This window comes from Thermobia domestica, chromosome 16 (assembly GCF_964235325.1).
Source record: "Thermobia domestica chromosome 16, izTheDome1.hap1.1, whole genome shotgun sequence".
Lineage (NCBI taxonomy): Eukaryota > Metazoa > Arthropoda > Insecta > Zygentoma > Lepismatidae > Thermobia > Thermobia domestica.
Window position 1 is genome coordinate 57,658,195 of NC_137469.1, and position 72,089 is coordinate 57,730,283.

Consider the following 72,089-nt stretch of genomic DNA (forward strand, 5'->3'; position numbering starts at 1 on the left):
AAATAGTCAATCTCCCCCAAGTCTAAATAAAAGTTAATTGTTGGGAGCTACTACCAGATTTTCTTCCGGGAAAATTTTGTTTTGCCAACCAAAAACAAAACATGACGATACTACACTGAGACACTGCTAAATTTATTTGCCATTAAATGTTTATTAAAAACTTTTAAAGTCTATTAAAAAAAGCATCTTAACTATTTATTAGAAACCTTTAAATATCTACTAAAAATAAACGAATGTTTTGTAAAAACATTTATAATTTTAATACTGTAAAAGCATTAAAAGATTCATCATAAATCTTTCAAGTGATAACGTTTGAATATTTACTAAAACGTTTAAAAATTTACTTTAAAAAACTTTTAAACGTTTACTTAAAACATTTAGAAATTAACTAAAAATTTAATAAACATTTAAATATTTTCTTAAGAAATTTTGTTACTAGAAATATTTAAACGTTTACCAAACTCTTAAACATTTAAAAGTGTTTAAGTATTTACTAAAGGCCTTTAAACTTTTATTAAAGGACTAGTCTTGGACTAACTGGGGACTTCGCCTCCAGACGTCCCATTTACTTCGCCTACGACTCCGCACTTCATGTTTCAGCCTTTGCTTTTGTTTTTCACACGGCAAAAATGACATTATTATTTGTGCAAAATTTAAAGCCCTTACCCCCTTACAATACACAATTCAATCAAAATGAAATGGGAAAAAGCACCTTGGGCGAAGTCCTAACTGTGTTCATAAATTCATTTCCAATGTTTCACCCGTTTTCTCCTGATGATGAGATTGAAACTGATAATTGTCATTTTTATATGTAGAAAAAAAATGCCACCTTCTCTCGATAAAACAAGAATTTCCGATAACGATGTGACATATGCCCACTTGTTCTGAATAAGGAGGGTATACACCAAATCTCATTTCTCTAACATGACCCTAATCTTAAAGGATTTCGAGATGCTGCCAATCATATTTTAATAATTGCAAATCTACCTCTTTCCCTTCCTACCTGTTTTCTTTCCTTGTAAGAGAAATTTCAAAAAATATCTTTAATTATTTTAAATGAAAGATCTAACATCTAAATACCACATTTCATGACTAACCTTAAAGAATTTCGGACTATCGCCATCGTATTATAAAAATTGTAAGCTCACTCTTTTTCCTTCTCTCCATTTTTTTTATTCCTCCTAGGGAAAATATCAAGAAACGTTGAAACACGTGTCAAATTATTTTTAATGAAAAGTCCATATACCAAATTTTATATCTCTAATCTTAAGATATATCGAGATATGGACAATTTAAGATAAGAAATTTCCCACCCCTCTTCTCCCTCACTTTCCCGTCGAATTTCCAAAAACTTTTCCTTAGTAGTAACTTACATCACAAATCCTATATCCTGTCCAAATTTCAAGTTTCTAGCGGTTTGACCTTTCGCCTGGGCGTTGATCAGATAGTTACTCAGTCATTCACGCAGGACTTATTTTATATATAGAATTGATTTGAACTTTCAGCAGCGAGGCTATATGAAATGTGGTTCTACCGATTAACGTGGAATCCGAACCACGTGAGCTCCAACCGAGAATTGAACCCATGTCTCCCACACCAAAGGTTTATACTTCTGTATATAGAGATTTACGTGTTCACTGAAACGTTTCGTGTACTAAAGTTTCTAAATGGGTGTTTAAACATTTAATTTAAAGAAAGATTTTGCTCTCCATTCTTAATTGCATTGGAAACTGCTTTAAACTTCTTGGGCCTTATGCAGAGTCGTTCTGACGCGTGATTAGTGCCATACTTAAGAGTTCAACTAACGTGTTTCCTGCGGTAGTCAGACCTTTAGTATGATGCTAGTCATACATCAAAACGACTTTGCATAAGGCCTCTTATCTTTCCGTATTTCTTGACCGAGTTCCCTCCTGGCTAAGCGGTTAGCGTACGCGCCTTTGGCGTGGGAGACCCGGGTTCAACTCTCGGAAGGAGCTCATGTGATTGGATCTCACGCTAAGCAGTAGGTCCACCTTCCATATAGCCTCGATGCTGAAAGGGATGCTAAACTCTAAATCAAATCAAATTTCTTGACAGTGAAATTTGTAACAAGTATGAAACTGTACGGAAGTAGTATTAAGTAAACAAGATTACAATAATTAATTGATGGGTTGATTAGAGCTTAACATACCCTTTCAACACTGAAGATTATATGAAAGGAGAGCTACTGCTTGAAATAGTAAGCAAATCGCTACTCAGGTCCGGATTAAGGGGAGGCTTAGGGGCTATAGCCCCGAGCCTCCAGTCTGACCAAAATCTCAACTGGCTCTCTAAAAGAAATTATGAAAATAAATTCATCATCATAAAATAAAATATGTAGAAATATATGAAATATATTCCCTTAAATTTCCTACTGTACTTTCACTGAAATGTATTAGGTGAAGTCAGCAGGGACCACATATCTTTTCTAGCCCTGGGCCTGCAGTGGGTTAATCCAGCCCTGCACGCTACGGAAGTGTTTATCCCAAAAAAATATCCAAACTGAGATCGAAGCCCGCATCACGAACATAGAAAACACAAGCAAATTGCCAACGAAGAAATTATTCATTCATTAAAAAAAAAAAAAAATAGTTCTCTTCTAAAATATGCAAAAGAGGCATGGTTTAATAGATCTAGAATTCATGAAAAGGCTACCAGACTATTCTTGAGAGACGATGCTTCTTTAATGTTACAAAGTTCCATGACCGACAGTTTTACAACCTGACAGAAATATACAACCTTGTTGACGACCACATTAAACAGAGGCTTGTGAACACAATATCAAAATGATATATAGCGGTCTTCTGTGTAAACACACCAGCATGATCAAGTTCCCACGTACAATTCTCTTACGCTTTTTATATAGGCCGTAACTCGTTGTGTCAATCAAAGAACGTTTTTTCAACTATTATTACAACAGTAATGCTAGTTTCATCACTACAACAGTACGTATATATATATATATATATATATATATATATATATATATATATATATATATATATATTAAAAGAACTTTTTAAAAAAACCTATCTAACTAAGGTCTTGTTGCTACCACTACGAAACACATCCAACTTGTAATGATCTTGGCTTACAAAGTTGACTGCAAGTCATACTTAATGTCCAAAAATGAATTAAACTCAATTAAGTTTACTCGTAGTTACGTCGAATTGCTTTAACTTTGTAGATATCAATAACAGAGAGGTTAGAAATTAAATAAATTTCTGAACTCGGAAATTGAAAAAGAAAAACTGAAATTCGAAAGTCAAGAACTTGAAAATAACTAATTTTTGAATTTAGTAATTAAATGTAACTAACTTTCTGAAATTAAGAATTAAATGTTTGAAGTTTAAAGCTCCATAGCTCCAAAACTATGGGATCTATCGTAGTTGGGTCAAGACTTCACTTAAGAACTAATATGTGCCCTATACAAAAATCCATGTTTCAGAATCCTAAGGTACTCACGCAACGATTTTTGTAGAGGGTGTTTGGCTACGGGCATATAGTTTGAAGTAATCACCAACTACCTCTATAAAAATTGTTACGAAACTCCCACAGAATTCGGAAAAATGTATTTTTGGATAGGGCTAGTTCCTAAGTGAAGTCTTCACCCGACTATGGTTGGTCGCATAGTTAGGGATGCACACGAGACAAGATTTGTGGCTGTCTCGTCTCGAAAATGTGCTGTAAAAGTGATGTCTCGACTCGAAAAATGTATATTTCTCTATTGGAAGAGCCGTGTCTCGACTAGAATTTTGTCACGAAAATCCTGTCTCGACTTGTCTCATGCGCATCCCTACGCATAATTTTGGAGCTGTGGACCTTTAAACTTAATTTTTTCATGTTTTCGGTGGCCTGTAACTCCGAAAGGAAGCATTTGTGCACCCAGGTTGGTCTATACTTTTCGTCCTTTCTTGGTGTCGGGAATCACCTCCCAAACATTGTCGGTGTTGTTTTGAAACACCCTATATATATATATATATATATATATATATATATATATTTCTGTTATGTAAGCCCGCATAACGCAGAGGTAATGTGGGTTGCCCAGAGGCAAAACGTTCTTATACATAACAATAGAAAGTGCATGCACCATGTTTGACCTCCTGTGATCCCCACAGCCGAAAGTCGACGAAACGACTTCGTATGCGATTAGATACAGTGAAGATCTATCTGTATACCAGATTTACTTGCTCCTCCTTTCTGTGCAAAGAGTTGACTTTACACACACACACACACACACACACACACACACACACATATATATATATATATATATATATATATATATATATATATATATATATATATATATATATCCAGGATTTTCTGAGGGAGGTGCACCAATAACTACCAATCACACTGAAACTCTTAAAAGTGATATGCGACAATCTTCTTTACCCCTGACAACACTGGTACATAAAGCGGGGGGGGGGGGGAGAAGTATTTTAAAGAGGGTCGCAAGCGATATCCAGGAGAAAAATATTCCCTTCTCCTGGCTTCTGTTTTCTTCTCTACTTGATAAGTGTTATGTTGTTTTCCTTGGCGAATCCTTTTCTTTCGTGCGAGTTAGTTGGGAATATAGGAACTCCAAAATTGTTTCCAACTGAGCTCCGCACCTTCTTAAACGAGCCCAGGATAAATTACAATGAAATAACGAAATAATAGTGTATACATTCATCTAAGCAGTTGCTGTTGGTACCTACTTGATGACAAACATTAAGCTTTTGAATAGTTCTATTGGCTTTGACCTAGAAATAACTACCAACCTTTAAAAAAAAAATCCTTGAGAGTGACAGACCACGCCACCTACAACCATTTTAGTCATATTACATTTAGTGAATGTCTCCCTATGAAGGAATCTTCATTTCTTTAAATGGACTCGTTTAATTTTTGTTTCAAATCCAATCCCGTAATTTTGTGCTTGACGGTAAGTGGCTTTAACTATAACATTTCCACACACACTCCATAACATCCAACGCATCTTCTCTCTGACATGAGCCATATGCTCTGCTGATGAGATGGAAGGCAAGAGAAGGACCATATGAGAGAGATACATTCTTACTTGTAAATGACTGAAATAAATAGCTAAGGAAGCATGTGCTTGCAGCTATTTCAGATACGGTTATGGTTGTAAAGAGTTAACAAGTTCATTCAGTATTACTTCTTAATCTTTGCTGTATTATATATATATATATATATATATATATATATATATATATATATATATATATATATATATATATATATATATATATATATATATATATATGTGTGTGTGTGTGTGTGTGTGTGTGTACAGTATACACTTTTCTTGAAAAACTACCTACTTTATTTTTATCTTCTTGAAAGATGAGTTAGCTATGAAATAAAGAAAAATAAGGTTTTGTATATTTTATTCTTTGTCACTTCTAAATCTCTCTTACAAGGAAGGTGGTTGTAGATTATCATCAAAGACCACTGTCTTTTCTAAGCCTTGAGTACTATCTAACCAGGCACGTAGCCAAGGGGGAGGGGTCCGGGGGTCCGGAACCCCCTTCGAAACCAGAAATCAAAGAAATTAAGAAGAGATGAAACAAAAAGAAACGAGAAAAAGAAGAATCAGCGTTAAAAATAAAAAGCTGGAGCAAGCTTTTTTTAAAAAAAACTTTCTTATGAGAAGATTTGTGTTACTTGCAATACATGTTGGCGAATGAGCGGAATATTCTGGAAAATCAGGAATTTGAAATTTCTAGAAAAGTTACGGAATTCTCAGAATTTCTGCTAATATCTGGGGAAATGTCAAGCTTTTGAAAGCATAGTACCGTTCTGTAACAACGTGGACATTTTTTTAGTCAATTTTTCGTCATCGCTTCTCTGCAGTATCAAACATGTTATTTCAGAAACAGTTTTCTACTCCTCCTTTAACCTGTCATTTGGAACAGACAGTAGTTGACGAAATAATGAAAACAAATATATATATATATATGTGGAAAAGAAAGATCTGTTAACATTTGATCCAACAGAAAAAGGAACGCAGATATTGTAAAATATTTTGCAAGACATTATTGAATATGCACTTTCTATAATAGTTGAGGTCATAATGAAATGAAAATCGTTATATTTGAATGATCAGAAGAAGGAATATAAATACTGTAAAATCTTTTTCAATACTTTTTTTTTTTCTTTTACTCGAGATTTCTTCATAGTTTCTTACTAAAATACTTACTAACATATCCTCATTTTATTGTCCTAACAAACCAATATATATTGCCAGTAAAATAGTTTAGAATGATCGAGCCCCTTGTATGATGACTACAATATTTTATGTCACGCCCCCGTCCCCTTTACGAAATCGCACAACTGGCTATGTGCCTGTATCTAACAAACAGATCATTTTCAAGTCGAAACTTGGACGTAATGCTTGCAAGAGGCTAAAAATATATATACGTAGTCAGTTTTTTAAAACGTTACGATATTCATCATGATTAATTATGAAAATGTTATTACAATAACTTCTACATTCTTTTTCTTTGGGGGGAGGCGTTAATAATGAGACGAATGATAATGGTGGAATGAAGAAAGTGGAAAGAAATACAAGAAACCCGAAAAAACCAACGGACACGATGTTTATTCACCATAAGTACCAGGGATCCCACAAGTCAGAGGTGAGAGTCTTACTATTGAATCCCCGCGCTCCCATATATCTATATATCTATGGTATACTATATACTATAGTATGGGTGCACCAATTACTATCAGTACATTTGAATCAATTTTTTTTTTTTTAAATGCCTTTAGGCATCTGTGATGTGTATGAGGAACTGACTTAAACTATTATGTTTAGCAAAACCGCTTTCTTTTAAGCCCGAAACGGAAACATGACATTAAATTTTAGGGAAGTATTGCTATTTTCACTGCCAGTTCCTCACTTTAGATAGTGTATATTCAGAACGAAGGGGGGGGGGGGTGCACGGGTGTCCCGACAAAACGTACCAGCGACAAAACGTACCAGCGACAAACCGTACCACTTTTGACGACCTGTCATAAATGACAACCTATCATGGATTAATTAAAGCATTTCTGATATTTATTCCACGACAAAACGTACCACTTATATAAATTACAACCTGTCATGGACTAATAAAAACATTTCGGATATTTAATCCGCGACAAAACGTACTACTTCATGTTAAGAAACTACTTCCTCATGAGCAGGTAAAACAACGGCAGTGTAAGGTTGAGAAGAACAGACAGGTAATGTATCGAGTTGTCAAAGTGCAGAAACTCATTGGTAAAAGAGGGCTCATTTACAGAGGAAATGTAGCAGCCTATAAACTGAAAGACACAGCTATAGATCATGGAAACTTTTTGGATATTATTCCTTTCTTAAGCAAATTTGATCTTCCGCTTAAAAGTAATTTAGATAAGGTCACCGAGAAGAGTCATATACGAGGAAGTAAGCAGGATAGTGGTCGCATAACTTTTACTAAACACTGTGAACTATGTTTTGAATGCTATCAGCACACTTATCATAGAAGATATTTCGAAAGAAGTATCTCAAGCTTCAATATTTTCTGTTCTATTAGACACTACTCAAGATATAGTAGTTTCAGGCCAGTGCTCTATTGTTTTATCTACGGTATGTTGTTAAAATGGTTGTTAAACAAAGTATTGTTGTCATTGTAAAATGCATATCTACCACAGGCCAGTGTCTTTGCGCTTAATGCTGGAAATTCTGAAGAAGTTGAACCTTGATATTAAGAAGTGCATTTGAAATTCAACCGATGACTCAAGTAACATGCAAGGACAATATTCGGATTTTTTTCAATTCACTTATGATCAGTTACACGTGTGATTCAGTTGATTTTGAGTTTAACGGCCTTTTTAGCAGCGAGGCTATATGAGACGAGACATACTGATTTACGGGAAATCCGAAGCACATGAGCTCCCGCCGGGATTCGAACCCAGGTTTCCCACTATAAAGGCGCATACGCTATCCGCTAAATTACTAAGAAACTCAGTTACACGTGTGGTGTTACTCAATATACTCAATCATATACTCAATCATGTCATATGTGATCTGACAAAAAATTGCATTGATTCTGTGTCATTGTTCTGCTGAATGACTGCGATATTTATGCGTGAGTCTTATCAGCGAATGTACATTTGGAAGATCAAATGTTAACAAAGGCGTCTTACAGTTATTGCGGAAACAAGATGGTAGAAAACACATTGTTTTTCAGAAAAAGTTTGGTCATTTTTCGAACCCAAAAAGTTGTATATAGAGTTGACAATAACAATTAAGAAAATTGCTTCTACATAAAATATCAAACCAAAAGCTAGGTGTAAAGCGAAAGGATATATAAAAGATCTTCTCAAGTTCAAAACAATTCAGACAGCAGAAATGTTCCTTAAGATATTTCAAGTGACGACCTCTCTGTCAAACTATCTCCAAATAGAGGATGCTGCTAGTGTAGTCCTATCGGATGGTGCAGACTACTCTGTTCCAAGTAAAAGAGTAGAGAGATGATTTTGAATCCGTTAAGAATGCAGCATTAAGCTTTGCAGAATGGGCCAATAACAAATTTGAAGACTTAAAACGTGATTTCTGTTTTTTTTTTTTCCTATTGACCTATCGACAATTTGCCATCAGGGATGGACAAAGATTTTTCCTGTGAATATGAAGATGAAGCTGCTTCTATCCAATGACCAGGTACTGCATCGAAGCATTCAACACAATATTGGACATGGTAGTTTTGAGCATTTCTTCAAGATTCAAGAAGCAATGTACTTTATGGATTATTTGGACCCTAGCCACTTCAACCAAATAACAGAACTTCCAGACGTGCCTTTCGATAAACTTACATATTTTCTGAAAAATTTCAGTTAAGAAGTTTCCAAGGATACTATAAATGTATTCTCTTGGACTTTTGAAGGGCGTGGATATCCTTGAAAGTCAGTCTTGATGACGAGCACAACCGAGGAAAAATGACTGTGCTGATGGTGCAAGTGATTCAGAATTAGGAGAAAATACATTTGTTTAGAAGGAAAGAGAATGCAAAACATGTTGCAAAATTGTCCAATGTGCTGCTTTTTAATGTTGCAGAATTGTAATTTGTGCAGTAATACTTATCCAGGTTTCCAGCATACAAATTTTTATTGACTTTGCCCGTAACTTAGGTAACATGTGAAAGAAATTTTTCAAAATTGAAATAAACTGAAATACATTAAAAATAGGCTAACGAGTACCATGTCTCAGGAACATTTGAAAACATTTTGTTGATGTCTATTGAAAAAGATTTATTAAAAAAATATTTCGAATGCAAAAGTGATAGATACAGTAGCATCAAAAACTAGTACACTAAAACATCTGCTAATTTTGTAATATACTATACGTTCTCCTTGAACTTCATATAATATTTTGAACAATTCAGAATAATATACTAATGAAAGAATATCAGGTTTTAATTCTCAATTGTTAATACTATTGACTTACTGTAGAAAGAAAACTGCAATTGATTTGTTACACTGAGATGCTGGTGGCCCTTGTGGGAGAAAGCGCCCGCGCCCCTCTAACAATGCCTATCCGTCTCTGGTCCAAAGCCTGGATAAAGTGTGATGGACATCAGCAAATATTCAAATATTGCATATGCAAGATTCTTGCTGGTCTTGGTCTGGCGAGAATCTTGCAGGTATGGTCTTGGTGTTGCGAGAATCTTGCAGGCATGGTCTTAGTCTTAGCCTTAGTCTTAGTCTTGGTCTTGCATCGGTACTTTTCTCAGCACCAATCTGTTCAACTTTTAACCTTATTTTGGCTGATATATATATATACTTATATACTGTCCTATCAAGTGGTACGTTTTGTCGCCTGACATTATTTGATGGCTGATTGGAAGACTCTTCGCAAGTAGCCCTCCAGGCAAGTGGTACGTTTTGTCGCTTGTCATTATTTAAAGTGTTTTTAGAAAACCCTTCACAAGCAACCCTCAGTGTAAGTGGTACGTTTTGTCGGTGGTACGTTTTGTCGCGAGTACGTTTTGTCGCGTATTCGGGTGCACGTGCTCCGGTGCACCCCCCTAAATCCGGCCCTGTATATATATATATGATTAGCGTATGCACCCTCGGCGTACGAGTTCCGGATTCCATACTTGTAGGAGCTTATGTTATTCGGATTCCATATTGACCTGCTGATTCCAGTGACGTAACTAGGGGGGGGGGAAACGGGACTTGTGCCCTGGGCGCCGGATTGGGGGAGGATGCAAAACTAGGCAAATATTTATTTTCACTAGATGGCAAGGAAAGGAGTTTTAGGAAACTAAAGATCATTGAAAATTACCTCAGAAACTTAACAGGACAACAATGACTCACCAGGACCATATTCATGGCTCATAAGTTAACTTCAAAGCTATCTTTTGAGGAAATCTTTGCAGCCAAAAGAGCCCACAAAGTTAAATTTTAGTTTTATCTTTTTATGTTTTCATTTAACTTACATCAATTTAAGGGATTTGTAAAATGTATGAGTATAATACTCGAGACAACAGCTTGGTTGTTTGTCATTATTAAATATTCTATCCTAAAGCAACAGTCTGTTGATTCATTCTGCATACATGCACATCCCGATATAATGCCGAAAACATTGTGATTAGCAGTTATTATGATAAGACTATAAGAATGTGTACAGTATGTCAAGCAGATTATTTGGCAGTCAAATATTAAATAGTTTAGTGTTTTATCTTGTACTAAAAATTAATACATTAAGGACGAACCTATACTCGCAGTGAAGGTTTTGTTCCGGGAAAATAAATCTCAGGTGTTACATGTTATACGTCTGTGTAAAGAGGAAGTTCTGTAGATTACAGAATGGTATAATAAATCACATCGTGTTGAAAACTATTTTCTACGAATTTTTAAAATATGCAAAAAATAAAAAATAAATAATAATAATAATAATAATAATAATAATAATAATAATAATAATAATAAAAGTCATCCACAGCGAAAAACTCGGTATTTAAAGGCCCGTCTGTGTTAAATTATGTATAATACTGCAATTTTGAAATCAAGCTTTACCTTTTGAAGAAAAATGGAATAGGAGAATAACTGTGTGATACCAATACCAGGTGTATCTATTTAGCCCATTCTCGCATGAATCCGTATTCTAACATAAAATATACAATCATAAGGAAGCGGAAAAGAAAAACAAAAACACTGCATCCTTTCAGGACCACTAAAGTTTAATCAGGGGCGAACTAAAGGCCGGGCAACCCTGGTAACTGCTCGGGGCGCCACAGTCAAGAAGGCGCCAGAACGAGCCTCAAAAATTACATTTTATAACGTGTTTTCTATTGACCTTTTTGGTATATATTCTTGTAAAGTAGCGTCAATTACATCATCTCGTTCCATTCTACCATGGAAGAAGAGAGTTTCATAGTACTAGTGGGACTGTATCGACAAATGGAGACAGGCAATTGACAAATTAACTGAGTTCATAGCAAAATTTAATTCAGTGATGGCAGAATCACTTCAAGAGTAACTTACGTTACTTATCTAGGAAAAGGAATCCAGAATGAAATCATAGAGTTGCTGGGGTCAAAGATAAGAGAGCACACTTTGAAATAAGTACAAGAGTATTATTCCATTATCTTAGATTGCATTCCTGATGTAAGTCACAAAGAGCAGTTGTCATTTGTAATTCGTTATGTGAGTTGCGTATCAGGAAAATAACCCCATATACAGTACATGAACATATTTTGGGATTCATCCATATTGACAGAGAAAGCATTAACAGACACACTTTTCACACAACTTGAAGAAATGAAGATATTAAGAAATATGCGTGGACATGGATACGACAACGTCGCCAACTTGAAGGGAAAACACAGTGGAGTTCAAAAAAGAATATTGGACATGAACTTTCATGCATTCTTCGTACCACGTAGCTCACATTCTTTTAATCTTGTCGTAAATGACGCTGCCTTACTTTGCACTGATGCTATTGAGTTCTTCAGCACTATACAGGAAATTTATAACTTTTTCTCTGCTTCGACGCATACCAGTAGGTCTGTACTAACAGCCCATGTCAGTTCTCTAACGGTGAAACCTTTCAGTGAAACTCAGTGGGAAAGTCATATTGATGCAATGACTGCTATTCGGCATCAAGCAGAGGAAATATACAATGTATTACATGTACTGTCTATTGATCCCAGAAATAATGCGTTTGGTGTTGAGTAGAGTTGATTTTGAGTTTAACGTCCCTTTCAGTAGCGAGGCTATATGAGACGGGACCTACGGAATCCGAACCATATGAGCTCCCGCCAGAAATCGAATATTGTGATGCGTTTGGAAAAAGCAAAGCTAATAGTTTAGCCCACAAGATTAAGAGTTTCAAGTTAATTTGCTGTCTCGTACTTTGGGATACACTCCTATTCAGAATGAATCTTGTAAGCAAAATGCTTCAAAAAGAAGAAATGGACATATCAAAAGCAGTTGAAATGATCGTAAAAGTGAAAAGTCATTTTGACGGAATGCGAATCGATAGAAGGTTTGAAGAGCAAGAGAAATAGCAGAGACTCTCGAAAGATGCAAGAGAAATAGCAGAGACTCTCGAAAGATGCAAGAGAAATAGCAGAGACTCTCAAAAGATGCAAGAGAAATAAGCAGAGACTCTCGAAAGATGCAAGAGAAATATCAGAGACTCTCGAAAGATACAAGAGGAATAGCAGAGACTCTCGAAAGATGCAAGAGAAATAGCAGAGACTTTCGAAAGATGCAAGAGAAATAGCAGAGACTCTCGAAAGATGCAAGAGAAATAGCAGAGACTCTCGAAAGATGCAAGAGAAATAAGCAGAGACTCTCGAAAGATGCAAGAGAAATAGCAGCGACTCTCGAAAGATGCAAGAGAAATAGCAGAGACTCTCGAAAGATGCAAGAGAAATAGCAGAGACTCTCGAAAGATGCAAGAGAAATAGCAGAGACTCTCGAAAGATGCAAGAGAAATAAGCAGAGACTCTCGAAATCGACCCCCTATTTCTAAATGAGTTACAATTATGACTACAGAAAACCAAATGTCAGTTTGAATATGTGGCCCGTCATGAGTACATTGCAGATTCGAACATTTCTTTCAAAAGAGCTTTATTTTCATGTTTTGGATCAACCCATAAGCTCACTAGAAGAAAGATCTTTTCTACTAAACCACTAAACCATCATCATGACTTTTATTATTATTATTATTATTATTATTATTATTATTATTATTATTATTATTATTATTATTATTATTATTATTATTATTATTATTATTATTATTATTATTTTCTTTTTACAGGATCAAAAATGAAGAGGATTCCCTTATGAAGAAATGTGCTAACCCTCAGGTGGCTTTAACAGATGAAGGAATTGTGATACTGAGGGTTTTCAACTTCAATAGGAAGTATTGGTTTCACTCTCCCTCCTACCAGATGAATTTCCTAAGCCCGTTAAAAACCAAAATCACCGTACTACAAAAGACATGAACCAAGAGAGTTAAATAAAATATTAAAGAAATAATTATTTCATAAGCACCTGTCACACACACAAATTGTTTTCGCCGAAAACTTCTGCACATTTCTCATGATATCATTGTTTACATGCTTGGTAGCGAATACAATCATATTTCTGACGATTCATTAAATGTATTCCTAGTTATTAACTATTACAGTTCACATGACACATTTTTCTCGAATTCAATTACATTGTAACATCGATCGTGGATATTATTGGTTGACATAGATCATCTAGGTTATTTTTCTTGTGTTCAGTTTGTTTTCGAGATAGTCTTGTTGCTCTTTTCAACATAATATCAAATATTTTTCAAATAAATTTCCTTCGTAATTGTATTGTCATTCGCGTTATACGTAAATTCCACATTGATATTGAGAAAATGTTTCGTAACCTTTTGCTGACTAAATTTTTCATTGGTCTAAAAACTGCTCTGTCTATCTAATTTGCGGGCATTGCTGTAAACACAAAATTTTAATCTTATGTTTTTTCTCAAAATTCGACTGTCTCAAATAGCTCTGTTGCAAATAAAGAAATGACACTCATAGACGACAACAAAATGGCGTCCGAAGTGTAGACATATTAAGTCTTATACAAACATAAACGCTTCAATACATATCAGCAGCTTTGGCACCCTATTTGCTGTATACAGCACATGATATCAGATTTTGCAGATCGCCATGCTAAGAAAATATTTACATTTCCGCCAACTGTTAAATAAATTGGGAAAAATTAAAAAAAAAAAAAAAAAACTATTTTTTTTTTTTTTTTTTACACGAACAACTAACTCAAAACTGAATAAAAATTTATGACGCTGCTACGCACAGTGAATACGTTGTGAATATTTTCGTTATTTTAACTTAGCCCGTTCACTCAAATATCCCCGGTCTCTCCTATTCTATTTTGGAATTTAACGTCCCACGATTCTGCTCTTTAGACTAAAGAAGACGATGCGAAATAATTATAATTATAAAATAAAAGGTGAAGGGACAATGTATAATGCACTTGCACTGAGCAGCATTCGAACCAGTGACAGATAAGGTTATGCCTTTAAACTGCTTAACCATGGGAACTGGAAAATTGCTTTATATCTCTCTACTTCGAAAATTTCCAAGAAGCTAGTAAAAAGAAGTGTTTCATTTTATATGGAAGAATGAGATTTCCAAACTACTGCAAGGATAAAATATTCTAGGGTGGGTTGACTAATTATTTCATTCATTCTAAAACAGAAAAGTTGCTTGAAACTATATACTAAAAAAAAAAAAAAAAAAAAAAAAAAAAAAAAAAAAACACTAAAGGTGGTTGGGCTGCTCTCTTAAATCGTTCATCGCTTTATTTTTTTCAGTTGAATGAACTTGGAAAACGTTATAAATCGCGTTCCAAATTAATTATGAAAGGTACATCTGTGTCAACATTAACATTGCCAGAGACAAGGTTTCTGAATGGGCGGAGATCCATATGTGTGTAGGTTTTATGTATGTATAACACAGAAAATCAAGATGTCCGATCATATTGCCCCGATGTCTGGAATACTAACACCTTCCAAAATATTTAAGAAGGCATCTTGTGTGGAAGACTTGTTTCTGTACAGAAAAAGAAACAAAGTAAAAGAACTGGAAGTGAAGCAATCATGGTTTAGTAATTCCAATACTGCTACGTTGACGGGTCCGAGTAATTAATAGACACATATATAATGCATAGATATCACGATGAGTATTCTGCCCTGATCGGAGGTAGGTCTTCTATATAGCAACAGTGCTGTTGAAGATTACTTAAAAGAATCTATTGGGTATTGGATATTCTTAAGATATAAAGATAATAGTAAAAAAAAGTCACGTCTTTTTCTAAGAAACAGCATTACATGATGGCTAGTATTGCCAATTTTAACACAGGAATAACTTGTTTGTATGCATGTAAATATCTGTGTGTATGGAAACAAATGTATCTAACTAGCAGAAAGGATAAATTTCCAAATTCAGAGTTAAATCGATTCTGCACAACACATCTTATTTCAGTTTAACGTCCCACGATTACGCTCCGAGTCTAAAGGTAACGGTGCTAATGAGATGGATGATAATGGTGGAATGAAAAAGTGAGAGGAAACGGAAGAACATCAAGAAAATCCATACATGCGATGTTTGTGCACCACAAAGCCCACTTGTTCAGAGCTGGAATCAAATCAGAGACACCACAGGTGAACACTCTACCACTGAGCTACCGCTCTCCCACACAATATACCTTGTAAATAAAGTTCCAGTTTTCAGTTGTTTGCAATATTCTATACGTCAGTGCAGTGGCGTAAGCAGAATTTTACCAAGAAGGAAGGGGGGTCAAGCTATCTTATATTCTTTCAAAACAAGTTTGAATTTTGTACATACAGTAAATTTTATTTTTTCATAATATCTTGCTCAAGAGGAGTATTTAAACTCCGAAACCTATCTCTCTTGGATACTCAAGTGCGTCAGTGACTGCCAACTTGGGGTGCGTGTACCCCTGGCGACTCGCGAAAGCTTTAAGAGGCCTCATCCCGGCGAAATTAAAATGGCTCAAATTTTACAATAATTATGTGATATCTTCAAATAGATAAAAGATAATTGAAATGTGGCACAAGAGCGCCATACAAGAGCGCCATAGACAATATTATTTTGCGTGAGGTACCGTTATCACAAGTCACCTAGTGTCTTTCCGTTTTCAGCGTTTTTGAAACGCGAAATTAAATGCCGATTTTCAAAATGGCTGGAAATCGAAAGCAGATAAATGAGACGTCATAACGGTATCTCACGTAAAATGATATTGTCTAGGGCGCTCTTGTTCCACATTTCGATTATCATTTATCTATTTGAAGATATCACATAATTACTGTAAAATTAGCGGTATTTTAATTTCGCCGGGATGAGGCCTCTTAAGGGGAACGCAGAAAATAGTTATCTACTGATGACGGAAAAGACAATTTAACTTTTGTTTACGGCTAAACAATACTCGTTTATTTTCTATAATATTATTGTTAGGGGGTTTAGCGTCTTGTTCAGCAGCGAGGCTATAAGAGAACGTGAACCTACAGCTTAACCCCTTCCACTATAATTTATTTTCTGAATTCTGATAATTAAAGTATAAGTTATAAAAGTGTATTATAGATGGTTTGTCATTGTATAACTTTCAAAACATCAATATAGTAACCCTACGTGATGCTACAATAGTTTAAATTTTATGACGAGTGTAGCTCGTCATTGTGCGATTTGGCACTGGGAGGCCATGACGAGCTAGACACGCCATTTCAGTGCAAACGGTTAACATGAATCCGCACCATATGACACTCCGCCGGAAAACGAATCCAGGTCTCCTGCGCCAAAGACGTCCACGAGGAAGCTCTAGCGTTTAATGGGGAAGCGGTATTAAGGATGATATATACTAACTGGTAAATCTCATCCAGCTAAATAACATGATATAAATGAATTTAAATTATCATGCGTAGTTTTCGAAAAAACTATTTTTTTCCGTAAACCTAAAAAATTGATGTGGCATAACCACGCCAAGATGAAACTGATACTAAAATTTACTCTCATGAACCTTTTATAACACTAGCAAGACAATTGTGCAGAGTATGATTAATAAAATATACCTCAAAATTATGATAAACTCTCAAATTTTATTATTATTATTATTATTATTATTATTAAGTATTGTTTTTTTTTTTTTTTGCAAGTCCTGGGACTAATGATTTTTCTTTTTAAATTTTATTTTATTTTTAATGTTAGGTTTGGGTCTGGAAATATTTCTTTGACGTTTCTCGATCTTCAGCTTCTAATTAACTCCCAGTATTTTCTTCTATTTTTTAAATCATCGGTCAGTTGTGTCTTCTTCCTATTCATCGCTTTCCTTCTATGTTTCCTTCTATGGCGGTGTGAAGAAGACAATTTCTTCGCAAGGTATGTCAAATCGAATTGGCCATTTTACAAAGGATGCTGGCTGAAAGTGTCCTTCTCTCTCCTATCCGTTTTAAAACATTTTCGTTTGTTACTCTCTCTGTCCAGTTTATCTTCTCCATCTTTTTCTAACACCACATTTCGAAACTCTCTTTAAATATTTCTTCTCTAACTTCCGTAATGTTCAAATCACTTAAGAACCATACAGTCCAATGCTCTATCGAATATTAAGGCTGCTAGTCAAGGGTGATCTTTCCTTGTTGAATGCTTTTTTTAGCTATGGCAATTCTTGACTTGATATCTTTGGAGCACTAAACGTTAATTATACTATTATGCAACGATGAGACATATATCAAATCAATAGATGACAATATGCTGAACAAAATTACGTACTTGAGGGGAAATTCTTATGGGTAGTGATCGAGTAAAACGAATATTTTTGGCCTAATCATATTTCGTTAGCTGCCAACAATAACTGATAATTTTTATTCCCCTGAATCTATTATCTATTTATTAGAATTACGCAGTGAGACTTATAAGATTGCGTTGTATCAGTGTGTCCGTTACTCTCGACGATAACTCTATTTGCAATAGATAGCTAGAATGATTACCTCGTTAACGGGGTCAACTAGTGAACAACTTAACGGATAACGGCGACTTTAACGGTGGCTGTTTACATTCCATACATGTGAGCGATTTTTTTGAATTCTGTTTATGTAATAGATAGCGGCCGAATTTGTTAATGGACTCAATCCATTAACATTTTAACGGTTAACGGCGACAATAACGGTGGCTATTTATATCTCATAGAGTGAACGATTTCTTGAATTATATTTATGCAATAAAAAGCCAGAGCGATTATCTCGGCCGAGTTTTAACGGGTAACTTGGACTTCAACGGTGGCTTTCCATATACATATATATGCATTTCGGGTGATTCTCTCTATTGTCTTTACCAGAGTTTATTTAGTACTTCATATGTTTCAAAAATTACGCTATTAAGTAGCACATTGTACTTATTATTTGTCGTCTCCTAACAGTGACGCACATACCACTTGCAGTCATAAAAATCACTCGCTAAAAATTTGTAGGAGAATAATGACTCGAAAATAATAATGATAGAACCTCTCTTGGAACTTTTTTCTCCTGAAAAACAAATATTAAACACAATATTCTATTTATATTTTAAATAGTTAGAAGTAAGTATTAGATTATTCAAATAGAATACGTGAGAAATTAAGCATAATGCTTCTCATATGAGCAAACAGACTGCAGAAATGTCTCAGTGTCGTACTAAGGAAAAGTAATTTATTAATTTCAAATGTTGTTCGTTATTTATGGTAAATTATAACACATAATTTTGACCGGTTGTCTTCTGGTGAAATAAATTGCAATTACATTATCTGGTGTTGCTTTATGAAGTTATTTATTCCAAAACACACAAGAACACGAGGTTGAACTTAGCAGGACCACTTTTGAAAATTATAAATATTTGCATACCATACGTTTGTACTGCGTTTGTACCGATTTGTACCCTAAAAATTTTCGTTTGTACCGGTCTCAAATTCGAAAAAATCGAAAAATAAAGTGGTCCTGCTAAGTTCACGTGAACTTAGCAGTACCAGAATACAAATTTCTACAAAACTGAAGATTTTTCTGTACGAATCGTTTGTACTGCGTTTGTACCGGATTGTACCATAGAAATTTTCGTTTGTACCGGTTTCAAATCGGGGACAATCGGAAAATAATGTAGTCCTGCCAAGTTCCCTTCAGAATAGCAGGACTATTGACTAATTTTCTCAAATTTTAAAAACATAAATATTCCAATAATAATTAAACAAAAAGTCAATGGATACAGAACACAAAAGAAACTTTATTTATATTGTAAAAGTAAGACCTGTTTTTACATCGAATATGCTTAATAGGGTGTCTTACTTAAAGTGCAAACAATATCCATAAACTAAACTGAAGGATTTATACACAATAAATAAGACAAATAAATTTACATCTAACATTCGATATAAGTAGCAAGATAATAAACACCTAGATAGGTCCTTTAGGGAACAGTATGGAATGTCGTGCTATACACACCAAAAATACATGTGCTACTGATTCTCTGTTGCATGCACTATGTGCTCTCTATTGTGACACTGAGAAGTTCAGGGAACAAGTTGACAGTATAACTCCAGATACAAATTCGGTTTCTATTATAAAACTAATGTGGAAATTTTACAAGGCGGCATTCGCCTTATCAATTGTGAAAGTACTGTTTTGAATATATTAAAACAAATCTTTTATTACTTTCCATCCTGGACAGAAACAATAACTTGCAGTTCTCTCGTTTGTACGGCACCGATAATTTTCAGATTGCACGTTTCAATACTAATACAGAAGGTCGATCCGCGTATATGTGTCCAATTTTGAAATAGCACTAACCTTATGAAAATCCATGGGACCGCCATCGGTTGGCCTCAATGTGATGGCCATGTGTTCTGGCAATAGCCCTGCACCGTAACTTCCACTGTAGAAGACTACGACGAAGTACAGGAAGTGGAATCTTCTCCCATTCCTCCCGGCAGGCTTTCCACAGGCCCCCGAGAGTAGTGACACGACGAGAAGAAAGTGCCCTTTTCAGTAGACCAAATCCGCAGAAATCCATGGGACTGGCATCTGGTGATTTCACTGGTATGTCGTGAAATAGAATAGCACGAATACCGGTGTCTGTCTCCATCTGCTTTAGAAAGTTCTGGGTAGAACGAGATGTATATGAGGAGGCCTTATCCATATGCACAGACACTTGCTTTATGGCATGCCCATACAAACGAGGCAGATCTTCTGTATAAATTGGGGCCAGTATATGTTGCTGAAAGAATGCAAAGTTGATTTTACAGTTTTTAGGAACCTGACGAATTGTTAACTTGCCCTGATAAGAGTAACCGGCGACAACCATAAATCCTTCCGAGAAAGTTGTTTTGCAATGACGGATGAACGCAGGACGGCTTTTTGCATCTCGCGAAGTGTAAGTTATCGAGCGAATTTTGCCACAATCTGATAGATACACCCATGCTTCATCTAGTGTGGCCACAAACTTCCACTTTTCCCCAGATAGATGGTGTTCATAGAGGCACCTGCTGTTGGTCTTTCTCTCACGGCGATGGGCCGCACTTAGGTAATGTCTATGACTTTTAAAGACCCTTCGGAGGTTTAATTTCCCACTCAGAGCGCGGTTAACAGTTGACTGTGGTATGTGAAGTCGAGCTGCCATCACACGTTGCGGAGGGGGATTTTCTTGTAAGGCCATTCGTCGCAACTTCTGAGCTACTTATGGAGTCACTGTGGTACACGCTCGCTTCCTCGACCCCTTAGTGGGTGAATGCTTACCTGGTATGTCTTCTTTTTTATACTGCTTGATTATGTTTTTGATAGTCGTCGAACCCACTGCACAGCCATTTTCTTTGCACTGCTTTTGAATTTTAGAAACCGAATATTTGGCGTGGAAAAGTCGAATTACGTAGCTGTTCCGAAAACGGTTCACCATTGGAGCCATGATGCACACGATACACAGTTTCGCTTGGCAGACGATAGAATGGACCTCCAGGTATAGCACACCCGTTTAACTACTTGGTTCGGTCGCTTCTGTGGTCAGGGGTATGGGTGTAAAATTGGACACATATACGCGGATCGACCTTCTGTATAATGCCAATAATTGTTGAGTATTGCAACAAATATAAGCATGGTTATAGAAATTTTAGGATACATCTTATCTCTAATATATCTTATCTCTAACTTAGCAGGACCACTTTATTTTTCGATTTTTTCGAATTTGAGACCGGTACAAACAAAAATTTTTACGGTACACTCCGGTACAAACCCAGTATAAACGATTCGTACAGAAAAATCTTCAGATTTGTAGAAATTTATCAGTGGTCCTGCTATGTTCACGTGAACTTAGCAGGACCACTTTATTTTTCAATTTTCTCGAATTTGAGACCGATACAAACGAAAATTTTTACAATACAATCCGGTACAAACATAGAATAAACGATTCGTACAGAAAAATCTTCAGATTTGTAGAAATTTGTATTCTGGTCCTGCTATGTTCACGTGAACTTAGCATGACCACTTTATTTTTCAATTTTCTCGAATTTGAGCCCAGTACAAACGAAAATTTTTAAGGTACAACCGGTACAAATGCAGCACAAACGTATGGTATGTAAATATTTATAATTTTCAAAAGTGGTCCTGCTAAGTTTCCACTCGTCACAAGAACTGAACAACAATAACTCTACCAACTGCCTTTCTGAACTGGTGTTTCACGCAGTAATATGGACGTTTACGCACGATACACATGGGCTCAGGTGCAGGGTGGCAAATTTCCAGGGGCAGTATAATTTTTAAAATGTAAGTATGATAAAAAAAAAGGAGGGTCTGTGATCGAGAGATAAATTTGGGGAAGATTATTACTGGGAACAAAGGTAGTACCTTGTTACTTACGAAGTTAGTTTCAGTGCTTTTTTTTTTTATTCTCTACTTTCTAGAGTTTTTGAAATCGGTTACTATCTTTTACAAACAGTTTTTATTTTCTGCATTTTAGCACTTTTTTGAAAGTAGTTAATACTTTAAAAAAATAAGCTATTTAATCACCAACACAATTCCAAACCTTTGGCCGAAATTGAGAGATTCAGAGCAAATAAAATCGGTTATTAAATGATATACCCATTTTTTTGTTTGTTTATTAGTTTTACAGAATTAAGTATAAATTTATATCAGTGCAATTTACATCATAGATTATACGAATTCTCATTAACCGACATTCTAAGACTTCATTGTTTTCATCAGGTGTTAGGTGCATTATAGAATATATCTTTTAAAAATAATTAATAATCTCTCAAAATTATTAAATATTTATATTATACGTAAGAACTTCCGTTCTGAATAGCTCATTACATTGGTAAAACCCTCAATAAAATATGACCAATCGTTAAAGAGATGATGGCTAATATTTGTTTGCTTTTATATATACAAGTTGAGATGTCCTTTCTTCGCATTAGAACTCGGGAAGAAAAAGTTTATGGAAAATAGTTATCCTTTTCCTCCTTCGGATAAACATTTCAGTAAAAATTGGAAATAGTATAAAAAAAATGGATTCTGTGTAACAAAATACATCGAACCCATACCCTGGGTTCTAGTACTCAGAACTTTTATTTATTTATTTATTTATTTATGTGTGTGGCTGTGTAATTAATTAATAAATAATAACAAAGTTAGCACGAACGCCTTCGGCACGGAATGTGCACGATCGATTCCCGGTGGGTGGCCATGTGTTTCGATCCCACTTTTAAGTAAAGGTCCAAGTTTTATAAAGCCTCATTACTGAAAGGGACACTAAATACCAATCCAATTGAATTCTACTGGGGCTGCGATGGCTCAGTGGTAGAGCGTTCACCTCTGCTGTATGGGGCCCTTGGTTTGATCCCAGCTCGCGCTAAGTGAGCTTTGTGGTGGACAAACACCATGAGCGTGGGTTTTTTCGGGGTTCTCCCGTTTCCTTCCACCTTCTTCACTCCACCATTTTATCCATTTTTCATCATCACCGTCTCCTTGAGCCTACCCGGCATAATCGTAGGACGTAAAACTTAGATTTCATTTGATTTTATTTTTCCAATTCAATTCAATCCAATAATAATAATTATATCGGCAAGCAATAAGTATCTCTTTAAAACATTAAAAAAAAAAGTTGTATTTAAGTATTTCCAAGTGCAGTACGCACGATATTTTATTGATATCTCTCACATTAATTGCCATCATGCATTGCTAATAGGGAACACGTGTCTGCAAAAGTCATGACCCTCTTATTCTAGCAATCCTCAATTGAAGCACCCTGCAGCAAGAAATGAAGACCTCACAAGAAGTAGTTTTATAATTATGATTCTACCATCTCCCTTTTCTTTCTTTCTTTTCTTACTCTTTTTTTTTTTTTTTTTTTGTTAAGTTTTGATTATTATATTCATCTGTACTAAATCTTTAATTGTACTGTAATGGTTCCACGGTTCTGTCTGGTTACGAAAGAAAGAGGAATATGCATGTTTCTTGACCGAATTTTCATACTTGTTATATCTTTCTTAATTAACGGAAGTTTTCAAAGATTTTTGGACGCCCAGGTCATGACCAAATTAATTGTCCTACTTTATCATAGCTTTATATTTGTTGACTAATGAATTATTTATTTATTTATTTATTTTTACTAGGACTAAAGTGAACAAAGATACAGATTATGTACACTGGCGTCTTTGGCATGTAAAATTGGGGGGGTGCATTAAAGGAAGTGATTTAAATGATATTACCTAGCAAAACTTATTTATTATCTTTGGTTCCACTTGTTACCTTCCCGCTTACCTTCACGGAACCCCTAAGGTATATCAAGAACTCTGTTATAATCGTTTCACAGCCTGAATATTATATTCCAAATAAATATAATTATATTAGACTATTATTTATATGTCATTCTGTTGTTAGTAAATAAATTAAATTTAGAATAACATATTGAATATTTTGCACTTCAAAATATTGCGGGGACGCGTCCCCTTCATCGCCCCCGTCAGAGACGCCCATGATTTTGTATCATTTTTGTACAATACTAGCTGAATACCCGTTCTTCGCACGGGAAGACTAACTACATTGTGGACATAAAGGGCTAAATTTAGATTTAAACGGCATCGGATGTGTCATTGTTCGTCTCAGCGACCCCGAAAACTATGGATTCGACAGTAATATTGGTCAATTTCGATCTTTTTTTATATATGTCTCCCCCTCCCCCAAGTTGCGAGACTGAATTTGGATTTAAACAGCATCGGAATTATCACTGTTCATCTCAGCGACCCTGAAAACTATGGATTGGACAATAATATCGGTCATTTTTGATCATTTTTAAATATCTCTCCCTCCCCTAAGTTGCACTGTGAAAGTGAAATTATAAAAATCATCCCAGCCTCGAACCTCATCTATGTTGAAAATCTAATCGAGATCGGTCGGTGGTTTAAGCGTTATTAAGTAACATAGTTTCATTTTTATTTATGTAGATAAGAGGTAGGGACACGGTCTTTACCGAAATTTCTCTCTCTAATTTCTTAATCTAAATCTCGTTATGCTGGTTATTACTGAAACTTTTATTATAATTTTTATTATTCAGAAAACTTCCTGCAAAGAGAACTCACCAAGAAAAGTAAACTGCCCCTTGTGGATACTTTCATGAAGTAATTTACGCAATTTTATAAGGTTATTAATGAATGTATTTATCTTCGAAATATGAACAAAATCTCCTAAGTCATGTTTGAGAAAAGTCAATCCAAAGCAAACTCATACCCTCAGAGTAAACTACCCATTTTGGCTCTTTTTAAAAAGGGACAAAAATTGGTTATGCTATATTTTAAGATTATTAATGTGATCTTTATTTATCAAATACGAAGTCGCCTTTGTCGTTTTTGATAAAGATCGTTTGAAAATAACTGACTCTCAACAGTAAATACTCAGTCTGGATTTTTCCCATAGAAATGACATACCTCAGTATGTTGTTGTTTGCTCTGATCTGATTTTTTTTTTTTTAAGTTTAGTGTCTCTTTTAGCAGAGACGCTGTATGAGACGTGGACCTATAGCTGAGACGTGGAATCCGATCCATATGAGCTCTTGCAGGAATCCAACCTTGGTCTCCTTCGCCAAAGGCGTATACGCTAACCGCTTAGCCACGAAGGAGCTCGTATATGGTTATTAATGAAATATTAGTACATTAAATTAAAAAAACAACAACGTTAAGAGCCGTTTCAGAGATTTTTTAAAAAATTTTCACCCTTCAGAAAATTACCATTATTTACGGGGGTAGGAATAAAATTCGAGGCCTAGCTTGGAGAATTATACATAAAAATCTTTGACTTAAAATTTCGTGCGGATATGTTGAATAGTGAGGGTACTTATATCTGGACTAAAGGACGAACTAATATTCGAAAATCTCTTTCTCGATATGTAGGGGACGTGAAACATGTCCCTTGCAATCTAAGATCCTTTTTTTTTTCACGATCATCATATTTTCTTCACTCCTATTGTTGCACGAAATTAATTCTTAAAAAATCATAGCACGAAACTAAATACAGAGCGTTTATATTAATTAAGTTTAATGAAAATACCAGCGGCTAGGCTATATGTCTTTATCATAATAATGCCTGTAGCCGACACTATGAATACAAATTACATATTAAGTATGCCATTTACTTAAGTCGATGACTGTTCTGTATAAGCATACCTTCTAACTCGAATTGACCGAGAGCTCCTTCGTGGCTAAGCGGTTAGCATATGGGCCTGTCGCGCGGGGAATCCGGGTTCGATTTCCGGTGGGAGCTCAAGTGGTTCGGAGTCCACGTTAATCAGTAGGTCCACGTCTTCATATAGCTTCGCTGCTGAACAGGACGTTAAACTCAAAATCAACTCAACTCAACTCGAATTGACCGACTTAGAGATATCATACATTTACCAGAAAACAAAAGATTGACATATATATATAGAGAATACTTTCATTTTTAGAGTTCAGGTCCCTTTTCAGTAGCAATGCCATATATAGACGTGTACTTACAGATTAATGTGAGATTCGAATCACATGAGCTTCCACCGAGAATCAAACCTGAGTCTTCCGCGACAAAGATGCCTAGGTTAACCATATAGCCACGTGGGACAACAAAATTGATATTCAAAGGTAAGACTATTCCTATTTATGTTTAGAAATGAATTCAGGGGAAGTTGGAAGGGGGGAGAGAATGTCTTACGGAAGAACTTAACCTTTTCCCCGCCTCAGCTGAAGTTGCTGTATTTGAATTGCAACACATAAAGAACAATACTTACAGGGGAAAAATTTCGCTTCCTCCCGAAGAAATCGCGTTCTCCCACGGTGAAAATGTTAAAATTCTTTTATTTTTTTAAAAAAATTTAAGGCACCAGCATACTTTGCTACATTGAACCTCTTAAAAAATATCAATACATACTTGTAATTAAAGCGTTTGTTGTCCGTTACTGCAAATGTCATAATTTTTTAATGAGACTTACAAGAGATATAAACCTCAGTAATGTTAGGCCAGTCGTTTCCCAGAACTTCCTCGTGCCCATATGGTTAGCGTATCTCCTTTGGTGTGGGAGAGGCGGGTTCGATTCCCGGTGGGAATTTATATGGTTCGGATCCCACGTTAAGCTGTAGATTCATGTTTCACATAGATGCGGTGCTGAAAGGGACGGTAAACTCTAAATGAAACAACCATATCAACCAATGGTTCCACATCTTTTTTTTTTAACAGACGAGACAATCTACTGAAGGCCATCAACATTGGGACATACTTAGGGAAATTTAAAATTAAGAGTTGTAGTATGCGTTGACTGGTACAATTTATCTCAAAATTTATTTTTCCTTATTATTAAATACTTTATGGTTAAAATAAAACGTGTCCGATAAAGTCTAAAATTATAGACACTCTCAACAATATAACATTTATTTTTAACCGACTTTTTAAACAAAGGAAAACAGTTTGGTCTATATGTATGTATGTATCTTTGTTCGCAATTATACCGAGAACAGTTGGTCATATTTCGATGCGCTTTCCACTAATCGAATAATCTATACCCAAGGAAGGTTCTTACGTATAAAATATTGATAATTAACTATATATATATATATATATATATATATATATATATATATATATATATATATATATATATATATATATATATATATCTTATATATAAAAGAGAACGTACAAATCCTTTGTTCCCTCATCACGCTAATACGGCTGAACCAATTTCTTTCATTTTTGGGGGGTTATTAGGATTTGGACCCTAGATGGTTTTTATCATATCACTTTAATTTTTAATTACCAGTGTCTTGAGATAATTGACCATTCAAGTGTCCATAACGTACAAATCCTTTGTTATAGTTCATCATAGGTAAAAATAAATGTATTTATATGCAACCCGCATGACCGTGTCACTCGGCGGGTTAACATAAATGACAGACGATAAAGCGAAAAAGTAAAAATTATCTAAGTAACAAAGTTTATTGCGTTCCGGGGTGACCGCAGCGAAGCGGGGTGAACGCTGCTAGTATATATATATATATATATATAAACATTCAAGTAATTCCTGCAACGTTTGATAAAAAATATTTAAAAAAATCGTAAAATATGCAGCAACTAGATAGACCCTAATCAACAACGTAAGGTGGGTTGCATATAATCAAGGAGTTAAGGACATTTTATCATCGTAAAGTTGTTTTCCATTAAAGTATCTTATTATAATAGTGATACTTTTTGTCTGGGTAACGCTAATTCCTAATAGTTAACTATTTCCGCTCCCTACGTTCGCTCTAGAGCAGGGCATTATTCAACAAGCTTTGCCGCCAACCAGGGGAGTGCCCAGACCCAGATTTTTTTTATTGGGAGAGATACAAGTTTTTGTGGAGGAGGGGAAATGAAATGAAATCTTTCAGTTTTAAGTCCTCGATTATGCCGGTGAGGCTAAAGGAGACGGTCATGATGAGTAATGAATGAAATGGTGGAATGAAGAAAGTGGGAGGAAACGGGAGAACCCCGAGGAAACCCACGCATACGGTATTTGTCCACCACAATGTTCACTTGGCAGAGGCTGGAATAGAACCCGGGACCCCAAGCACCAGAGGTGAACGCTTTACCACTGAGCCACCGCGGCCCCGTGGGGGAAGGGAGTCCAATACTAAAAGCCCCTAGGTCTATGTAGTATTGAACGAGTGTTATCCTGCACCCGAAAAAACGATAAGTAATTGTAAAATACTTCCACTTATATATTTTTTTTTTACAAAAGGATAGAATTAGATCGTTATTATTAGAGAAAGAATACAGACGAAGTGTAAGATCAAATTTTCATGCTACATTGTTAAACAAGTATAGTTTTATTGACAAAGTATACAAATTGATGTTGATGTTGTTATTAGGAAGTTTTAGGAGGGAGGTCCGGACCCAGTGGACACCCCATGGGTGCATCTCTGTCGCCAACCCATATGAAGCATACTACTATTAATATTCATTATTAATCGGAAATAGTTATAATTACATATGAAGGGTAAGGGGAAAAAACAAGGAATGTCCATCTGTGTGCTTTGTCGGGTGCTTTGTCCTATCTGTTGGTGACTCTTGGTACTATTTGACTGTATATTCCATGCTTGAGTAGATGTAGAAATGTCCAAGTAAAAGAGGCAAAAGATTTGACTAACCCCATTTATTTGCACGCGGTTTCCAATGTTAAAACTCAGTTTTCTCGAAAATGTAGTTTTGTGACATTCCTTCTTTTTTCCCCTTACCCTTCATATGTGAAATCCACATGTATTTATTCCATGTCAAGCAGAATATAACTTAGTAACTAAGTAACATGAACATAGTATATTAACTACAGATACTTGTTTATTCACTACAGCTAGCTTTTAAGCTGTTAATTTATTATATTCTAGGATCAAAAGTTATTTCACTTCACGAAACGTGGCATTTGTCTACTGCATTTTGTGGTGACTTAATCAGTTCTACGAGAGAAAGCAATGGCCAAATATTTCACAATTGTTGAAGTTAAATGAGGGCGAACTGAAAGAGCTCAAGAGACTTGAATCGGTATTTGTAAAATACAAAAAGTCAAATACAAATTGAATCAGACAAGAACAAAACACAGGTCCAACCAAAAAACTATTTGCATAAGTTTAGCTGATTTTTACGCTTCTGGGTGCACCGAAATCGAAAATGACCCCTGTTTCTTCCTGAGACGTCAAGTTTTTGCACAATCGAAATGTAACGTGGTCTAACTGGAAATCGCTAAATTGCAAATGCGTCACACGAAAATAAAAATGAACATGGAAGATTAAATGTTCTCCCACGAAACATAAAAATACATGTATATTGGTCCGGCTGGGGATCATTGACACATATCGTAATGTGTCATGAATGAGAGGACGAGATTACAAAGAAAAAACAAAAACAATAAAACTGTTCATAAAACGAATTTAGGAAGATTACATCTTAGATTTGTAAAACGTTGGTAAGTAGTTCTGGCTACACTGTTTGTTGCTCAAATACTACGAATACGCGGGGTTTTGTTGGCCCTGATATTAGAAAACTCATATCCGACAAAGACTTCATCAGTTCAATGACTCCAACTCAAAAAGAGACTTGGGTTGCCTTTACTGTGGTCATCAAAACGTTTTTGAGAACCCGGAAGGACCCACAGTACAAGGAAATGGTGGAAAAAATGTTGCACGCAATTCGAAAGCTTGGTTGCTCCATGAGCTTTAAAGTCCATTTTCTCCACTCCCACCTTGCCTACTTTCCTGACAATGTGGGAGCAGTGAGTGAAGAGCAGGGGGAACGTTTCCATCAATATATCAAATAAATGGAACGACGGTATCAGGAGAACTGGAGTGTTACGATGATGGCAGACTACTCCTGGATGTTGTTTAGGGATCTTCCGGCGGCCACCTACAAAAGGACAAGCTCCAAACGAAGTTTGACCTTTAAAAAACAACGATTTCACAAGTAATCTGATTGAAAGTGGTATTACTTTTTTGTCTTCACGTGTGCGCGTGTTTCTGTACATTAATTGGTGTTACGCTGTTAATGGTGTTTCTGTAAATAGCACATTTGTGTTCACATTTTTGTTCAACAATGACCACTCGTTTGTTCGAAACCCAGACGTCCCAGGACAAAGCGGTTGTCATTCCTGGATTCAGCGCACCCCAACACATACGAATTAGTTAACTACACCCAAACTTAGCATTGTTTTATTTTTGCAGACCTGCGTAAGCGTTTTTAAAATGAGCATCTACAAGCAATTTAGAAAAATGAGCATTTACAAGCAATAGAAAAACTAAATTTAAAAGGACAATGGTAGGAACACCGCCATATTCTTTCTTTTTAAGGTTGTTTCACTATTATTGTCCTTTAGCTTAGTATTTTTATTTTTTACAATAAATGTGTAGTAAGTAGTTCCAAATAGTACTAACATTATAACATGGATACCAACGGTTAAACAATAATCACACTTACTGACATCTCTTTTTCATACATTAACACGAGATACAATAAAAATGAACTTTTGCATTACTACCGAAGTATCAAACAATTTAACGTTGTTTCAGCTTTCTTATTCGTCATCTGCTCCGCTTCAGATGCCTTCTTTGAAAGATCGTTGCCTGTGGACCCATCACCTGTATCAGATGGCAATATGTGGTAATCTTCCGCGGATGATTTCAGATTTTCCCAGCATACGTTATACCAAACACGGGGAACCATGGAGCTGGCGTTCCCCAATACCTCAGACTTACCACTGACGCATTCCGTATTCACTGCTAAAATAGGCTTACTTGTTAGATCTTGCGTACTTTTAACCAATGTCTGAGAATTCTACCCTGTAGGGAATCCCTTACGCACACAACGCGCATTGCTGCAATATGGATTTTTGAGTGGCAAACGTGTGACTTGTTTACACTGATATGGACCACTACTCGACGGCTTCTCCCCAGCATGCGTTATTCCAAACACGAGGAACCATGGAGCTAGTGTTCCCCAATACCTCAGACTTACCACTGACGCATTCCGTATTCTCTGCTGTCAAGGTTTAGATTTTGCCTACTTAGGACCCACTTTTAAGTCAGAGCATATCTGAGAATTCTGGGGGGGGGGAGCATGTCTAGGAATTATGCCCTGTAGGGTATCCTTTGTGCACACAAAGCACATTGCTGCAATGTATTTTTGGATGGCATGCGTGAGACTTGTTTTCACTTAACATGAATCGCCACTCGACGGTTTCTCATGCTTGAAAAGAAAGCATGTTGCAGTGTAGCTTTTCCATAGTTTTGGACAGCCCTAGCTTTGAAGATTTAGCCCTTTTCCCCATAATTCTATATGAACCTCTTTATTATTATTATTATTATTATTATTATTATTATTATTATTATTATTATTATTATTATTATTATTATTATTATTATTATTATTATTATTATTATTATTATCATCATCATCTTGGTATCAGGAATCACATCCTAAACGTTATCAGTGTTATTTTGAAACACCATGTATAGATAAACGTAGCATTTTAAGATACAGGTACCGTATTATAAAATTTGAAATGTTTCTTTTTTTAAGTTTATTGTCAAAGGGCTATGTCCTTTAGGTTAAAGAAGAGAGGTGATTAATGGAAGAATTATTGTGAAATTATTTCTTGTGCTATCCTACCGGGAATCGAAAGCAGAACCACGAACATCAAAGACACAGCTCTAGCTATTAGACCAGTACTTGGTGTAGTGCAATGCAAAGATTTGTGTTCCACCATGTTTAGCAGGAGCACGACGATTAATTCATATTCATTAACATAAAAAAAAAAAGGAATCTGACAACAAGTTTAGCAGTTCCTGATTCCGAGAAGTTTCGTTCAAAAAATCAGTCACCATTTGGTTGGAAACTAAACTATTTTTATTACAGGTGACAAATCCTATCTTCTTGTCAATCAGAGTTGATCGTTAAACGAACGATAACTGCAAATTGGAATAATTATACCATTTACTTGTATCCTAATTTTGAGATAATTTTTCCTTTTGATCGCATGGACGGATATGTTTTTAAAATGGTAGCATTGGATTCAACCAGGGACGTCTTGAGTTTGGGGGGGGGGGAAGCATATTTGCAAATGGAATAACCCGATAATTTGCGGACTCTTTCCCGCTCAGCCGCAGTGTTGCCAGCACAGATAAGGATCTAAATAGTTGACATATTCTATTCTCTGTTTTGCCACAATCGTTATTGAACATAATAAAAATAAGAAAGTTAAACCATATTCAATACCTTCTCGTAAAACAATTAAAACGTAAAGTACTATGTTGCAAAACCCAGCAATTGGGGGGGGGGTAAATTCTGATTCAAATCGACCTTCTAGTTTTATCTTAGTCGGTTACGAAAAGTGCATTCGCATAGATTTTTAGCCCTTAGTACCTCAAGGCGATTATAAGGCTATAGTCACTCTAAGGGCTGGAAGAACCTCGCAATATTGACGAAGATGACGCCCGGCCCCCAACGTTACTGATATTATACTCTTATTACTGTTCACTTAACGTTTAAAGAATAGCCTGTAAACTTTTTTTTTTTTTTTTAATAATCTTTCTTTAGAAGTATGAATAATTTCAGTTTACTGTGGATAACTTTTCATTTTTTGTTGGATACAAATAATTTTAAATAAATATCTGAGGGGGCCACGCCAAGATTTGGGGAGGCCGGTGCCCCCCCTTAGCTACGTCCCTGGATTCACCGTCCTCAAATTAGTACAAAAAAAGCGCAATTAGAAAATTTTATGCAAGTATGAATACTGTTTTCTACCATTAGGCGGTACCATTGGATTCAATGTCCTCACATTAGTACAAAAACCGCAATTAGAAAATTTATGCAAGCATGGATACTGTTTTCTACCATTAGATGGCATCATTGGATTCAACATCCTCAAATCAGTAAAAAAAAAATAAATAAATAAATATAAAAAATGAAATTTATGAAAGCATGGACACTGTTTTCTACCATTAGTTTCAACGTCCTCAAATTAGTACAAAAAAACGCAATTAGAAAATTAATACAAGAATGGACACTGTTTTCTACCACAGTTCGTTCCTTGGTTAGCCAAAGTAGAAGAGGTTTGTAAGGAAATACCTATGAGCTCTTGAGAGGGAGCGAGAAAGAGAGAGAAAGAGAGAGAAGTTACAATAAACAAATACGGAAGTTTCCAGCTCATATTCTGTTACCTCTTTTGAAACTTTCTCACATTGGTGACGAAAGAAAAAAAAAATATGTATAATGTATTATACATCGTTTGCGAATACTCTAACCAACTACAGGTATGAATGTAGTAGATACCGTACTTAATTCTGCGTACTGCCTTGAGTATTTCAGCTAGGCGTTCCCTCTTTTTTTCCTTATCTAATAATTGCTAAGCAGAATTATGTATCTGGCTCAATGCTAAAGGGCTTTCCTTTTGTTTGTAATGTCTAAATGCATTACCCTTGAGCAAACAAAACACAGCACCCGAAGATTTAGCCAAATGGTTTAATGCAGACGCAATTTAACTGCTTGCGTTTACTCAGTCCGACTCTCTTTTCTCCATAGCGTTACGTTGCGTTACGTAATAGCATTTTTAGTTCCACTCCAATAAAGCTACAAGCATTCTTCTTATCTAGAAGTATCGGCTGTCAGAAAGCTCGGGCTATAAATCTAACGATGACCTCACACAAATACAGGTGCATACATATATGATCTGAAACTGGACTTCATAAGATGTATGGAATTTATGGCTTCCATAAGTGAAATATGGAGTTACGCGTAGTAACGTAATTTGCTTTTCCTGCTCTCGGTATGTCTTCTAAAAGATCGATTTCCGAGTGGTTAACACGATTACTTCTAGTATTTTTGGTCCTTGATTCGATTCCCAATAGATGCAGTCTTTATAATCACAATCGGGACGTAAAATTAATTTGAAAATTTGTCACGGAGATTCTGGAGGTTGAAGGAAACTGTCGCATTCAGAACAGCCTAAATATGATTGTCAAATGGTGCCCGAAAGCAGGCACGTAGCCAGAATTTCGTGATAGGGGGGTCAGTGAAAAAATACTGAAGTTATCACACCAGGGGTTCGATCATTCTAAACTATTTTGCTGGCAAAAGGTATGCGTTCGGTTAGCCAGGATTTCGAAATACTGTGCTTACACACCAGGGGATCGATCAAACTAAACTATTTTGCTCGCAACATATCCATATTGGTTTGTTAGGACAATAAATGAGGACATGTTCGTAAGTATTTTAATTTTAAAAAACTATGAAAAAATATTGACTAAAAGAATACAAAAAATATTGAAAAAGATATAGTCTTCCGGGGTCATTCGAACTCGGTTCGTTTTGTCTTCTTTCTTCTTCTTTTTCTTATCTTCGTTTAATACCGTCAAGGATAGCAACGAGATCTCTTTCGGCAGAAATGACATCCTATAAAATGGGCTAGCGTTGCCGCGAAATTCAAAATGGTCCATATTATTGGTGATATTGGGCATTTCATAAGTACTATCTGTGAGTATCTGATCGAACATGTTTATCGATTGTCATTTTTAGTCCATAGGATTAGCATGGAGATAGATGGAATTCGGAATGCTTCGTTACAATAATATCCATTTTAAACTTGACTTAGCTCCCTGCACATAAAACTCCTCATAAGAAAGAGTAGGGCTGACCAAACGCTTGCTGTAGCTTTATATTTTTGACGCTGATTCATCTTTTTCTCGCTTCTTTTTGTTTCATCCTCGAAGGAGGGGGGTCCGGACCCCCCAGACCCATTCCTTGGCTACGTGCCTGCCGCAAATTCTACCATTCGACTATCATCGTCATAGGTATTCTGCCATTATTGGGAGGTCACTTGCTGCATTTGAGTAGCTCCAATCCACTACGGTTTTCAGCTAACCTCTTGGTCTTCACCGTACGGTTTTCTGTTTTAATAGTGTCCCTCAACTGTAAAGCCTCGTTCTTAAGCTTTATTTACATATTTTTTAAAGTTTATAGTAAACTTATGATATACTTATCATGGGCTGGAATCTGGCTCCCCCCAGTCTTTACCTTCTAGATCCACTAACTGAATTTCTTCAAAATTAGCTACAAGTCCCTTGCTTTTTCAAAATGAATTTGCATTATTTGAGTGGCTTGGGGGAACATAGTGCCCCACATGTCACGTATGTCACATATTCTAACTTTCGGGTAAACTGAGAAAGATCATTGACCACTCTCATGCAATGAAACCAAACAAGCTTCCCCTGCCATCCGCAGGTATATTTCTGAAATTAAACTACCTAATGTTACATACTGTTCTTGGTTCGATCCCAACCCATTCCACCTAATATCTCAATTTCAGTGAAAGTGACGCTTACCATTGATTCCCACGAGCTTCTCATTTACGAATTTAATATTTCTTAAGATACAGCTGATTATCCGAGCACAGGAGATCTCGCAACCTTACTGAATCGATTTTAATTTCTTTCATTTCAGTTTAGCGTCCCTTTCAGTAGCGAGGCTATAAGAGACGTGGACTTACAGTTTTAACGTGATACGAACCACATGAGCTCCCACCGGGAATCGAACCCATACGCTAACCACTTAGCCACAAGGGACCTCCTTTCTGAATCGAGATTTGACTCTTAACTGAGAAAACATTTTCTCTTTAACCTTTTGATTTGGTTACCAAGACCATTCTGCAAAGGTCGTTAGTACCGACTAGATTTTGCATACCAATTTCAAATGTTCGTTAACTCAGGCCCTAATTACAGATGCACAAAACAAGCTGCACATCCAAAATAGAACAAAGATTAAGAAAATGTATGACTTATGCACATTAAGTGAACTATCGCCTTACGGAGACACCCCAAGTATGCTTCTTGTTTGGTTCTAGTCCGCAATATGTTACATATATATAAATTGGGCACTCCTGTTTTAGGTCAATGGTTTTGCCTTGTTTTTCAATGCCAGGGTTCCTTAACGCTTACACTCTAGCAAGTCGTCAAAAAGAAGTAAATTAAATATATACCCTAAGTTTAGACTTAAAAATTAAAGCTATATTACAAACTAAAAAAGATAAATACAGGAATATATACCTTTATATATACATGTACAGGGTGTATCAAAACAATACAGACAACGTTTGAGACGTGATTTCTGACACCAAGATAAAACGAAAAGTATAGACCAACCTGGATGCACAAATGCTTCCTTTCTGGAGATATACGCTGCCGAAAACACGAAAGAATGAACTTTAAAGGTCCACAGCTCCAAAACTATAGGACCTACCATAGTCGGGTCATGACTTAACTTAGGAACTAGCATGTGCCCTATCCAAATATCTATGTTTCAGAATCCTGCGGTACTTCCACAACAATTTTTATAGAGATGGTTTGTGAGTACTTCAAATTATATGCCCGTAGCCAAACTCCCTCCAAAAAAATTGTTGCATGAGTACCATAGGATTCTGAAACATGGATTTTTGGATAGCACACATATTAGTTCCTAAGTGAAGTCTTGACCCGACTATGGTAGGTCCCATAGTTTTAGAGCTATGGACCCTTAAAGTTCATTTTTTCATGTTTTCAGCAGCCTATAACTCCGAAAGGAAGCATTTGTACAACCAGGTTGATCTATACTTTTTTGTCTTGTCTTCGTGTCAGGAATCACCTCCCAAACGTTGTCGGTGTTGTTTTGAAACACCCTGTATATATATATATATATATATATATATATATATATATATATATATATATATATATATATATATATACACAACTTCTAAGATATGCGGGAGTAGACCTGTAAGTTAGAATTTAAAGTATAACTTCAGTAAAATTTCAATCATAAAGGTTCGCTTATTTTTCACACGTAGTGAGCATAAAACAGCTAGATAAGCGCTCCCAACATGAAGTGCAAGTGTTTCTTTCTCTTTTAATTAATACGGTGTCGGTTCTAGGTACTGGGAATATTACGGTACGCGGAAATTTAAAGAAATCTTAGACAATGAAATTTCTAGTTTTTCTACATGCGACCGTAATGCCCTTTAGGCTAAAGCAGTGTTCATAGTTTGAAGGAAATTTCTATAATCAGGGGAAATTTCATAGGTAAATTTAACAAAAAGGGAAAAGGGATTTTATAGATAGAACATGAAAATCCAGGTAAATTCTCGCGCAGAATGATTGACCAATATAAATCCTTGTATTTTTCTTTGTTCTTCATAAATAAAATCAATACAATAACAATAGCCTGTGTGTGTGTGTTAGAGGTCTGCACGGGCCGGAATTTTTAACCTGTGCCCGGCCCGGCCCGTGAATTTACAATGTGAGGCCCGACCCGGGTTCAAAATATATTTTAGCATTTAGCATTTAGCATTTAGCATATTTTAGCATTTAGCATACGAGGGCTGTCTAAAAAGTATCCGACCTTTGGCCAGAAAAATAGTTGCGAATACCTGACAGATTTGGGACCTTAATCCCCTTCAAAGTAGGCCCCTTGTGCTTCCACACACTTAGCCCACCGATAATTCCACTGCTGGAAACACCACTGGAAGTCTTCTTTTGGAATGCTGTTCAGCTCTCCGTCGTCGTGTTCCGCATTATGTCTTCTCTACTCTCAAAACGGGATCCCTTCAGAGGCGTCTTCAATTTTGGAAACAACCAGAAGTCACAAGGAGCCAGGTCTGGAGAGTAGGGAGGTTGGCGAACGGTTGTAATTCCATGTTTGGCTAAGAACGTGTGGATCAATTGGGATGAATGTGCTGGGGCGTTGTCATGATGGACGTGCCAGTTCTTCGCTGTCCACATGTCTGGTCTTTTGCGCCGGACTGCGTCACGGAGTCGCCTGAGAACATCTTGATAGTACTCCTTTGTCACTGTTTGTCCTTCCGGTGCGTACTCGTGATGCACAATTCCACGGGCATCGAAGAAAACAGTCAGCAACACCTTGATTTTGCTTCGCACCTGCCGCGCTTTCTTCGGCCTTGGAGAATCGGGATGCTTCCATTGAGACGATTGTTGTTTTGTTTCTGGGTCGTACCCGTACACCCATGACTCATCTCCAGTTATCACGGAATTCAGATACCCAGGATCAGTGTTGGTGGTGTCCAGAAGGTCCTGTGCAACGTCAAAACGGGTGTCTTTTTGTTCCTGAGACAACAACTTGGGTACAAATTTAGCAGCCACTCGTTTCATGTTCAAATCGTCACGCAAAATTGCATGTGCAGAATCTTTACTCACTCCAACATCTTCTGCAATCTCCCGCACTGTCAAACAGCGATCTGCCATCACCAAATTTCGCACCCGCTCAACAACAGCTGCATTCCGAGCAGTTTGGGGCCTGCCGCTACGCTGCTCACTCTCGACTGATGTGCGGCCATCTTTGAATCGGTTGAACCATTGTTTAATTTGTGTTACACCCATCGCATCTTCTCCAAACACCTGCTGAATCTTACGAATTGTTTGGCTTTGAGAATCACCCAGCCTTTGACAGAATTTGATGCAGTATCTTTGCTCAATTCGTTCAGTCATCTTGCGAGAAACACTAAATCCGACGAACACTACCAACAGCACCTCACTTCGCGACCACCAGCTCACGACTGGCACACGCGAATGCGGTGAAAAAATTCAAGCATGCGCATTAAGGTTCCTCCTTCCACCGTGCACGGTGGCGCCACCTGAGAATCACTACTTTGCGTGGAAAAAATTAAGGTCGGATACTTTTTAGACAGGCCTCGTATATTTTAGTACAATATAGCGGTAGCCCATGGTGTGAGCAGCACGGCACTCTAACTGTTAAAGCAAGTAACCTGCCAATAATGGCAAAATACTATGATGATGATGATGATGATGATGACCAAATATCAGTGGCGTATTAGGGGGGCTATCGGGCTCAAGCCCCCCTCCCCAGAAATAAATTTGTTAGTTTTTCGCATTCCACGTACAACAATAATCCTTCTTACCATTTCTAAGGAAAAAATATAAATGCTTATTCACGTGTCGTGCATAGCACCCCGAAACAAAACCCTAAATATGCCACTGCCAAATATACTTCACTTTTTTACTTTACTCTTTGTTACTCTTAATAAATCTTTATTTCGCGGTGGATTACTATATTAGAGGTGGGGGTGAAAGCGTCTGAGTGAAACATTAGAAACCAGTGTTGTTGTACTTGATTCGTGCTCGATTCCTCACGTTTTATTGTTGTTTCATGCATAATGGCGAAAGAAATATAACACGCTTAACTATGTACGTTGACTAGGAGAGCTACAGCATGTTCAGATTACAACAGGTACGTTTTTACTTTTTAAAAATTGAAAAAAAAAGTAATGTTAACACCAGTGACCAAGTGAAGCACAAATAATAACAGAACAACATAATATGTTTAAAAAAATCATGCATCAACAAAAAATCGAATTATGTTCAAGCGAGAATAATAAACAGTAGCATGCCCTGTATTCTGAACACTTCGTTTTAAAAAATTACTACCATTGTTTTGACGAATGGAAAGAGAGTAAGTACTCTGAAATAGATTCACATAGTATTGATGTCCAATAGCATAAATATAATAAAACAACGCTACCAATTGTTCTCCGCCTGAGTGCGAATATGAGAACATAAAAAAATGCATAAAACAATAATTATTACATACGTACGTGATTTTGTTTACTTAATTTTTATTTATTCTTTCATTCTGAAATATTATATACGTGTAGTTCGGCATTACATTTTTTTTAGCACGCACAAAGCAGACATTTGACACCACTAACACCTTAATCTGTATTTAAAAAAAAAAAAATAACGAAACGTATTAAAGTTAAGCACAGTACGAAATGTATCACGTGTATTTACTATTTTTTTAACGTAAGAAAATTTATCTGCTGCATTAGTGGTTGTACTGTATTATAAAATATATGCAAACAACCTCTAGCAGCTATTCAATAAGAAATGAACGATCAATGCTACCTACATTCGAAGCAGAGCTCACACTCGTGGCTAAGCGGTTTGTGTACGCACCTTTAGCGTGGGAGACCCGGGTTCGTTTTCTGACCGGAGTTCACGTGGTTCGAATTCCACGTTAAACTGTAAGTCCACGTCTCATATAGCCTCACTGCTGAAAGGGACGCTGCAATAAAAATCAAATCGAAGCGTCAATTTGACTAAGTACTTCTTATAACTTCAATACATTTTTCTTTCTTCTTCTTCTTCTTCTTCTTCTTCTTCTTCTTCTGAACCTTTTTCACAATTAGCTGGGATTGGATTTTTGGACCGCTGTCCTCCATCTGCTTCTGTCTTGCGTCATATTCACCGTGACACTTAACTACCTAACTCAATCTATGGCCAAATGTTGAAGGCAGATTTGCGCCGCTGAACACATTCAACATTTACCTAAAGCCATATAACATCCATATATTAGCTCTAAGTTCGTTATTTCAGAATTTCTGGAACTAGTTAAAATATAGTTCACTCACTAAATATTCAATAATAACACTCAAGATAAAATATATTTAAGCTGATGTACGAGTATTTTCAGAAGATTCTGTGCATTTACCTTTTTATTTTTCACAAAATTACTTCTTTGTAATTGAAAATACATCCACTATTAATGGGTTCTTTACGAATTAAATCAGAACTGTCTAGAAAAACATGTTGGTCTGGCCATAAAAACAAGTTAAATGTTCACATCTGGCCATAGAAGAAATTGCTATCATATGATACGGACTATTGTCCTTATCAACATATACATATTTAAAAATGTTATCGTTATAGCCATCAAATCAAGTATCAAACAAAAACTCAACTAATTTTTCATTTACCTAGAGTTTATTTATTTATTTACAAACAGCACGCTACCAGCGGGTATCTGAATCTTAAAAAAAAAAATGCAGTCTTAAAAGTTGCAACGTCTCGCAAAGCTAAAACTATCTAAGTGCCAAAAGAGCATTCGGTAGCAGGCGGGTTTTGTCGGAAATTGTCTGAGAGGAACAATTAAGATGTCAATCGATTCAGTAGGGCCTAAGGAGTGTTTGAAAGTTGGTCTCATCACTTGCTGATGTGTGATTACCGAGATATTCGAAGTGTAAGGGTAGGGAGCCATAGACAAATTGTGAAAATCGGTTCTAAAGCGTACCGCATGCAGCAGAAGCTAGCACAACCTTGTGGAACAGTGAGAAACGGTCAGTCACAGTTTAAATGAAAAGTTTAAATACCATTTTTTCTGTTTTTTAAACTGTAAGGGATTCCGTGATATGAACATCTTGTTATAATAATTGCCATCTCCATTCTTCCCCTTCCAAGTAAAATTAGCATCAAATCCTTCCTAAGAGCTATCTTATGTCACAAATTCTATGTACTATCTAATTTCAAGTTTTCAATTTCAGCAGTTTGTAGTATGCAAAACTCATTCCATATATTTTTCCATCTGAACGTATTTTACTGTACTTCTTTCTCTTGTTATATATATAAAAAATACTTCTAAGATCTTTTCTTTTATCCATAAAGGTTAAATTTCTCTTTATTGATACTAATTTTCGACCTTGTACGAACTTTCGAAAATGGAATATGTATTACACAGAATCTACCATACACCTTTCTTCACACGAGGTTTTCCGTACACCGAACTTTCCTACACCGAGTTTTCTTCCATTGAATCTTCCTACATGAAAATTGCCTACAACGAATCTTTCAAGACCCGAATAATTCCAATTATCTGTAGCACTTTCTTATGCAGATTCTGAGCTTTTATTAGAAATTTGTTTGTTAATAATTGAGAAAGAAAGAAAACCATCGTTAAGACACTGAAAGTTTAATGTTTGTAATACGGAGCTCATATTTTAGGAAGATTCGTTTTAATTTAGAAACTGTTTTAGAATTAAGAGAGTTGTTAATTAAATAATCTATATATATAAAAGAGAACGCACAAATCCTTTGTGAACTCATCACGCTAATACGGCTGAACCAATTTCTTTCATTTTTGGGGGGTTATTATGATTTGGACCCTAGATGGTTTTTATCATATCACTTTAATTTTTAATTACCAGTGTCTTGAGATAATTGACCATTCAAGTGTCCATACGTACAAATCCTTTGTTATTAGTTCATCATAGGTAAAAATAAACGTATTTATATGCAACCCGCATGACCATGTGACTCGGCGGGTTAACATAAATGACAGGCGCTATAATTTTAACATTTACTGCAATTTGAAAGCGAAAAAGTAAAAATTATCTAAGTAACAAAGTTTATTGCGTTCCGGGGTGACCGCAGCGAAGCGGGGCGGGTTAACATAAATGACAGGCGATATAATGTTAACATTTACTGCAATCTTCTATGGTTTTTATCATATCACTTGAAAGCGAAAAAGTAAAAATTATCTAAGTAACAAAGTTTATTGCGTTCCGGGGTGACCGCAGCGAAGCGGGGTGAACGCTGCTAGTAAATTAATAAATATTATAAAAGTTTTTTTTTTTTTTTTTTTTTTTTTTTTTTTTGCTTGAACGGCAAGATACAAACTCAGGAACAAACCTTCATAATGGTAGTTACAACTTTGGGTTTGAAACTCGAAAAGTGGCTGTCACAAGATTCGAATAGAACAGATGAATGTATGACTGAAGTGTCCTTTGTTCTTACTTTTTGTAAATGACAGAATGCCAATGTGGACACAAGATAATCAGTGCACTTCTACATAAGAAAGAGATTCACAAACTCTGAAAACTCAACATATCCTTGATCCTGAAACTTTAAAAGCATAAGTAAGGTTCGTTTGTGTAACTTTGAACTCAATACAAACTTTCTTCTAACGTGTAATATAAAGTATTTGTCTGTGATGTACACTCAAGTCCAAAATGATTGTCGCATATCTATAACTGTCTTCTTGTAAGAATATAATTTGATAATGATTTTGCATGGTTACTGTTAATACTGATATTATGTGTATAATCCAGAAATGTATATTTGTGGTAAATTTCATAGGAAAAGAATTATAAATACGAAAATTGGAATGAGTAAAAGAAAATGTTGCTAAATGAACAAAAAAGTTTTATTTTCGTTTTATTGTTCTTATTTATTGCTCTTTTGACATGAAATTTGCCACACACATGTCTTTGCCGATTATACACATACTAACATTATAAGAAATACCGGGCGAATTCGTTATCAAATTATATTCCTATACAACAACATATTTCTGGACATGCGACAATAATTTTGGACATGAGTGTACATGTAAGGTTTGTGTCAAAAAACTATTTGAGCAATAATAATACCTCTTTGAGATATGTCATGATTTTAGGGAATACTCGACATTCTTTTGCCGATACCTTAGTTTCTGAAAAACATAATAGAACTCTATACTAGTTATGGGTATCAGACATAAGCTCACTGTTAAAAAAGGTATTTGACCTATTTTATCTCTTTAATGAGATTTTATCACTTTATATGGTTATATGGATGACTAAAGGGGTCCATTCCCCTTTCATAAGACATGGTACGTTGATGCTTCCTTTCAAAATTTGAGAGGGGGTACATAAGACCACCCCTTAAATTTGGAAATTGTCAAAAAAACATTTTGTAAACGTTCTCTAGGACTCAAGTATATAACATAAATCTGGGAGGTTCTGCTTGTCCCTTTTTAAGGGTAAAAAAAATATGCCAAAATATTTATATTACGTATCATATAGTCGGTTATTGAACTAATTCAGATGAATAATACATGTAAAATTACTAGAATAAAATTCGTATAATACATAATCTTCTAGAAGAGAAATCCAGGAGAAAATTTTAAACTATCAAAGCAGGAAATTTTAAAACTTTTTAAATTCAATGTGAACAAAAATAGGCTTGTTTCTGCATTTACTTTGTTTTTGTAATACATCGTATATAGTAGACACGTCAATCGGTAAATGCGTTCTAATACATAAAAGACACTGTGAAACTGTGTAATGGATTTTCATTCTGTATACAGTATATAGGGTATATATATATATATATATATATATATATATATATATATATATATATATATATATATATATATATATATATATATATATATATATATATATATATATATATATATATATATACAGGGTGCGGCACATAAAACCAACCCGTAAAGTGAACACATAAAATGAAATGTAATGTATTGAATATGACTACTCACCTTCACAGCAGGTGCTGAAAGTGTCCTCCGCCCCCTTCAACACACATGTGAGCACGATTGAGGAAATTCATATATACCCTTGTCAGTTCTTGTGTTGTAATGCTATTGGTGACATCCTGGATCCTGGTCTTGAGTTCTTCAAATGTGTGTGGATTTGTTTCGTATACTCTTCCCTTTAACAGTCCCCATAAGTAAAAGCCACACGTGGACAAGTCTGGTGACCGAGGAGATCACAAGCCTTTGCTGATTGTCCTCTCTTATCCGACAACACTTATAAGGTACGGTTTTAACTTCAGTCCCCTTAAAACACGTCTGCAACTTCTCCCACTCGCATGAACCTGTTGACTCAATCTCCTGGTTGACTTTCGAAGACTTCTTGTCATTATCTCCTCCACCTGCATCTTTAATTCAGGTGTGCAGACAGATGGTCGTCTGTTCCTGGGAGCATTTTGAACCGATCCTGTACGCCGCCATTTTTCAATCAATTCCTGAATGGTGCTTTTTGCTGGCACAGAACGTCCTGGAAATTTCTCCCGAAACAAATTCTTTGTTTTCACAAAAGATCCAGTGAGAATGAACCCTTCAACAATGGCAACACGCTCGGGTATCGAATACGGCATTATCACACACTGACACTCACCCGGCTTAACACAACGAGGCCTTTTTCTCAACTGGTTTCGACAAGTTTCACTGGCTGCGGCTGCACGTGACTGCTGCAGGTCACGTAAGTCGACCCGACCTCGACACGCCATCTCTTGGTAGGAAGGTAGATTATTTAAGTGTTGCCAAAAACACAATATACCAGAATATTACGACGGGCCGGTTTTACGTGCCGCACCCTGTATATATATATATATATATATATATATATATATATATATATAGAGAGAGAGAGAGAGAGAGAGAGAGGGCGCTGTTTTTCTTATTGTACCCCTTGTTCATAAATCCAAAAATCACCTATGATGCTATACCCTTTATCTCAAGACAATGATTTTTAAATATCAGCAATGGCGTTCATATATCTGTCTCACTTTTGGGAGGTCATTGAGATTTGTCAGATCATCTAAAAAGTTATCAATGAGGATTTTAATACAAATATATAGAACCAAGCAAACTTCAGGGGCGCAGATCCCTCTCCCCTCCATTGTGGCACCCATGAGTATAAGCAGATTTTATGAGGATCAATGGAAAATAAACATATTTTGTAAATGATGTTCTGCCCAATATATTCTCTTTAGCATCTACACTTTAGTAAGTATATTAACTTAAGAAAAAACGAAAAAATATGAAGGAAATTTGAAGAAATTAGTCACGTGTGGAATTTTAGGGTTTTGAGTAGAAGAACAATGAATTTTGCTTAAAAGAACAACCCAAATTAGTTTTGTTCGTGTAGCAATTATTGTCAATTAATGTAAAAAAGAAATGTTATATTTTCAATCAAGGCATAAGATAAATTAGTGTCACCTAGACAACTTCAACGTAAGTACACGTCCATTTTTCAGACTCGTTTAAAATCTATTCTGCAGATACATAGTATATCCTGTTCTAAGTTCCCAGACTGACGTATTCATTGATTTTATTTAAGTTTATGAGTCATTTAATTATTAACATTTATCAAATGACAATAAATATTCCCAAAATTTTGGATATATATACCAATAGATAGTTTTCGTTGAGTTGAACAAAACTATATGGGTAAATGCAAATTGTCATGCGTAGTTTCCGAGAAAATCAGGAGAAAAGATATTTTATAAACCTGAAAATTGATGCTGTAACATTTAGAGATTGAAGAATTAGATTTATGAGCCTTCGGCATCTATGACCATGTTAACCAGTCACACATATGAGGGATGACATCCCTCGGTGAGCACACTATCCGAGGATAAACATGGAAGAAAGAATTGGGAAGAGAAAGGAGGGGACCTGGGACCTATATGTTAGGTATTATCCCAGCATTTGCCTGGTGTCAATGAGGAAAAACCAAGGAAAACCTCACTAAGGATGGCTGGCCTGAAACAGCTTTCACACTCTTTCAACCGAGAGTCCCCACCGGGAATCGAACCCGAGACCGTTTGCACCAAAGACGTGAGCGTTAGTGACTACGCTATGCGGGGCCACCTGATTCTGTACGAAAATTACATCATATATTAAAGTGAAAAACCTTGTTATTATGGCACTAGCAAGAGAATAGTATATATTATGGTAAATTAAATATAGGGCCTAGTCCAAAATTATGATAACTCTTAATATTTAATTTTTGTTAACACTATAATATTGTCCAAATATAAGACATATACCGACTGATAGATCAAATTGAGCCGAACAAAGTGATGGTTAAGGAGATAAATTCTCATGTGTAATTTTCGAGAAAATAAAAAAATATTTTATGGTGTTAAAATGTAGAAATGAAGTTTGTTACTAACTTGATGCATTTGAAAGTTGTTATTCTGTAGAAATAGATTATTCATATACTGTATATGAGAAACATACAATGTTGGGTGGCAGATCAGCATTATTTAAAAAAAAAAATGTTTGTGTTTGCGTAGCAAATTGCAGAATAAATTTAAATTTGTATCCCAAAATTTATGTTTTTTTTATCGCATTTTCGGCAGCGAAGGAAATTATTATTATTAAATTATTTTATTCCATTATACGAAGTAATAAAGAATTTTTGTGTATCATAAACAAGTATGATAATGAAATCAAAACAAGGAAACAAGAATTTTAGAAATGATGCAAAAAAAGAAAAAAAAATGGATCAAAAGATTGCGATCTTGATCAATAATTAGATTTTGGATCAGGGGGCCACAACATTTTTGAATGGTCCCATAATCGAGTTTTCGTATTCTCTACGGAATAAGCACATCATACTGAGTTAAGTGATAGTTTGGGTTTAGCTACGCTATATGTTGTTCTCCAGATATAAGACATACAAGAACATTTTTGATTGAAATATATTGGATCTTTTAATCCAAGAAGTAGCAGCAATTATATTTTCAAGAAGTTCTAACTTTGAATTTTATAGCTTGTTTAAGCTGATAGCTGCTTTTGAAGTGTATATATGAAGTTAAGTTTTAAATACATAATAACTTTTTAAAAAAGGGTGATTTAGCATATTTTGAAACCTTAAATATAGTGGAAATTGGTGAAAATAAAAAAAAAAATACAAAACACTAAATACGCTTTAGGGAGCTCCTATCGGACTTTAATTACCTTTTAAATTCATGGCTAGTACTTCTTTGTTTTAAGAATAAATCAAGCGTTTAAGTGACAAAAAACACACATGCATGTGTCATGGATGCAAAATTCATGGAAGTTCGGAGAATTTTCCCGACAAAATATATTATTTCCTTTTTCGGGCGTTTCTAATGGGATTTCAGGTGTTGGCACCAGCACGAAAGGTACCTCATAAATATTAAGGTCCACGACTATAGTTTGCAAATATCTACATTTTGATATTTGCTATTGTGAGTTAAGAACCTCTTAGTCGTATCCTAACTATCATAGATTCATGATTTGTACATTACCTTTAGAGTTGCTAAATCTTAGTCGTATCCTAACTACACCATTACCTTCAGAATAGCTAAAGCAGGCTTTCGAATGACATCACACACATATGTTACGATTCATAAATTTGGATGGAATTCGGGAACTTTTCTGGCGTTTTCCTGAAGTTTTTAAAAATTTGAGTGACCTCGTTTGAGATCTGCACGAAACGTACTTCGAAATGTTTTTATATGCTCTATGCTTATATAGTTGTCAAGTTTCCTTGACATATGATTAGATGATACGAACATTTAAAGCTTTCCGAACAAGGACAACACTGTTTGTAGCAAATATGACTTTTGAGAGGGAGGATGATATTCATATGAGTGTTTTCATACATAATCGGCAGCACGTCTCCCTATGAGTATAATGCATGACAAAAATAGTACTGACATTGTAATTAAGAATTCTACTAATCGTCATTAATTGTGATTAGCAATCTCAACCACCGTATGGACTAAAGATTTTATAGGAAATTTTGAAGGGAAAAAAATAAAAGAGAAGAGAGGGTTGAAAATCCTGAGGAAGAACTTCAGCAACTTACCCTGTATGAGTAGATCGTGCGAGGAGGAATCTGATATGGACTAACCGCCACTGCTTTTGCTCCTTACATGGGCATATCACCATTGACCATTGTGTTCCCGTAACCGTCGAATTCATATTTTATATGAAATGAAAAAGAGTCCTTAGGTTATGGGCTGCAAAGAGAAAAATTTTCAAGAAAGAGCTGGAAGGAATAGCGTAACCAATGGTTAAAGGTATTTACGACGTCGATCGTTAATAGCGTTATTCGTTATCGTTCGTTTTATCTTATGTAGAACCGCACAACCGTGACAAAGAATGGATAAATATCATATAGTTCACACCTGGGGACAATGTACCACACACGTGTTCTTTGGTACACAGAAACATGCATTGTTAAGTTTTTCAAAAATACCTTTCGCTTATTGTAACTTCTTTTTGTCTTTGTTAATGAAGTGGAAAATGTATTGGTAACTGATTGATTTTTAAAAATCTGTTATAGTGTGTTGTTGCCGTGAGTTCATTCATTATGGTTTTCATTGACAGAACTTTTTTATTTTGCACTTTGCTACACATTCCTTTTAATCAAAGCCAATCTTTACGTATGACTAACCGAACTATGATAGCCTACATAATGGAAAGGAGAAAAAAAGTTCATGGCACATTCTCATTCAAAAAATCAAACTTTATATGAGTAATCCATGATATCTGATACATGATTAATTCCTTGATTGGATGTAATATTTCTTTTCAGCAATGAGACTATATAATACACAGTGGCGTATGTAAGGGCAGTGCCGTGCGGTGGGTTGGGGACGAGCGGGGTGACGGCCCGGAGCGCCGAGAGAAAAAAGAAAGGAAGGAAACAAAAAAGAGAGAGGAAAAATTCCTTGGAATATTTTAGATCAATAGCAGTATTTTTCAATCTAATATTTAATTTGACCAGGGTCAGATTTATACTAGGAAAATACAGATGCACGTACATGAGATGGAAGGAAAAAGTAATAAAAAGTGCTCAAAATCAAGGGAAAGCAGGGTTTATTTTTGAAAATTTTGTTACGCTTGGCGCACACCATACAACCACAGCGCATGCGTTTTCAGCGCTCATGCATCCAAAGATATAAACCGCTCTCTTCTTTCTGCTTGGTTTTTACATATAAATTCTAAAAAGACAGATCAATAAGGTCTTGCTTTGAAGAACAAAATTGCTATTTTCCTCAAACTCTACTTTCATATTTCAAAAAACAGTTTTTAGTGTGAAAATAGATGCTTATGGAACTATACTACCTAAGGTTACTACGACGCCTAGTATACGCTGAGATTTATATATGAAAGTACCACAAATCACTAATATACATATATTTCCATATCACCCTTGTTATTTATGTATGAATAAGCATAAGAAGATAATTGTTGATATTATAATAAACATGGATTCATTGTTATTCTTATATAGAGAATAGCTGAAATGCCCGTTCTTCGTACGGGGAGAATAGTTTTATAGAAAATATTTCAACACCCTGAGGATACCTATCTTACTGAAATTGTAACGATAAAAATTAGATACTCTAATTTTCGCAGAAAGCGTGAACCCCTACCCAGGGCCGGCTCTATATATCATATGTGCAACACGTGCATCGGAACAGCAAGTTTCGATGGGGGGCCAAATCTGTCATAACTATATTATTTAAAATAAATATTTCTTGTTGGAAACAGACTTCATGATGATAGTAGTTAAATTTACTAAGCTGACCTTCTATTTGAATACTACATTCATAAATCATGTTTAAGTAAGTCTCATTAGTTTAAGATCACATAGACAGTGTTAAAAAAAATGGTCAAACCCAGAATGAACTGCTTGATTGTTATCAAATACACGAACTCCATTCTCGAACAGTAGCGAACACCTGTTCCATTTAGTTAATTATCACAGTTTTGATATGAAAACTAGTCTTGTCTTTGTCACAAACGAGTTACTTATCATTTAAGGCGAAACATTTTTTTTAAAAAATTATTTATCAGATATAGAATTAAAACCAAGAAATAAAGATAAAGGAGCTAGTTGCACTGTAATTGGAAACTAATATATTGAGATTGAAGCCCGATATTGAATTCTATAAAAAGGGTTGCCATCTTTCCTCTGCCGGTGTGTTTGCTTTATTTTTCACTAACATAATAGATTATTATTTAAACACACACGCACACGAAACGAGATTGTAGTTTGTACTCTTCAGACCTTTCTGAGTGGAGTGCTCTTTCCCTTCCCTTCGTTGTTCATGATAGAGTAGAATATTTAAAATTGTGGTTTTTAAGATTTATTCTTTCTGAAGAAATGGGATGCGACAAATAATGCTACTGCACGGGGAGCAAGTTACCTAGGACCAACCCTGTTTTTATATAATAGATTTATTATTTATGTAACAATCGTACTCCTCTCTTTATCGTTACGCTTGATTATAATTTAACAGCGATGTTATGATTGTATGATTGGATATCAGTTCGTACATATTAAGTATTTTGACCAAAAAGATCCATGAGAGGTCCACTTGTGAAATAGAACTCCCATAGGCATCCTAACATCTCTTATAGGTCCAAAGGACATCTCTTTGCTTTCGGGCCAATCAGGATAGTTTGATTGTACGGATTTGAACCAGGAGCGTCCGAATCGTGAAGAAAGAATGTTTCCCTTTTCCGCTCTGTAAATACTTCTTTTAAATTAAGATAAGCATTGAAAAGATGCCAGTACGCCATACCGTTGAATATTGTCAATAAACATGTACAGTAGAAACCCCCCTTTTAAATCGTGCCACAAAACATCGCGGAATCGATGTCATAGGTATAAATGTGTTCTCCAAGCGCGCAATCTATTCAAATTTCCAAAATCTTCGGCACTAAGAATTATTATACGTACATATTAAGAATTTCCTGTCATCTTAACCCTGAAAACCAGTCGATCTGCAGTTTACAAATTTTCCAATTCTTAACCGCTATTAAGCGCTGAGAATTCAAGAAACACCCTCGTTGAATTCGTCGAAATACAGTAAATTGAGTAATTTTTATTGTAAATCATTAAAATATAAATACAGTACGCTGAGTAGCAATTCACTACATAATAATAATTAGTATGAGCATAATAATTAGTAATAAGACGTTAATAATATTGTGAAAATATGTTTTAACTACTATATAATACTAGGATTCATTGCATTTCGGTAAAATTCTAACGCAGGTGTAATGTATGTCTCCAAACGCTCGCGATAAAACGGCTTTCTATTGTATTTAATATATTCTACTGTACTTCAATGCTTTTACTTTTTGATATTTTATATGTACCCCCTTGGTTTCGACGCTAGAACACTTTAGTAGTTCATTTTTCAACGAGGGTACATGAGGTGTGCGCTTCTACAGTTTAGCATGGTATTCGAGCTATACAAGAGGACACATTCGCTCTGGGTAAGATTTCTCACTTCTGATGTGAGAATTCTCTGGTTCGATTCTAGGCCATATAAGTGATGGTTTGGAAGTTTAGCGTTTGTTTCAGCACCACGGCTATATGAGACCTGGATTTCTAGCTTAACGTAGAGTTCATACTGCATAAGCTCCCACCAGGAATCAAACCCAGGTCTCCCGCACCGAAAGCGTGTACGCTAATCATGCAGTCACAGGGGTGCCCTAGCCCAGTAATGGACATTTTTTGAGGAGGAGGGCCAAAGAAAAAAGAAAAATAGGAGAGCCAGTATTTATATATTAAAATTTTCCAAATTTTGTGTAGACTGTTCAGTTCTAATTGAATTTTTTTTTTTAAAATGGCCGTTATTTCTTTATTGCATTTTTTAGGAGTACACTGGAAGTATTTAAATTTTAAAAAGTAAAGCATTATATCCTACGAGTTATACATCCCAACAAAACGTAGTTGTACACAGGGGTTGTATATGTCCCAGGCGTTTGTTTCATGCCAAATATAATGAAGAACGAAGGATAACCATTCATCCACTTATGAACCTGTATTGTTTGGAGTGTTTTGCCCAATGAACACCATATATCACTGAAATTATGATTAATTGTGCGTGTAATGTATTTGCTTATTACATACTTCATTGCATGCAAGAAGAAAGAAAACACTGATCATACATGAATTAGAAACTCCAACCGGGAGTAGAGTTTCTTCATGGCTGAGTGGTTAGCGTACGCGCCTTTGTCGTGGGAGACCCGCGTTCGATTCCCGGTGGGAGCTCATGTGGTTCGGATTCCACGTTAATCAGTAGGTTCCGTCTCATATAGCCTCGTTGCTGAAAGGAACGTTAAACTTAAAGTCAATTCAACTCAACTCCAAGCGAAAGTAGGCTCAAATCTTGCAAACGGTGCGAAATATTGAAAAAAGTAATTGAAAAATCTCTCTTTATGATACCCCTTGCCAATTTTTATCAAGGCGTCTTTCACTTGTGTCTGTAAAAGGACATGTACAGATATGGTGAGAAATAACAAGAAGATTCAGGCTCATATGTGAATGATGCGCTGTGTAGAGAGCCCAGATTCAGCTAGAAATTTATTAAAAAGAACAAATATAAATTTTAGAAAATTCTTGTAATACGAATCTCCGGTAGAAATTGAAAAAATATGGAGAATGTGTCTATAATAACGAAACATTCCAATATCATGGATAAGTTAATAAATTAATCTGTGCTCACTAAGGTAAACATGGAAAAAGAAAGAAAGAAGACAATAATTCAGAATTATTTATTTTCCTTAATTATTATTCTTTTTATTAGTCAGATTAGGAATGATGATTTGGGCCGGAAAAGTACCTTTCAGAAGGCCGCGTTTGGTCCCCGAGCCATAGTTTGCCCATCAATGTCCTAGGCTATGTGAGTTTTTGGTGGGCAACATCATGTTGGTGGATTTTCTCGAGCTTCTCCTGTTTTCTCCCATATTCCACTGATTCTTTGGTAGCCGTTCACTGTCGTTAGTTATCCGTTTCCTTTACCCTAAACGGCAAAAGGTGGGAAGTCAAACCAGAAATCTAATTTCATTTCAAGTGGCCCCTCGTAGCCTTTGGTGCAAGCGGTCCTGGGTTTGATTCCCGGTGCGGGCACTCAATCGAAAAAGCATATAAAGCTTTTTCAGACCAGTCATTCTGAGTGAGGTTTTCCTGGGTTTTCCTCATTCACACTAGGCAAGTGCCGGGAAAGTACCTGATACAATGATCTCAAGCCGCTTCCTTCCTTTCCCTATCCTTTCTTTCTCCCGAATTTCCCGGGTAGTGTGATCTCCGATTGACGTCATACCTCATACTATGTGACGGGCTAACATGGCCACAGACGCCGACAGCCCAGAAATGTAATTCCTAATCCTAATCATTTCAAGTCAGGCATGGGCGCCAAAGAGGGGGCAGGGTGGGGCTCGGAACCCCCTGGCTCACGAAAATGTAAACGTAATATAGCAAACCACGTATATTAAATACAAGAAATACCAGATGTAATATAGCAACTATGGAGATGGCCCCTACAAATTTTCTTCGGGCGCTCCTGAAGGCTGGTGAGCTCCTATCAGAAATCGAACCAACGTATCTTCGGCCTTGAGTGTGTACGAAAAAAAGTAATGTGCAAATTAAAGTTGTGTCATAAAGAAAGATAGAAAAGCAACATCTGATGTAAACAATCACACGACGAAACAACATTAAAAACAAAAAGGTAAAGAATAACGTATGTAATATATATATATATATAAAAAAAAGTTATTATGTCAACTCACCTGCTGCCATCAGCTGGAAATGCGTTATTCCGTTGTGAAGAGGCACTCAAACCATAAGAACCTCTTTAACACGTCGTCTTGTATGTATAATGCTTGTCCAAATGTCACTTTATCAAACACTTTAAACAAAAACACGGAACACAAATATAATCGTAAATAACACGTCTAAGCACATTAAGTACTTTAGAAAAACGAAAGACAAGAAAAAAAAAAGAAACAGTAATCACTTAAAAATTGTGTAAACACTGCATTCAAAAAATGTAAATTTGATGAATCATACAATTAAAAAAAACACTATTTATAATAAACAAGTGAATGATAAAATAAATAAAAACAAATACGTTAAAATAAACACTACCGATTATAATATTATGTGATTATTAAAAAAAATAAAGTATTAACAGGTATGAGAACAAAATCACTTCTATTCACAAAGATACGCACACACGTTTACACGGTATAAAAATCACGGTTATGTTTTCAGTCACCGATTAAAATGAAGTCACGTGTATTACTTCTGTGTTTTTATGCGGAGTACAGAGTTAACGCACGCTCCTTGTCAAGGCAGTTGCTGCCTGCTTACTGTTGTTCTATCTCTCTGACAGTCGGTAAGTTCGTAGCTTAGCGCGTTAGGAAGGAAAACTTCTTGTGTTTTTTTCTTTTCGGAAAGTCAGCGACTTTTACACCAATACGACAGCGGCTGCTTGCTTGCCTCTTTGGTAGGCTGGTGTAGCGAAACTGACCGGGCATCCTAAGAGACAAACAATGTTGCTATCTATAGTTTATTCTTACTAAATTGTACAACCATTTAACGAGATTTTATTCTGAAATCTTTTTAGTTCCCGTGTTTTTATGTTTTGAAAGTTCATTTTGCTTGTGTGTAAAAATCGTTTGAACTGAAATCTTTCAGTTTAACGTCCCATGATCACACCCATAAGGTTAAGGGAAACGAGTCAAGGCAAGTAAATGATGATGGACGAATTGGTGGAATGCAATGTGGGAGGAAACAAGAGTACCCCGAGAAAACCCACGGGCACGATGTTGTCCATCACAAACGTACTTGACCAGCGATCGAACCAAGAACTCCACGCACCAGAGGTAAGCGCGCTGCCACTGAGCTATCATACTCCCTCTTGTGTGTGGAGTCGCAAAGTTTAATAATGCCAAGTGCATTTTTGTTGTGGGCAAACACAGTGCACATAAGCTTCTCTGGTTCTTAAAGTTCGCTCGTGGCTATAAGGTTAACGTACGTTTTTTTGGCGTAGGAGACCCGCGTTCGATTCCCTGTGGCAGCTCATGTTTAGATGGTTAATATACGTGCCTTTGGCATGGAAAACCCACGCTCGATTCCCTGTGAGAGCTTATATTGTTTGGATTACACGTTAAGCTGGAGATAAATCCATGTCTCATATAGTCTCGGTGCTGAAAGGGACGCTAAACTTACATCAACCAATGGTGTAATTATAGATTTTTTCGTAGGTATACGCTCGATCTTTTCATAAATATATTGTATACCCATCTCCAAACTCTATTCCTTTCGTAAATTTAAGGCGAATAGAATTGGCCTATAAAAATATCAAGTGAACATCCAACCACCTGTTTAGTTATTCCTTTACCTTCCATGGATGGCAGAAGTACAGTACGAAAAACATCCATTCCCTAAGTAAAATTCGAACTCGTGACATGGAGACTTTGATCAGTATCTAACAAGGAGACTTACGAAAGTGTCACTCACCGATTTGAATGAAACTTTGCACACTTGTAGAACATCGAAAAATAATCGACACGTATTTTTTTATTATTTCGGCAGTGGTGCGGGTTTGAGGGTAGAAACCATCCTTTGAACCGTTAGGGGTGGTCTCGAAGCATATACAGAAAACAATCATTTAATGCAAAAGAAAACATAATGCCAGGGAGATTTAGAACAGCTGATTCAGAATCTGACGTCAAATTTACGAAATACAAAATGGCGGATACAACATGGCAATTACAATTACATAACCGTGGGACATAAACCTCAAAGATTTCATTTCATTTCATTTATGTATAGTGAGTCCCCTCGCTTCTCACTATGTCAGAACTTTATAGTCTATTATTCTCAATTGTTATAATTATGAATTTATTGAGAAAACGTTTTGCAGTAATGATATTCTGTAAAAACAAGTGTATGATGCATAAACTTTGTTTACACCACACACACCGTATTACGGCAATAACTGGCCCAAATCGGAGAATGCTGCACAACCTTTGAAACAAAATTATATGTGATTTTCAAATACAGGTGTTTTTAGTTTTCCAAAACACCGCTTTTGTACCACGAATACCTAATAAGATTTGCAAATCTGGGAGATTATCAATCAGTGATTGGATCTTAGTTATATTATTACGAAGATGTAAAGTCATTTTATAATTGTAGAGAAGGACAATGTCAGAAGAGTGTCTCAAGAACTTTATTCTTTCGCCTAAAGAACAACACATCAAGAGGCTGAGTCCTACTAGTTATTCATGCAGAAATGGTTTCTATTTTGAGGTCCTCTTTTGTTCTTAAAGTTGGTTCAAAAGTTGATGAATTGTGACCACTTCACGAATCTAATAAGAAAACTGACTTTGCATTAGACACTGGAATAAGCACCCGGAATAGTGGGAGGAGAGGGGACTAACTAAATGAGCACCCCGAAGAGTGAAAGGAGAGGGGACTCACTTTAAATGTACATCTCGACCAGTGAGAGGGGAGGGGAGTCACTTTCAATAAGCACTCCGAATAGTGGTAGGCAAGGAGACTCACTTTAAATACGCACCCGCAATAGTGAAGGTGCAGAGACGCACTTTAATCAAGCATCTCGTTAAAATAAGTACAGAAAGGGGTTTCAAATCGGTCTGCAACCTCTTCGCAGTAATCCCTTCCAACTATGATTATTCTTGGTTAAAAGTACAACATTTCAAATCGGAAGACTTTTTGTAATTGTAATCGCCAAATTGAATCCACGATTTTGAATTTTGTAATTTTGACGTCAGATTCTGAATCAGCTGTTCTAAATCTCCCTGGCATTATGTTTTCTTCTATATTAAATGATTACTTTCTGTCTATAGTTCTATACCACCCTAACGTTCAAAGGGTGTATTCTACCCTTAAACCCGCACCATTGCTTAATAAAAAAAATACGTGTCGATTATTTTTCGATGTTCTACAAATGTGCAAAGTTTCACTCAAATCAGTGATTGACACTTCCGTAAGTCTCCTTGTAAGTGATGTAGGAATTTATTTAAGATAGTTGCACATGGATCACAGGTTGCCATAGTATGATTTATGGTTTTACTTGAAACATTGTCCTAATTTGGAAGAATTGGAAATTTTTACCAAACGGATCATACACCCAAAACTAAGAAAAGCACAGATTAATTCTGCAGTGATAAATAAATTAGCACAACTACTTCTCGAAAGTATATCTACTTTGCAGAAGGTGGAACTTCCACGCTCCGTCGTAGAGAAATATTTCCATCTCTTCGTGTTACTGCAATATCTAATAACTGAATGGGAAACTCGGGTTTGATTCCTGGCCAGAGCTCATATCGTTTGGATTCCACGTTAATCAGTAGGTCCCGTCTCATATAGCTTTGCTGCTGAAAGGGACGTTAAACTCAAAATCAACTCATCTAATAACTGAACTCACTTCTCCATATATATTGACCGAAGTTTTAATGCAGAAGACGTGGCGAATTTTTGTACACATTGGAATTTTGTACACATTGGAATTTTTGTACACATTGGAATATGGTATAAATGTAGTGAATTTCCATGTTATTATATTACAGCTATAAATGATATAGACTCCTTCCTGTCTTGCCTATTCCTGTTTCGCCTGCTAGCCTCACAGCCATATTTATCAAGATTTCTATGTTATCAAGAATGTAAGCGAAACAAGAATTCCAGTTTTGCCTATTCCTGTTTCGCCTACTGTTAAGACAAAGGGAAATTTTTGAGTTGGGGATTTTTCAGGGGATTTTAGCTTTATGTAAATCTAGGATATTGATTTAATGCAAGTCAACAAAAGGAAGTAAAAACGCTTTAGCATTAAATAAAACTAAGTGATCAGGATTAAAAGAAATGAAAAATAGAGAAGAGCTATGTTATTGTACATGCTCATTTGTTTGCACTTTTTTTCTGTGGTATACTCATACTCACAAGAGAAAGCAGACTTTGGTAAATGAACTTCGGGGCCATTTTCTGCAGGGTGATAGTGCACATTTAAATGTTGATTAGGGTGGGCCGAAAAAATCTTTTTTGGAATTTCGATTGGCCGGGCTGCGGAAAAGTCGCTTCGTGCTAGTGGTAGTCAACACACAAAATTTGGATTTTTTCGGTCAACACCTTCCTTTGCCTCATGGGACTTGAATATTTTTATAGAAGCGGCTATGCAACCCGCGCGACACTACGAAAAAAAATGTGCTGCACAGCTATAACCTTTGATTCTTTTTCACGCTGAAGCATTTAGAGGCCGAAAATAAAACGCAAGAGAAAAGCGAGATGCGATATTATTTCTATGTGGTTAAAATTGTAATTAATTAGGCTAAAAACTGTATTTTTATGTTTTAATTAATGTTCTTCATATATAGCGTGAAAGACATGTTGTCAACCTTACATTGCAGCAATTTCTTTTAGACTCGTTAACATTATAAAGAAAATTTTAATCAAGTAATCTGATATGAAGTAATTTTGAAATTGGCTGTGCAATAATAGAAAAATATATTTACCTACAATATTGTACACGACTATAATCATAATACGTAAAGCATTTTTTATAAAAAGTCCGAAACATTGTAATTTTATACACAGTCCAGCAGCCTGTGTCTTTCGGCGCCGGCCTGACGCGACAAAATGGTGTTAAAAGATTTGAGAAACGATCTTCATAGCTTTTGGACATTTACCGAGCCGTTTCAGAAGGTTTGTGTCCGCCAGACCTTCTGAAGGAAAAGCCTGGACCAATGGCCATGTCCCAATGGTTGACGACAACTTGTCGCACTCTCCGATTATATATTAGCACTGAAAGTCCCGAAAAAGCACTTCGTTGACTTGCACAGTATGTCAGCAAAGTATTGCAAAAGCTTGGTTTGAAATAAAGCGAAATTCTTCTCTCTCCCACCAACGGAACGCGACACTTGTGGCTACTCATTCGATCTACATCCTTTCTTCCAGAGGAATTAAGAAGAATCCTGTACATTGTGATGAGCTCCAACTCTTACTTTGAACGCTCTGGAAAATTTGTTGCTGGTAATGATCACCGACAGGAGCCAGGACATCCGAGTTTTAGGGTGAAGAACAATAAAAAAGTTTCGAAAGAAAAAGAGATCAAGTTTACGTGAATTTGTATTCCGAAAGTAAACTTAGACGTAAGAATATATCATGAGATGATCGATTCGTTCTCAACGGAAGTCACCGAGCCACCATTGACAGGAGAACTTTATTCGAGCCAGATAGAAGAAATTATTAGAACGGCGGCTATAGGTCCTGAGGAAATGAGATGTTCTCCATGCCATTCGCAAGCGGTGGAGAGAATGATAAAAGTATCTAGTTAAGAAGCGTCAGTATTACCGTGTGGAGTTTTGGCTCGAAGAGATGGCTTTATCATGGCAAAATTAGAGTCTCGAAGAAAAAAATGCAAAAGTTGGACTCCCAGCAGGACTACCAAATGTAAATGAGCCAAAAAACGGAAGCAAGTGGGTGGATGGGTGGAACTCGAAGTTGCTGCAACCTCTGCATGGTGGGTTGTGGGAAGTTTCTGAGTGTATGTGCTAAGACGAGCTAAGAGCTACAAGGGAAGGTTTATCAACAATTTTTCATCACTATATTCATAAGGTTTTTTGAAAACATCAACCTAATTTCTTCGTCTAATTAATTATAATTTTACTCACATAGGAATAATATTGCATCTCACTTTTATCTTGAGCTTAATTTTTAGCCTCAGAATGCTTCAGTATGAAAAACAACCATAGGTTACAGCTAGGATTTAGAATTATATATTTTTGGACTTTCGGCATCTAAGGCCATTTGGCTCGTCACGTTTTGAGGAATGATCCCTTGGCGAGCACACTACCCGGGGAAAGGGAAGGAAAAAAGGATTGGGGAAGAAAGGAAGCGGCTCGGTACCTATAAGTTAGGTACCACCCATGACGCAAAGGAAGGGAATGACCAAAAAAATCCAAATTTTCTGTGTAGACTACCACTAACACGAGGCAACTTTTCCGTAACCCGACCAATCGAAATTCAAAACAGAAATAGCTGTGCAGCATAATTTTCTTCGTAGTGTTGTGCAGGTTGCATAACCGCAGCCATAAAATTATTAAAATCCCATGAGGCAAAGGAAGGTTGGTCAAAAAAATTCAAATTTTGTGAGTTGACTACCACTAACACGAGGCAAATTTTCCGCAATCCGGCGAATCGAAATTCAAAAAAAAAAAAAAAAAAAAATCCGGCCCACCCTAGTGTTCATATTACAAACTGGGACAGCGCAATGGCCTAATATAGCAGAGAAAAAAACTTCTTAAAGTTTTCGACTCGTCTCATATGTTAATTCACCATATGTTTATAATGAATTAAAACAATAGAAATTTTCAAATCAGTTGTAATATCTTTCAATGTTCCATGTTAACTGGCAACGAAATGTATTCTATTCCGTAAATATATTGATATCACGAGTTATATTATCACCATCGTTGTGTAAAAAGTGTTCTTGATGCTTCGTGTCTACATTTGTTTACAGTGTGAGAATTACGAAAGGGATGAGAAGAAGGACATCCCCATTGTTAATACTGGATGTTACTATAAGCAATGATTTCTCACTCATTCCTCTTGTAATAAGCGGCGAAAATCTATCTCCAACATTGGGGGAAAGGGAGAGGACGGGTAAGATCCTTGCCATATATTGTCAAAGCGATGTTCAAAATATTTATGAAGGTGAAAAACAATACTGCGGAGCATCAGGGGAGCAGAGTTGTCTTCAACATTTGGAGGCGGGCAGATTTGAGGTTTATTCTGGAGGGATATCAATTTCATCTCATTTTCCTTTGTGGCAATCGGACACAAATCATCACATTTCTCTCCCCCCAAAAAACGCATTTCAAATCGGATTATTGGGGGGTAGTACCTCAGTTCAAGATTGGATGGGACATGTCCCCCCTCATCCCCCCGTGCCATTTGCACCAGTGCTTGTAATATACATACTATCAACAAAGTAGACACGAAGCGTGAAGAATACTTTTTAACACAACGACTGTGGTAACCATAATATAACTCGTAATATCAATATATTTACGAAATAGATTACATTTCGTTGCTAGTTAACATGGAACATTGAAAGATTTTACAACTGATTTGAATATTTCTACTGTTTTAATTCATTATAGACATAAGTGAATTAACATTTTACTTGTAGTTACAAGTGGTTACTTTATTGGTTGAAGCAAAAGAAAAGTTAAGTTGACTACAGCGGGAATCGAACCCAGGACCCTTGCCACGTGAGTCACAGATGTTACTTATTATTACTTAATTTTTACTTGCTTTACTCGTTTACTTGACTTTTTTTTCCAATCATTTAGAACGACAGGGACATGAACACAGAAACATTGACAGTTAAAATCACAAAGGCTCTCCCACCGGGAATCGGACACGGGACCTCGTACACCAAAGGCGCACGTGCTAGCCACTAGACTAGCGGGGAAGACCACTGATCTGCCATGCCGTCACTTGATAAATTTGCGCAACGTACGACATATGCACGAGTCGAAAATTTTAAGACGCTTTTTCTCTGCTACATTAGACCATTGCGCTCTCACAGTTTGCAACATGAATACTTTGAATGTGTACTATCACCTTGCAAAAAATGGCTCCGAAGTTCATTTACCAAAGTCTGCTTTCTCCTTGTCAGTTTTCCGAATGCAGGCCTACGCAATAGGATACAGCATCAACATAATCCATTAAACCTATAGCTAGAGACGAAACTTTTTCACTAATGATATGTGCGGAACGTTAAAAAAAATGCGTATATGTTTCAGAAAGCCTCAAACGTTTCGTTTAAGAACCAGAAATCATGTTTACATTATTGCGATTTCTTTCAGAAATTCGACATTACTTGCGATAAATGCGGATGAAGACGAAAAAGTGGAATTCTTGCAAATTATTGCTAAGAATAACTAAAAAGCGCATTTCTAGTATTATTTAACTTAAAAATCGTTGCATTTTACCGAAAACGTGCACTACGCTATAAGTTCTCCATACAATATGCAAGCTTGGTTGCTTGAAAAGTTTAAAAATTAAGGTTTATATACTGACGAATCAAATTTTTGCTTTCAGTATGGTTGCCAGTCTCGAGTGTTAATGTCGAGAGATTCTTTTCCAAGTATAATATGGTTGTTACTGACGAGAACAAAGTTAAAAGAAGTGGGCCGCGGTGGCTCAGTGGTAGAGCGTTCACCTTTGGCGCTTGGGGTCCTGGGTTCAATCCCAGCCTCCACCAAGTGAAATCAGAACTTGTGCTTGTGATGGACAAACACGGTGTGGGTGGGTTTCCTCGGAATTCTCCCGTTTCCTCCCACTTTCTTCATTCCACCATTTCATTCATTTCTCATCATCACAGTCTCCTTTAGCCTAGCCGGCATAATCGTGGGACGTAAAACTCAACGATTTCTTTTCATTTCATATTTAAAATAAGAATTGCTAATGTATTGCTGCATGTTATCCTTTAACTAAGGATGAGGTTAGAGGAAGTGTTTAAATTTTTCATTGATTTCTACGTATATTTCAGTGAATACATTAGCTAGAATGTGAACCTAATCAATGTATATCCTCATTCTTGTATTAGATGTACCTTAGTACCAAAAATGTACTGTTTTAAAATATCATAATTATAAAAAACTTGTGCTACATTTAAAAAAAATAAATGCGACATAAATGCGAAAATTGTGATTATTAATGCTACAAATTATCAAAATTGTGAAAAAGTTTCGTCTCTGCCTATAGCTCTAATTTTAATTTCTCTTTCAAATATTAACCCTCCGTAGTCACACTTATTTTTTGCGAGACGGAAGTCACACTTGGGTCCAATGGACTCCAGAAACTTTTTTTTGTCTTATTTGTTTTAAATATTTTTCTTGCATTTTTTTGTTTTTTGTTCTTACTATTCTGTGATAGACACAGGGACCAGCCATGACAACAAGCAGTGTAGCCAATTGAATTCACATGGATGGGAAAGTTTTCAAAAAAGAACAGGAAACAAAAATCAGAACTAAAAGTAATTTCGCTGGGGACTGTCAGACCCCAGTTGACCACGGAGGGTTAATTCGCTGATCTAAGCGTTTGTACTTCAACTTCTGCACTTTTGGCCGGTTCCCTACCTCCAGTAACAACATTAAACTTTCATTTTCCACTGTTCTTGCTTCAATAACTCCAACAATGTAAATATATTGGAATGATCAAAAGACAATTTTCTGTTCAGTTTTCAACACCATCCTTGAAACACTGTTAGTCGTTTAGTGTCCCCTTTGCTGTTGAAGTGATTCCACAGTACTCTCAAAACGAAAGAAATAACGAAATAATTACAGCAGTGTAATGATATACTTGAATTATCTTGTAAATCTATCCATAACGATTCTGGAACTTATTACAGGAATAACTAAACCTTTCTGACCAGAGCTAAATACTTAATTTATTAAAAACTAACGTGGCAAAGCTAGATTATTTCTATATAATATATTTCCTCATATTATTTTCTATTTAATATTGGCATGTAATTGCGAGAACTTTTGGTAATTACAGCTACTAAAATCTGTTGCTATAGTGCTATAAAAGAGAAGGAAGACAACAAACATTTTTAATATTTTCCACAAATACACCATTTTCACCAGTGTTGCAAACTTCATCAATGTTTATCATATCTCTGGGATGGTTTGAGATATCGAAGTACTGTAAACGGCAAAATAATTTACATATTCTCACAGAAGTAGCTAGATATGATACTTATCTAAGCATTTTTCGAAATAAAGCCTTTCAAAAAATAAAATTTCAAGCCCTGGCAACTTCGTTCTTAATTATTCGAAACAAGTCATACCATGACTGTGGTATCTAACGCTAAAGTTATACTAACGCTAACAGGATGTATTATCCTGTGCATCTCTGTTGTGCTCTATGTGTTAGGGGCTTCCAAACTTTGAATGTTTGTGATACTATAACATCCTTAGTTTGCAACATTGAATAATAAAAGTGGTATTTTAAGTTTTCATTTGACATGTTGATCTGAAATATGTAATAATCTGACGTAGTACCATATGAAAAATATAACTTTATATTGGGTTGGCAACACTGTTGTGTGTTTCTGTTTAACACATGAAAAGATATATATATATATCCCTCTCCTTATAGTTGCTTCGCGCAAAGTTTCGCTTTGTCTCTCTTTTGTTTTTTCAGTTATAGAGCATGATCAAGATAAATTGCCCACCCTGTTTATATGTTCACTGTTATAATCATTTATTTTTTTATTTTTTATATTTTTGTTATATTTTAAGTGTATGTCCGTTATATATCAAGCGAGTAAAGGGAAGAGGTTTGGCTTTATCGAAACAGGTGAACAGTTTTTCGCACGTTTGCTGTAAGATTAAAAAAAAGGTAAAAAAAAAAAAAAAAAGGTATTATAACAGATGTCTGTTTGAATTATCTACATTTAAAAAGTAAAATCAAAATATTCTACTAACCGTATCTGAAGGTAAAAGGAAAATACATACATTAATGTTAATAAAATCTTAAATCCAAAATGCAATGTTAATTACTAATGTACCCTTCTGACCAGAGCTAAATACTTAATAGATTACTTCTATATAATATATTTCCTCATATTATTTTTAAAAGTGATTTAACAGTTAATGGCGACTGCTTTGGACCAAATGCATAGTATAAGAATTAAATCTGTCATATCTGTAGTTTGGTGTGAAGAAGAAACAAAATTGTGAATCAAAGGTTTAAGAACAATTCACGTTATTAATATAAACTATGCCAAAGATTAGTGTCTTATAGCACCATAAAAGAAATACGAAAGAAGTTTTGAAACAAAGAAAAAAAGATCGTAGAAATTTGTAAGTGGATGCAAAGAAACCTAACTTAAAAACACACTAAAGACGAATCATTCAGCACATAGTGATCGTGTTTCAGTAGTCAAGGCGCTCGAACAGTAATTTGGAGGTCCTCGAATCGGAACCACAGTGTAAATATATTTTTCTACTTTAGAATATTTAGTAGCGATTGATCAGCAATTACACACATTGTAGTATTTTAAAATATTTAAATATTTGGATGTCTCAATATTTGAATTATCAAATCTTCAGTTAATTATTATTATTATTATTATTATTATTATTATTATTATTATTATTATTATTATTATTATTATCTCGTAGAAGATTAAAATTTAGGAGGTTATTATCGCTCAGGTCATACCATTACAAGCAGAAACGTGACACTTGACAAGAATATTTCGGTTTTGTTTAGTGTTGCCCACGAGAAGAGGAATTTCTAAAACAAAACCAAATCGAGACGAAAATTAACATTTTTTATTCGAAACGGGACAAGGCTAACTTAAATTATCGTCTCGCTTTGGAGATGAGAATTGAGACGAGACGAAAAGTATCGTAATAAATTTCTCGTCTTATCTCGATTCTCGAAATAATGTATGTCCATTCTTTAATTAACAATTGCTTTGTAGGTCGAATCTTAAAAACTATTTTGTTACTTTGTATTTCGGAGCTCATTGAATTATGGTGTGTGCAGCTATTTTTGCAGTAAAGCTTTTATAGTTCTATCTGCATATCCTAAACATTATTTCATTATTTGCCTTACTTTTCAGTGATATTCAGTTATTTGTATTTCAGTTACTTTTCCTTAAAACGTACTGGATTCCTAATTTAGGGGGTTGGCTGGGGCAATTGCTCTCCCCCAAGAGTTTGAGGATTATATTTAATCGATCGTCTGTTAATACACTAGTAGAAAACGTGAAAGTTTTATGTGGGTAGAGCCCGGTGTGTGGGATAGAGTCGCGGTGGCTCAGTGGTAGAGCGTTCACCTTTAGTGTGTGGGGTCCCTGGTTCGATCCCAGCTCGCGCCAAGTGGAGTTTGTGGTGGACAAACACCGTGTTCATGGGTTTTCTGCAGATTCTCCAATTTCCTCTCACTTTCTTCATTCCACCTTTGCATTCATTTCTCATTATCACTGTCTCCTTTAGCTTAGCCGGCATAAAGGTGTGACGTAAATCTGAAACAGTGTATCTTTCTACTGAAACGGAAAGATGTAGAAACTTACTCTCTCTTCCGGTTTCAGTATCTCATAGAGCATTGTATGGCTTCATATAAATTCATTGCCCGAGAATATGTTTAAGTTTCACCCTTATCTCTCTATTAAAACCACTATTACACTCCCAGTTTCCACTACTTCTGGTTTAAATAGAGAGCTAAGGTACGATATGGGCCTTATTCTTGAAATAATTAAAACTTATCGATAACCATGTCTCGCTATTTCTTACATATTTTTACCTTGTTACAGCTCTTCCTTAGACGAACGGATGAGGGATAAGTCTTTCTATAAGACTTCTTTTAGTTTAACGTCGCACGATTTTGAACCGAGGCTAAGGGAGGCGGTAATAGAGAGATGAATGATAATAGTGGAATGAGGAAGTGGGTGGAAACGAGAGAATCTCGACAAAATCCATGCACACGGTGTTTCTCCAATACAAAGCCCATTTGGTGAGAGCTGAGATTGAACCAAGGATCCTATGCACCATAGGAAGCACTCTACCACTAGCTATTCTGGCTCCTCAAATATAAGGATTCTCACCTTTATGCATAGCATGGTTTGTAATCCTAATATATATATCTAATAATTTCTTTCCAAATACGTTTAACAAAAATGCTCAGCTTTCATAACCGAAAGGATGTCGGTGAGGAAATTGAACGTCACATTCCAAATCAATGCTTTCCAACTTTCCCTTTATGGCGACACCCTCATTAGTACACCCAATTTTACACGACACTTTTTTTTATATACATATCAAACACTATGGTATGAATCATCCTTCATCGCTATAGTACGTGAAACTCTCTTTTAGGTATTCATTATACCGTATTTAAGTATATAGTCTCATTTACATGATCTTACACAATTACCCAAATATTTAAAACAGAAACTCAAGTGGTATCATTGGATGTCATTTACACAAAATTGTAGAAATCAATATCTCTATTACGTAGTTAGTACACTGACCGAAAAGATGGAAATTTAATATTGTCACTAGATTTCATACATTTTTTAAATTCTAAATTTATAACAAAAATCTCGCGATACCTTTGATGCTACCATGGGATGCACGCGACACCCAAGTTGGAAAGCTCTGTTCTAGAAAAATACTATAATAATCAAATATGGGGAGCTTGAGTCCCACTCTAAGATATCTAGTTCTTCTTTGAATTTGGAGTTGGTAACCCTTGTGTGAAGAAGCAGAGCAGACGCAAAAGACATTTTAAGAGCCGCAAATGAGCAAATCTGAGTGTAAAAGGTAAGCATTTTTAATATCAAAGTGAATGACTCAAGAGAGTACACACAGCATAATACGCTTTCTGACTTGAAGTGCTTTTGTCCATTTAGTGTGTGCGGCATGTCATCTAACATTGTCTACAATGAATGTATAGGGAGAAGAGAAATTACAATAGTGCTTGTCCCAAACAAACTCTTCTGGTGAATTAAGAGAACGAGAAGTTAAATTGATATTTTTGTTTGTTTATATTTTCTTCTCTCAATTGAGAGATGATTATTATATTCTTTACCCCCTTCTCTCTCTCTCTTTCACAGGCCCTGTCTCTTTTCCTCTCTCTGTCTATCTCGATTTTTTTTAACTAAACATGAGTGAAACTTACGGATAGCTCATTCCAAGAGACTGTTCCAAAGAGTGGCTACTATACTATAGTAGTCGTGTAATTTACTAGTGCACAGTTAAATACTATTCGAACTTTCACGGTTGTTTATACTACTAGCAAAACTAGCAAATTCACAGACTTATTGCGCCAATATTTTATGTTCCTCCTTTGTGCCTCTTTTGTATAGGTGAAATTCATCTGAACTCAAAATCTTTACACCAGGCAAATGCAGGGTGGTATCTAACATAATTTTCCCAGGCCACTTCTTTACTTCTCCATTCCTTTCTTCCTACCCCAATTTCCAGGACGTCACCCCTCCTATGTAACAGGCTAACATAACAATAGATGTCGAAAGCCCGGAAATCTAATTCCTAAACTTGACGCAGTTCACTTTTTTACTTTACAACCTCTTGTAGTTCAAATAAGTAACTTTAATAAAAAATATTTTTTAACTGCTAGAATGGTGTTTGAATTAAAAATAAAACTTAACTCTTCGGTACAAGAATATATTGATGGTCCTCGCCAGGGACGTACGCAGGAATATATTTCGGGAGGGGTCCAAAGCTTTTCGGGGGGGTCCGAACACAATTTCAGGCTAAATTATATTAAAAATTGTAAAATTGCCCCTAAAAGTAGAATAAAATTTTTAAAAAGTCCGGATTTCGGGGGGGGGACCCCCAGGACCCAACCCCTGCGTACGTCCCTGCTCCTCGCTACGTTTGTAGTTACATGAACGCTGCCCCAGCAGCGCCCAGTAACATTGAACATATGGCTGAGAGCTTATAATTCTGAACATGGAAAAGTCACATTTATATCTACATTAATTATATCTTCTAGTTGCAATCACCTAACAACCCCAGAAGTGTATTTCCACAGTAGTTACAAATTTCATGTAATTTGCCAGTTTGTGTAGTGTACACATATCTTTGATTCTGCAATTGCTGTTTTCAGAAAGATATGAATTTTTGATGTTTCAACAAAAGTAACCTTTGAAGTGTTTAGAGTGACGGTGGGTCATCGCTGTGTGCGACAGAAATGGATTATAGACAAATAGTATTTTTACTGCCTTCTAACTTGCCTATTCATATTGCAGATATACGCACATCTGTACGTGAAAATCAAAGGAGGCGTGGTGGCTGACTTCTGGTCCGAACCGTCCTTAGTTCGATCCTTGGCCACCCACGCGAGTTTGTGATGAACAACTTTGTGTCTGTGTTTTCGGAGGGTTGTCCCGTTTCCTCCCACTTTCTCAAATCACCAATCGTTTTAAAATTATTATCTTTCAATACGTTTGTCTCCTTTAGCCTAAAGAGCATAAACTAGACATTTCATTCCATGATAGGCAAGGACATGTCAACCGTGTTTCTTCTTTCAATTAACTTACAATGTGCAATTGCAAATATTTTGCTACTAAGTCGCTGCTGTTTACAATGAAGTACGTATACTGTGGATTTTAGAATGATAACGTTTGCTTACAAACATATTATCAATTATAATAGCAATTAATCACATTATGTTTGATTGTAAATTTAGCAATATATTACGACGGTATGATTGTCGGTCGTTTGCTGTAATCTGGAAAAAGAAAAAAAATACAAATGAGCTACAGAAATACAACTTCGTTCCAGGAAAACAATTCAGCTAGCAAGACTTAGACCCTACTATATAAATTATATATTATATATGTAGGAAACAGTGAATAACTAGAGATCTGCATCCGCATGTGTACCCCATCCTCCACGTTCGCTCATAATGAGATGACAATTATATCTAACTTGTTTGTTCGATGATTATAATATCAAAAATATTTTCTACCATATACATAACAGTTGCGAAAACTTCCTTTATACTTTTGTCAGTATGTGTTAATCAATTATTTAATTAAATCTATTTGTAAGTCAATTTCACTAAATACAATCGATTAAATTTCATGCAGACAAAAATTAAGAAATTAATAGAAAACACAGTATTTGCTTAAGGTACCCTCAAATGTCGATTTGTAACTCGAAATTTAATTTTGTAATATCACATTTATCAATTAATTTCGAAGTAAATTGTTATTTATTTTTAATCTCGCTACTCATATAACACATGAGTATCATTATTCAGATCACAAAGGAGAAACGGGAATAGAAAGCTCCTTGAGAAAGAAGATTAAGCCACCTTGATCAAATCCGCATAGAATCACATTAGCATTTCATATTCATTATTGGCAGTGGCGTATTTAGGAATTGGTTTCGGGGGGGGGGGCTATGCACAACACGTGAATGAGCACTTATATTTTTCCTTTTGGGTGTCGATAAATTTTAATGAAGTTGCGCATATAACAAATTTATTCCGGGGGTGGGAGCTTGAGCCCGGTAGCCACCCTCCTAAATACGCCACTGATTATAGGGTTTTGTAATGTAAAAATAAAACAACCTCACATAGGTTGGGATAAAACCTATTGGGCATCCTATGAAATCTATTGGGCGAAACAGATTTACCCTCGAACCACAACCTTTGGATGAACTGGAGAATTGCATTTGGTGTGTTTTTACCAACACACCATCGGATTTCCTGCAGAAGTCAGCCGAAGCTCATCTCAAGTAGTTCTTAAACGCTTATAGGAAAAGATGAACAACATTAGGTCCTATATAGAATGTTAAAATTGCATACAATTTGTACTATTTAACTGCTGTACCCGTTAAAACATATTTCACCAAAAATCAAACATCAGTTAACAAGCTGTTAGAGACTTTCAGTAGAGAGTTAAATTTTCAATTACATTGTATATATTCCAATACAAGAAATTGTTTTTCGGGGTATGATGACACAGTAGGTATAAGAGCGCTCATCTCTGATACATCGTTCGTATCCTGGTTCGAACCTAGACCATGTAAGTCTGTACTGGACAGCATCGTGTTCGTGAGTTTTTTCCTCGTTTTCTCCCACATTCTCAATCCACCAGATGGTTCATAATCATTCAATTTCTTTAATCATCCGTCTCCTTTCGCCTAAAGAGAATAACTGTGGGGCGTTAAATTGTAGGTATTATTTACAAGAACTCATGTTCGGATTAATGTTTCCTAAGAAACGAGATCAGATAGAATTTCCTTCACGAACTACGAGACGAGAAAGAAGTCTTCCAATAAACATTTCGAGACGAGACAGAATTTTGATGACACCTTTTTAAGACGACATAGCCTTATATCGTGTCTCGTGGATAACACTAGTTCAGTACTTCTTCCTCCTTACCGAAGTTCCTGCACTCAGTACTAAAACTAATATTTTCTTATTACAATTTTTATACAAATTCGTGAAAGTTTTCTAGCATTTTATTTCCCTCAATGTAAATAGAGAACAGTAAAATATTGATGGGCCCATAGGCGCCGACTTTGGGGGAGCAAGACACTTTTGGCCCCACCAATATTTAAAGGTGGAGTCCTCGCCTCTCCAATATAATCCAATCGATGAAAAATTAGCAAAGAGAGCATTAATTTCTGTCGTAAACTTCATCGTGCCTTTAATTCAATATTAGGAACAACCTTCTTATTCGATAGAAAATGCCATTTTCAAAACAGTGTTTTCAATAGAGCACTGAAGCTTCAACCAACATTCTGGCAGCACTGATATGAAAAGTAAAGATCAGTGTAGTGCGGAAAGTTGCAGTGAAGTTTCCAAATTTTGAGCTTGAATTTGTTTTAATACCTTTAAGCGAATTTGACTTAGGTCGTGAATTTAGTAGCGGAGTAGCGGCCCGAGATATGGAGGAGTGAAGGGGGCCTTCATCAAGCAGTTGATAGAAAACAGCTGAATATGATGATATATTTATTCATTATCCCCCCCCCCCAATATTTTCTTCAAGTTGGCGCCTATGGCTGGGCCAAGGTTCATACGCTTTTGTCCAGAACTGTACTCACAGCTATATTCAAGAAGTGGCGTACGCAAGGGGATTTCCGGGTTTTACTCTCCCCCTTTGAGCAAGATATTATGCAAAATAATATTTATGAACATTTACCGCGTTAAGATATGTTGTATACAAACATCTGAAATGTTATGAATTTGGGAACTTGAACCCGTTCCCCTTGTACGCCACTGTATTAATCTGTT